Source organism: Acanthopagrus latus, chromosome 1 (genome assembly GCF_904848185.1).
Source record: "Acanthopagrus latus isolate v.2019 chromosome 1, fAcaLat1.1, whole genome shotgun sequence".
Classification (NCBI taxonomy): Eukaryota; Metazoa; Chordata; class Actinopteri; order Spariformes; family Sparidae; genus Acanthopagrus; species Acanthopagrus latus.
Genome location: NC_051039.1, coordinates 31994021 through 32051829, shown reverse-complemented (window position 1 = coordinate 32051829; position 57809 = coordinate 31994021). Strand labels below are relative to the sequence as shown.

General features: G+C 41.4%; 2 protein-coding genes across 2 annotated transcripts; one reads left to right on the top strand and one right to left on the bottom strand.

Moving 5' to 3' along the window:
- Positions 1-36035: 36035 nt before the first annotated feature.
- On the bottom strand, positions 36036-42892 carry ndufs8a (NADH:ubiquinone oxidoreductase core subunit S8a). The gene is made up of 8 exons (XM_037114252.1): positions 42787-42892; positions 41668-41723; positions 41232-41297; positions 39743-39832; positions 39304-39412; positions 37957-38020; positions 37602-37730; positions 36036-36741 (listed from the first exon to the last, which is right to left on the bottom strand). The coding sequence occupies exons 2-8, from the start codon at positions 41708-41710 to the stop codon at positions 36610-36612; spliced, it is 633 nt and encodes a 210-aa protein (XP_036970147.1). The 5' UTR covers positions 41711-41723; positions 42787-42892; the 3' UTR covers positions 36036-36609.
- A 2262-nt stretch (positions 42893-45154) lies between these two features.
- On the top strand, positions 45155-54421 carry si:dkey-9i23.8 (parapinopsin). Its single transcript, XM_037072172.1, has 8 exons — positions 45155-45164; positions 45404-45543; positions 46213-46276; positions 46481-46606; positions 51911-52049; positions 52134-52298; positions 53976-54060; positions 54181-54421. The coding sequence occupies exons 1-8, from the start codon at positions 45155-45157 to the stop codon at positions 54388-54390; spliced, it is 939 nt and encodes a 312-aa protein (XP_036928067.1). The 3' UTR covers positions 54391-54421.
- Positions 54422-57809: the final 3388 nt, after the last annotated feature.

The following is a 57809-nucleotide window of genomic DNA, read 5'->3' as shown; positions in this document are numbered from 1 at the left end:
TAACACCAACAAAGAGGACACATCAAACAAGGCAGCCCTACATGCTGAAATGACAAAGATTTCAAATGGCATGTACTACAACAGAAAGGTGCATGATGAACATGTACAGTTGGTAATACAATAAGAGGGTGTTTCGACTGTTGACAACAATACACAGCAATGCACAAGAACAAAAGCTCTGCCACTTTAAGCTCCAAACAGCCTATTTGAGTATTCTATCTTGAACCTCAAATGTAAAACAAGCGTTAGAGATGTCCCTCTCTGACATTTCTGCCCTTCTCTGTACAATGAAGGTGTATTTCATTGTTTGTACTCACAGGATTCATTCAAATTCAGACCAGGTTTTCAGCTATCACTTCTTACTGTTCCAACTGTATCATGGGTGCAGAGCAGGAGTACTTTAAAACCTGGACAAATATGTGCAAAGCCCTCTGAAGAAGCAAGATTCCACGAGAGATAAGTCCAAATTTCTTACTTTTACTTAAGTTACGGTTATGCCATTAACTATGGCTAGAGCTGGAGTCAGTTATCTTAGCTAATGGTATAGATTGGAAAAGGGGGGAACAGCCCCAGACACAGTCTGTTCACCATGCTGCCATCTGGAAAAAACATACAGAAGTATCTTCTGCCATACCACCAGACAGCTAAGACAGAGCAACTAAGTTCCAAAGGCCATGATAAGAATCCTGAACACATCATCAGCACTCCATTGCCAAAAAAAAGAGGGATTTAAAACTGAAACTCATTAATTAAATATTATATTAATGAGTTTGTTTTAAATTAGGAGTTTAATTGTATTTCATTCTTGTGAAATTATAGATCATTTATATTGTATTTACAAAGTAAATAAATCAAATGAAAAGCTATTTGTTTTCAATCAATCCTCAACATTTCATCTTTTATCATTTTCTTTAATCAATGTTCAGTTCAGTGTACTACCTCTAAAATGTTTGAGACATGTTTGAAACAAGCGATTTGTTGCAAATATGTATCACTTTATTTATCCAGTGTTTAACATAAAGCCATTTGGTTGGTTGGTTCTGTTAAATGTTGGTCATCTAGTATCTGACAATAAATTAATGTATTTTATAAACCATAATTAACCTTCTGGTTTGTTTTGGGATCTGTCCTAAGGAGAATACTCTTAAAACTGTAAATTCAACATCATTATTATTGTTATATATTGTGATAATTATCGACATCGATCAGTATATAAAAATACATATCATGGTAACACTTTTGGCCATATAGCCCAGCCCTATTCAGAAGCATTTTTTATTGTATTTGTATAAAATCTCTTAACATTCAGGCAGCAAAAAAAATCTGTGGTCTCTGGCAGGCACAGCGCTGTAATAAAGTCATCCAGTCAATTTTGGTGTCTGAAGATTTTGTATGGACAGCCTACCTGTCTATTAACCTGTCCTGACTCTGACCATCACTCACTGGGTGTGACAGGAGTCTACGAAGTGCACTGCTACAGCTGTGGTGGAGTGAGCTTATTGTTTACAGACAAAAATGCCATTACAGCCACACATTTCATTATCAGTTTGTACTGCCAAACAGAGCAAGAAAAGACAGCCCAAACTGGAGAAGGCTACAAACAAAAAGAAGCTGCATAGCTCAAGGAAATTTATTATTACTCTATATCTGTGAATATATTTTGTATTGTATTTTTAAGCAGGTGTTGTTAGATGGTATTTATGTGATGTTCATTCATAAAGACTTTGAACTGGACATTCTACAAATTTGCTTATGTAGTCTATTTCTGTGTTCTGTAGTTGTGAAAGGATTGCATCAATTTCTTTGTATGTGTAAGGATTTTAGTTTGTACTTGAAGAATATTTGTTGGTACTTGAAAGATTTTAGTTTGTACTTGAAGGATATTTTTTGTATTTTGTATCTGTAAGAAATATGTTTCTTTGTATGTGTAAAACATGCTGTATTTGTTTCTGAAGCATGTTGTATTCGTTTGATAGGTACATTTCTTATTTGCAAAACAAAATGCATTAGTTTGTGAATGATGTTTTGTATTTGCAAACCACACTGAGTTTATTTGTGAATCATCGGGCGTGAGTAAAACACATTTTGTGCGTGTGTGAGAGGTTTTGGCATGATTCTAATTCCATACGAGGGGCAGAGGGAACACGTATGCAAGCAGCAATTTGGATGGTTGGTCCAGACTCCTGCAAATATCTCAGACACAAAAAAAACTACATATATCCACCTGCAGGGGGCGCTATAACCCGGGCCAATTACTATAACTCCCACACCGTATATCGCACATTCAAAAATCTTGCATCCCCAGATTCCCTGAATGGAGCTGAATCACTTTGCAATGACCACGCCCACTTCCCCCTAGAAAGTTTTTTTTGCAAAAAACTGGAAAATCTACTTTTTCAAACTCGTCCTTGGGATTTTGTCCAATCTGCATGAAACTTGGCACGTACACTCTTCAGCTGGACCTGATCTGAAGTTATCAAAAGAATTTTGCTCGGTCAAAAAATGTGCAAATAATAATGAACAAATTTCTGTAGCTAGCTATAAAAATGCCAACTGTTTGATATCTCGATCAAACTAAATGCTATTAACACCAAATTTGAGATCCTTGGTTGCCATGACACTAGGAAGGGATGAGCCAAATTTGGTGAATTTTGGCCACTAGGGCGTGCTACAAATATAGGAAGTTTATATCTCTTGAACAGCTACACCGATTTTTTCAAAATTTGGTTGGCATGATGTAGGGCCAATCCTGAGGCCATAAGTTGATGGTGGTCATGACTAGTCAATGTGTGGATGGCTTATTACAAGACAAACAACAAACGTTCATTTCAGCCAAACTTTTATGCTGAGAGCTTTGAAATTTATATGGCACATATACAATAGGACACAGTTCTTCCATACCAAAAATTGCACATGTACTCCACTAGGAGGCACTATAATGGATTTACCTTTACCTGTAACTTTCACATTCTAAATAACACATTCACAAACCTTATATCCATATGTTCCCTGAATAGAGCTGGGTTTTCTGACATAGGACACGCCCACTTCTACTGCACATTTCATTTGCTAAATCACCACACATGCAAAACCTACTTTTTCAAACTCCTCCTACAATTTAAGCGCCATCTGCCTGAAACTTTGCACATAGAATCTCCAGATGTGTCTGATGAAAAGTTGTCAAAAGGATTTTGGCACTCCAAAAAATCTGCTAGTTATAACCAAACAATCTTTTTTGCTAGCTAAAAAACACATATTGTTTCATATTTTGGTCAAACAAAATGTTTTCAACATCAAACTTCAGTCAATTGTTCCTGAAGTCATCCAGAGGCTCTGTGCAAATTGGCCTATAGGTGACACTATAATGGACGTAAATGCTTTTTTGCCTTTAAAGGGATATTCTGGTGTAAGTTTAATCCATGGTCTGACACACCTTGACACTGAGTACGACGCCCCCTCGAGAGATTAAGTTTGTGGATTGCTAGCTTACGTAGTTTTAGCATCCTCAGAAATGACCGCACAACAACAATATGCTGCAGTAAATGGATCCAAGTGTAAATCGCCATCAAAAAGCCACAAATGATGCTCAGAACAGCACCAAACTTCAGCAACATTAGAAACAGGGTCCCAGCACATATTTCGAGGCATCAAACATTTGATATCGTTGCCGGCTTTGTCGGAAGAGATAAACAAAACTCACCCTTCCAGCTGCAGGCTCGTTGTGGGGAAGCCCTGTGAGTTGATTACCGAGTGCAGTTCAGTTCTGCACCTCAGTGAATATCATTACTGCGGGACTCTACTGCACTCAGTAATCGACTCGCAGGGCTTCCCCACAACAAGGAAGCTTCTCCGGTGGTCAGTTTTGTTTATCTTTTCCGTACATGCAGGCCCACCACTAATCTTGTTGTTTTAGCTTTGCCATATCTAATGTTAACATAGCCAGCAGCTGCTAGCTAACCAACAATAAGTACAACATCAAAATACATATTCAAAACAATTTCTGAATGCCAACAAAGCTAGCTTGACAGCTATCAGTACTAGCAATAGTTATGCTGGTTGTTCAGTATGATAATACAAGGTTTTTACTTACAGGTGAATAAGACATGAGGGAGTTAATTGTTGTTAGATGTTATGATGAAAATGATGCACTGATACACTCCCCTTCCTACCACTCATGAGGACTCAGACTCTGTCAGTGGTATTCTGCACTTGTCATACAGTACACGTTCATGTTCATGGTTTGGCAGTGAGTGACTCTGGAGAGAGATCAAAGTGCAGGGGACGGGGTTTACTGACTGGATACTTTAAAAATTTTGCCTGGGCTTGACTGTTTTTCCAACTTATTGACCCCACTTGAATTACACTAGCAACAGCTGCTTCAGTGCTTTACATGCCTTTACACTCCACACACTCCTTACATTCTGGGCTGAGGTGAGTTGCATGTAGAAGCACGATACTGAATGCCAGAATTGCTCCAGATGTGTGGTTGGCACCCTGCATGGCAGCCTCTGCCATCTCTCACATTAAAGGTCTGATATTATGAAAAACATGTTCTCTCTGGTGTCTACACACTGGTCCTCACGCCAACTCCCAGAATGAGGAAAGCAAACAAGTTCTGTATCGTCTCTGCAGCTTACCCACTGGTAAAACAGTGCTCCTACAGGTTGTTCAGATTCAGCTCCTGTCGTTACATAATGAAAGGAGAGATTTTCATAACCAGGCCTCCTCTACGTGATGATAGGAGCTATCCGAGAGGTGAAGTTCGGTGTGTCCAGCGGTAAGCTAGCAGTGTTTCGCAATGTCATCTCTCAGAACGAGACATGCAATTAGCTCTGTTGTTGGTTGTATAAATCAACATAAGTGCTTATATTCTGTCCCAACTACAGAACAACAGAAGAGACAGTGGTTGTGTTTCATTTTTAAAAACAGCGTGTTGGCTATGCTTCCTGTAAATATGTATGTGTGTGCTAACCACTTCATATCAGACTGCTTCAGTAATGAGTGTGAGTACAAAGCTGGCCTTGCCTCAACACTGACCCTCATAAAAGGATCAGTCCCAACCATACCGGACCCAGCAACTGCAACCGAGCCACAGGTAAAACAGGTCTGAAAACATGTGGAGACTGGAGAGAGAGAGACGATGCTAACAGTGTCCAAGAGTTTGAAGACTGTGTTGAAGACAAACACAGCTTTCGCTAGCTGTTAGCCATTAGCCACATAGTAGTAAATGTAACAACACAGACAAACAAACTAAGTAACATATTCAGACACACTAACCAATCACCAGAGTCTGAATTTCTTCAGGAGCCTCTCCTTCTGAGTCCGATTGTGGGTCAAATTGGTATGGCTGAACAACATCATCTCAGCGAGCCATAGCAATACATCCACCGTGAAACATTAGCGCATGCTACCGCTAGCGTAAGTGGCATCCTCTCCCTGAGAGGGGCGTGTAGCAGGCAAGGCAGGCGTAGACAGACAGAGCTCATTAGCATTTGAAGGTGCAGGCACAGAAACAGACTCGAGCGACTTTTAGACAGCTGAAATTCAGGACCAAGGATGGGTTTGGAGCAATGCATTTCAAATGCAGTGTTGCTTGACCTCTGACAGCTGTGTGAAATTGATCCTTTCCTGTCCCTAGAATGAAAGCACGAGTTGTTGCAAATAAATCAGCTGCCTGAGTAGACAGGTTATTGGGAAGTTTAGCACTGTCAACTATGGCATGGTAAGTACATACTGCATATGAGACACAAGGGGATCCATCTGCTGGATTTCTCATAGCATACCATTTACAAAGAAGACAGAGTCAGGGTTAATTAGGTGTGTGTCAAAGAGTGCATCTTGTGGTTTCGACACTGTGTCAACCACTTCCAGACAGGTGTGGTTCTCCATCTTGAGCTGTAGGGAGGAAAGTTTACAGGGGAAGGACAGTACATCATTTTAAAGCCTCCCCAGAATTAGGGGAAGGGGGGTCATGGGGGGACAACTGCCAAGCAAGGCCCATGTCAATTTCCGACAATTCATGGCAGTTTTCGGTGTTGCCTGCAAATTGTCGTGTGCAGTCATAAACCTGAAATTCCGCGACAATCTACAGTGCCGCTTACTGACGAAAATCCCACTTTTCTTGCAGTGTACTGAGATATCTAATGGTAAAGGACTAAGGAGGAGGTTGGCGCAGAAGGAAGAGAAGAAATACCAAGCTGCATTGTTGCTCTAATTGGACTTTCGGTTAAACCAAGTCTCATGAATTTGGAGGCAGAGTACAAGAGATCCTGCAGAGGCTTGGATGTACTTAATCTAGAGTCATCTGACTGAATGGAGGGCATGGCATGCTGGAGGGCTTGGCCTGGGGACACATAGTTTTGAACTCCTGACATTTAAAGCAAGAGTGTCAGCTACATAATGTTCACGACCGGGAATGAAAGTAGCTCAAAATGAAGTTGTTTAGAATGCATGTCTAGTTAGACAGCTCATGAGACATAATAATTATTGGTATTTTAGAGCACCCCTTAGATGGCCTGCAAACCATTCTGAAAGTAAAACCCTCCAAAACCAACAGAAGGGGCAGCATCAGTGAACAACTGGAGGGAATCCAAAGACTCCACAAAGTCGTTATAAAAGAAAGAAATGCCATTCCATTCATCATATAACAAGGCCCAGAACCGCAGACCCAAGCAACAGCCTTCATCTGAAACTACAGTGTCTCTTAGATTTTGAACAGAATTAGCCAATACTAGCAAGCGTGATACAAATGAACGACCTTGAGGGATAATACGCATAGCAAAGTTAATGTGGCCAAATAGAGATAAAAGATCTCTTTTAGAGAAAATCACAGCAGCAGATCAGGATTTGATAGCTTCTTAAACATTTAACTAAGGTTAAATTGAATCTCCTTGTCATTAAAAATACACAACCAGTCAATAGTTTGGACACACCACCTCATTCAATCTTGTCAATCTTCATTTTTTTAATTATTTTCTACATTGTAGATCAATTCTGAAGTTATCAAAACTATGAAAGAATAGATTCATGTAGTCAACAGAAAAGTGTTGAACAAACCAGAATATCATTTTATATTCTTCAAAGTAGCCACCTTTTGCTTTGATGACAGCTGTTACGACCCTTGGTCCTACAAACATTTATCTTTGCTTTCCTCTCCTTGAATAATGAGGTATCTGGATGGCAACACATTCTGATTTTTGAGTTTACTTAGTCAAGATTGAATGATGACCAATTGTTTCTCATGTGAGTTAAGGATTGCAGACAGAGTGAGGCTCACAGCTCCAGGGGTCTGAGTAGTTTTTCAACTGTGTGAGTGCTAAAGGTTAGCAGGCAGCAGGCCATCATAAAGCACTAAACCTGAGGTTGGCCGCACGCCAAATGCTGGGAGATGCTTAAATGTTTATGTTCCCGTAGAAGAGCAGGGAACCCATTTGGGTCACTTTGGGGACAAGACATAAGTTGACCACAGCCAAGTTAGATGAGTTACGGGGGAGACAGGTTAACTCCTCTTTTAGTCTATTGGATAATTTACCAAAGTGATCAATTAGGAGAAGTGGGTGTGTACTGGAAAAGGAACTCTAAAAACCCTCGCATAGGAAGAGAATGTTAGGGGTGGCATTTTGGTAGATTTCCAAAGATCGAGGGTTCGATAGGACTTCTGATAGAGCAGAGGGCGAAGCCGTTTGGCATTACATTCGCCACCGATTTGAGAACATCAGAATGCGGCCGATTCTGATTCGGACACTGGCAACTGTTTCAATAAAGATTGCTCTATCATTCCACCAAGCCTTGCCTCCGCAGAATTCTTTTATCAACATACTATACGTTGACACCTTTGAGGAAGAAAGCCCAGAAACCACAATAACCCTCTATTACTTGAGTGAGTGTGAGTGATTGGTTGCAGGTGTGTTTGGATGATTGCAGGTTGTCCTGGGGAGCTGATTGGTGGCTGCCTTGTAGCCAGGAGTTTAAGGGCCAGCTCCTTCCAGCTCCTGGAGGCTCTCCTCTGTTGTCCCAGACTGCCACCACATGTGATTGTGTACAAGCGATGTTTTTGAATAAAACCCCAAAAATGCTTCAATGCTGGTGGTGCTTGCGGGACAAGAAGAGGGGAGTCTCATTTTCATGTTGCGCCAGGACTTCCCCTAGGCCCTGGTCGTAACAACAGCTTTGCACACTTCTGACATTCTCTCAATCAGATTCATGTGGTTGTCACAGGAATGGTTTTCATTTAAAAGGTGTGCCTTGTCAAGAGTTAATTTGTGGAATTTCTTGCCTTTTTAATGTGTTTGAGACTATCAGTTGTGTTGTGCAGATTAGAGATAGGGTTGATACACACTTCTTTACAGTGCATAACCCTATACTACAACTGATCTAATCCATATTGTGGCAAGAACCACTCAGCTATATAAAGAGAAACAACAGTTAAGACATGAAGGTCAGTCAATTTGTGGAATTTCTTGCCTTTTTAATGTGTTTGACACTGTAAATTGGGTTGTGCAGATTTGAGCAAGGATTGATACACAGTTCTTTACAGTGAATAACCCTATACTACAACTGATCTAATCCATATTGTGGCAAGAACCACTCAGCTATATAAAGAGAATCCAGAAAATTAATGAATGTAAGTGCAGTTGTCAAAACGATCAAACACATGATGAAACTAGCTCTCATGAGGACCGCCCCAAGCAAGTATCTAAGTTCTTATTTAAGGCCTTCATGACTGAATTGCTGCAACAATGCCACTACTGAGGAAGAAAAACAAGAAGTGATGCGCTTGGGCCAAGAAACACCCCTGTGTTCAGATTTCCACTGGTCCATTCCTTAATGGACATTAGACCAGTGGAAATCTGAACTGTGGTCTGAATGTTGCTTTAAATAGCGAAGAAATCAATTACAGCTTCTTGGTCCCCCCCAGTATAATGGAATGCATTTCTGCCTGAAGGGTTAGCATCTGTCATGGGCAAAAAATGTTTTGTGTTGAAAAAAATCACAGTGATAGTCAGCCCTCCAGACCGAGAGTTCACTTAACTTTCCCCCAGAAAACAGAGTGACAGAGTTAGACAGTGTCTAGTTTACTGATGGTGATTATTTGATTATGTAATTTAGAGCAAAAAAACGTAACTTCAACACTTTCCAGGATAGTTGATGGGTTAGGATCTCAGTCAGTACACATTATAAAAGCATCCATATGTTTATAAACAGTTCATGTTTAGATTGACAGGAGGACACCGGGAGAATCACATTGAAAAGAACACACAGACATCATCATCATGATGTGGACCGTCACGCTGCTTTAGGAGGCACAGTGCCGGCTGTGAATTACACAGTGGTTCGTCTTTATGCCGGTGTTCTGCTTGGCTCTGTGTGAACAAACAATGCAAAGAATGCGGCAATAATGTGGTGACTCTGAATGAAAAGGGCTAGTGAAGGTGTGTTGCTGTGCTTTTGGATAAATATGCGTGGCTGATGTGAGCAGCTGATATAAAATGACTGTCACAAGTCTTTGGTACTTCTCATTTCACTTAAACTTTTTCCAGATTTCCGTCGCTTGCCTCCTCTACTTGCGTCCCAGGAATTCCACTGGTTGCATGTACATTGGGGAACGGCTCTGCCACTGTTTTCCAGTCAACCCCCCATAAGTTATGAACGGGGCTTTACCTCCAGCACTGTGTCCAGTAATAAAACGTCCTTGGATAGATGCATCCCAGATTACTTCTTTATTTTATTTCATCACTTTGTGTCATTGTCAGGGCAGAAAATGCCTTTTCTCTGAATGAGCAGTGAATATAGAGTTGGAATACATAGAGCTACTTAACACTTAATACAAATGATGATAATGATATAATAATGATAACATTTATTATATAGTAGTTTTTAAAAACACAATTGAATTAAATGGCATTTACAGCTAAATAACTAGAATCAAATATATGAAGAACAGAAATAATGATAAAATGAGTGAAATAAGTAGAATAAAGAATGGAATAAACAAGATAGATTAAATAAATAAAACAGCTTTCTTGGAGCCATTTTGGGAGCAGATTTATCTGGTTTACACATCCAAATTTTTCTGGGCTGTATAGAGACAAGCTGATCAGATGGAAATTACTGTTTCTATACCAGCTCCATGCAAACACAACTGTGTATTCACTCTCCTGTGATTGGTCAGTTACTGTAAGTGTTGGAGGTGAGCTTGCACTAGTGTTTCCATGGTGACCTGCCTTTGTGCAGTCTTGAATTGTGCATACAGGAAGGCACTGAGACAAGATAAGGTTACATCTGTGACTAACAGCTGACATCAAATCAAAGTGGAGACTGAAGTGGCAATAATGTAGTCCTCAGCCAAACACACACACTTACACTGCAGCATCATATATTCATCATCTACATTCACACTCATTACTAATAACTGTTCTATGTAAGAAGTATTACATGAACGGTAGCAGCTATGCAGTGCTTTGTCAAGACAAAAAGTTATTTTGTTGTAGAGGTCTTTGTCTGACATGATATCAAACTTTGTCATCATTTAACCTATTAATTCAGAGGAGGGTGCTAAACGAGCTGTGTTTAGTTCAACAGTAGGAGAGAGACCAGAGTCCTTTTCTTCCGCTCACTCATCCATTCATTTTCTCTGGTTGGTCTCTCTTCCAGTGTCCTGAGCAGATAACACAAGAAGGCTTTTCTTCTTCCATGACCATTCATAATTAACTCTGTGGTGCATTAGCGCCACCAAGTGAACAAACAAGTAAAAGAAAAGGGTCTGGCGAAGACTCAACATGATCCTCAATAAACAAACCATGATCATTTCTCATTCTAACTGTCAGGACATTCTCACTACAGCTAACCCTAACCCTCCATTACAGGCCCTCTGTATCTTTCCATTAGTGACTGAAGCTGCAGTTTACAGCTGTGAACTGATTCTCACAGAGAAGAAATAAGAAGCTTCTTTTATCTTCTGATGCCACTGAACCAAGTCTGTGGTGATGAGAGAACATGCAATGAAATATCCCTTACTAGGCTTATTGGAGACCAAATACATTGTACCAAATCCCAACCTTTCTAACCATCAGTTAGGCTTCTAACATGACAAATTTGGATTAGCTAACACAACACAGGATCAATGGACCTCAGAGTCATGGTTGCTGAAAAGGGTCCTCTATTACACTCTTACATAGATGTTCCATATGAAACCAGCCATTACCAGCCAAAATAGTAATATACCACATTATTACAGTCTATGCTTTACAGTTGATCCATTTAATGTTATTCTATTTCATTAAAATGTTTTCTAAGCAACCCCACACTTGTGTAGGAGTGTATACACTACCAACTTGTTCAGACACAACAGGTTGACAGGGAGTATGGATAAACTACAGATACCTTCATTTGCATAAAGAATAATAATTTTAAAAAGATCTGATCAAGTAATGTTTTACCTACGTTGTGGCTGTTGGTTTTGATAATTTCTTACTGGCACTTAAACTAAGTAAGTTGGTTAAATGAGATACTTTTAATGATTTAATCTGTGAATGCTATGGGCTTTAAACAAATACATCTACAAACAATATTGTAATTCTTTAACTATTTCTACAGTCTCAATAAAAGTATCGTTAATTCTTCACTTTTCATCTTTAATGGGTGTTCGGTGTAGGTTTTAGCTAGTAGCAATATGAGATTATTTTCTTTACTTTGATGGAAATATAATCTTTTTCAGAGATCACGATGCAACACCTGGCAAAAAATATGGAATCACCACTCTTGGAGGATGCTCATTCAATTATTTAATTGCGTGGGGGGAAAAGCAAATCACAGACATGCCACAAAACTATTTTTATTCAAAATACCAACTCCCTGGCTTTAAGAAACATTGAAAAAAGAAAGAGGATTATTGTAGTTAGTCACAGTTGCTTTTTTTTTTTTTTTTTTTTTTTAATCAAGCAGAGGAAAAAAATGTGGAATCACTCAATTCTGAGGAAAATAGTATGGAATCGTCCTGTAATTTGCAGTATTTAAAACAAACTCCTGCCCCAGTCTAAATCTGCTAATTAGTCTGTAGTTAATAAAGAGCGCTCACAACTTGGAGAGCTGTTGTACCAAGTGGACTGACATGAATCATGGCTCCAACACGAGAGATGTCAGTTGAAACAAAGGAGAGGATTATAAAATTCCTCAAGAAGGTAAATCATCACGGAATATTGCAAAAGATGCTGGTTGTTCCGAGTCAGCTGTGTCTAAAATCTGGACCAAGTACAAAGAAAATGGGAAGGTTATAAAAGGGAAGCATAGTGGTAGACCAAGGAAGATATCAAAGCGTCGATAGAAAACAGAAAGCAAAATGTCTTAAAAACAGAAAATGCACAACAAAACAAATCACATTTATATACAGAAAAGCCAAATGAAAGCCATCATTAACACCTAAACAGAAAAGAGGTGACAGTGGGCTAAAGAAAAGTAATCATGGACTGTGGATGACTGGATGAAAGTGATATTCAGTGATGAATCGTGAATCTGCATTAGGCAAGGTGTCGATGCTGGAACTTTTGCATGGTGCTGTTCCAGTGAAATTTTTGAGGAAGACTGCCTGAAGAAAACATGCACATTTCCACAGTTGTTGATGATATACAATATATTCCCAAAAGTATTCACTCACCCATCCAAATAATTGAAATCACGTGTTCCAATCACTTCCATGGTCAAAGGCAGTGTTGTGCCTGAACACGTTCAATGAACGATCATTCGTGAACTCGTTCATATTTTGGGTGAACATGAACTGAACGTACTGTATTTCTGCCTGATGAACATTATTGTGAACGCTTTTCATTCTGGCCTTTGTGAACGGTGCTCTCTCACAGTTTAACTTCATTCAAGAGAGTGCCAGATTCCCATAGAGCCTTCCAGGCAAAAACCCGGCTAAAACACACCATGAACAGGCCTTAATATGTAGAGGGAAAAACACCCAATCTGGCAACACCAGCCGCCACAGAGTCGCACTGCCGCATTTATCATCAACATGCTAATCATGGAGACAAAAACAAATGAAGGCAGCAGCACTACCTCAGACTCTGTCGCCACCATTAATACGCAATCTTCATACTTAAAGGAATTTTATGAAAAGGTCAGTGATGATCCAGGTGGGAAAAATCTTACCTATTTGTGTAAACTTTGCCCGCCGGGTTTCAAGAAGCAACTCCGTGCAGCGTATCAACAACGTCAACAGCAAACCTGAAATGGCACATTGAACTAAAGCACCCGGCAAGCCTTTCAAGGTCTGTGAGTGAATAAAAAATCAAAAGAGTCGCAACAGCAAGCAAAAACCGATCCTCTACCACCCAAACCTCATTAACGGTGTACAGTAACGGCTCCGCTGTCTTCTTCTCCCAGCCGCAGCTGGACAACCTGGTTTTGCAGTATATTGTTGGTGAGCTGCAGTTTCAGTGATAAAACTGATAAAATAATTGTTGTCTGTGGTTCTATATGGGCTGTGGCAGTATTTTTGAAAAATAATAGTTTGCAGCAACACATTGAAAAAAATATTAAAAAAAAAAAAAACTAAAAAAAAAACAACTATAAACTAGTTCATTTCTGGAACTGTGATCTTAGTTCAAAAACTATTAACTGAACTAGTTCATTTTAAAATTTGTGAACTGAACTTTAACTAGTTCATGTAGAAAGTGAACTTTCCCAACACTGGTCAGAGGTGCATAAAATCAAGCACCTAGGCATGCAGACTGTTTCTACAAACATTTGTGAAAGAATGGGCGGCTCTCAGGAGCTCAATGAATTCCAGCGTGGTACTGTGATAGGATGCAATCTGTGTAACAAGTCCAGTCGCAAAATTTCCTTGCTCCTAAATATTCCACAATATTCAGTGGTATCATAACAAAGTGGAAGCGATTGGGAATGACAGCAACTCACAATAGTGCGCAGAGTAGGGCTGTGAATTTCCACAACACACCCCTAGACCTTGTGGAAAACCTTCCCAGAAGATTTGAAGCTGTTATAGCTGCAAAGGGTGGACCAACGTCATACTAAACCCTATAGATTAAGAATGGGATGTCACTTAAGTGCATATGTGAGTCAACACAGATAAGTGAATACTTTTGGCAATATAGTGTATATTGATGATATGGGGGCTGCATGTCAGGTAAAGGCATGGGGGAGATGGCTGAAGTCATTACATCCTCAATAAATGAACAAGTTTACATTGAAATTTTGGACATTTTTCTTCATTGAAAGGATGTCTGGTGATGATGACATACATTTTCAAGATGACAATGGATCTTGCCATAGGGCAAAAAAGATGTGAAAACTTTCCTTCAAGAAAGACATATAATGTCAATGGCATGGCCTGCAACTAGTCCAGATCTCAATCCAATAAAAATGCAGATCTGGTAACAGCAATAAGAGAAAGAGTCGGATTGATGCAGAATACTTGTCACATCGCGGTGAGGTTGTCTTGTCTTGGGATCTGTCTTGTGAATTTCATGTTTATTTTGAAAGTAACTCTCCTCTCGTTTCAGGTCACTTGCACTTCCTCTTGTGTCCCTGGTCTGATGTCATTCCTAATCCTTGATTGTTTTCACCTGTGTTCCCCTCCCCCATGTGTATAAAGTCTTTGTCTTCCCCTGTCTGCGTTGCCAAAGTATTTCGTCGTCTCTGTCGTATACCGAAGCCCTGTGCCACAGTCTTGTACCCTTACCTCGATAAGTATTGCCTTGTTTTGTTTTTCTGCTTTTGTCCTCTTTGTGTCTTTAGAAGAGTGATTTTGATTTTGTTAAATTTCTGGTCAGGATTTCTAATTTCTTTTTCCTCCAGAAGGCTGATAGGGACATGTAGCTTAGCCTTGCTAGGAGCCAGGATTTGAACCAGCGACCTTCCAATCAGTAGTCAACCTGCTCTACCCACTGAGCTACAGCCACTTTTGATCCCAATTATTATCCCAAGATATACATTTTTATAAATAGTAATGGTAGTTGTAGTTTGCATTAGCAAATGAAAGTTCTCCACAAGAATCTCATAATACTTGAATGAAATAATGAATGAATGAATGTTTGTCAAACACAGACATCCTTGAGAATGAGGACACACTAGATCAAGTTACTTTAAAGGGGCATTGGTAACAGCTAAATGGCTATCATCATGGAGCACTATGTAAGCATCTGGTTACTTGTGCATTGAGAAGAAAAAACAGCAGACTCGAGCTGAAAGCCTTTAGCATCTTTTAGTGCACCTGGCTGCCAAAACAAAGAATAGAGGATCTTGGATAACAAACTGTGTTCTCCGATCAGGTTGATGGAAACGAACCATGACTGTGGGCATCAAATCGCCGCTAATCTCGACTGCAGTGTGGCGCAAAGCTTGGTGAGCTCCTGGCTGCAAAAGAACGTAGGTCTCACAATCCATCCAGACACCCCACCGTCTTCCTCATCAGACATCAGGTATATGGTGGCACACTTTCAAAGGTCCACTTCATCATCAGCCAGCACACTCTATCTTGCTTCCAACAGCTGTAAAAACAATCAATAAAGATGATCAGTACTGTGCGATGCACTGCATATGGGCACAACACATCTATTAATGCACCCAAAAAATAGTCACATTGACCAAAAACGGATCTGATCTAATAAGTGTTACCCCCTTTGTTCTCGGTCAACGCCGAGCTTCCGCCTGCAATGCAAGATCTGGTTGTTTGTACCTGAAGCTCCTGCATACTGTCTCGTATTGAAGCTTAATTGGTGAAGTTTCAGGAGCCAGGACACCTCAACAGCGCCAACTCCCGCATTTCTATAAATAACCACCTGACCCTCTCCTCTGCTTTGCTCTCGTATTCTGCGCTCTCGTACCCAGAAACGAGATCATGCGACATTGCCTCGGCCGAGCACATCCAAACTTTTGTATGAACAACATCAGCTTCTACTCACCTCATCATGGATTTCGTAAAAAAAAAAAGCGGGGGCTCATGGCACCGGGATGCCAGCGCCCTCCACATCCCATTTCCAACAATCACATCACCTCACTTCAATCGGGGCTCGTGGCACCAAGTTGCTAGCGCCCTCTGCTGCCTATATCCAGCAACCATAGCAGCTCGCTTCAACTGGGGCTCCTGGCACCAGGATGCCAGTGCCCTCTGCCGACTATTTCCAGCAACCACAGCAATTTGCTGTAGCCGGGGCACCTGGCACCGGGTTGCCATTGCCCTACGCCATTGCCCCACCAGCTCAAGTCAGTTGGGGTCGTCGGTACTGGGATGCCAGCACCTGTTCTTCCCCCTCAGCAGGCAACCACTAATTTCACTTTATCCAGAGCTACCAAAACTCAGCCGCACCAAAACCAAACGAGGTCTTCAGCTTTCTCTTGCTTGTCGTCGACAGCTCCACCAGCACCCATACCTCAAAAACAAGTGTCATCCGCCCCGTCTGCCATCTTTCCTGTAACCAACGGCGTAGATAAGAAGGCAGGCCCGTGCCGCTACCCGTGACATCTGCCGGGAGGTGGCACTGCTTGCGTCGCTACCCGTGACATCTGGATGGGTTATGTTACTTACCTATATCGTGATCATTGAGTGGGCTAATGTAATAGGCTACCTTGACTTTTATCAACTTTCCTGCCGCATCGCTCTCAGTCTCAAGCATAACAAAATATACCAGGTTAAAGAAAAATCTGCATATTTTCCTCTGTAGCACTATTCCAGTTTGATTATGAGCAGTGTTGGGAGTAACACACTACAAAGTAACGCGTTACTGTAATTCCAGTACTTTTAGCAGTAACAAGCATGTAACAAAATATTTATTTATTTTAATCAAGTAGCGCAATTACAATTACTGAAATTCAAATGAGTTTATTACTCACATCACTCTCTTTTGGGAAAAATGAACGCTTGTAGACAAGAAGACAGTGTTACACTATTCCTCTTCAGCTCCCGGACCTTGGTCAGGAAGCACGGGGGAGATGATTTCCTCCAGGGCCAAAGTTTGTGTTTACCTTCGGGGTCAAACACCTTTCACTTGTTAAGCTGGTCGGGAAATAATACCAGGGAGCTTTGCTGGATCTGGAGGAGCCGTCACCTTTATTCACAGCCAAACTGTAGCCTATACTGTGCATTAACTGCTCAATCTACTACTGTTACCTGCTTCGCTCTCCTTCTTCTCCCATTCATTTACCTGCTGCAGACACGCTCCCTCACTCTCGCTCGCCCTCACACACCTCACTCACCGCCCTATTCCTGAAAGGAGCTACGCCACTCTTGCAACAACAGACAGGTCTACTTTAGCTGCTTCTGATCTAATGTCGCAGGACCTTATGGTGAGGCAATGATACACCAGTCGAATCAGTCAATCTGCATTAAACCACAGCATTGCCGACAGTGCGGTTAGAATGAGCTTTCTCTCCTGGAGGCATGGACATTACTTTTCACTTGTCAGAAATGTTGTGTTGAGTTGTCATTTCTGTGCAGGTGTAAAGAATCTATCCACAGCAAAGAGTAGCAATGTTAAATAACGAGACAGTGTTGCACTGCTTGATTTTAAGGCTTGTTGCCCTGTTGATTACAATAAATAGGTCTAGGTCTAAAAATGATGTTTATTGTGTTTGACTGTTCAGTACTGTTCATATTTACTATTTATATTTACACCTGCACCTCCCGGCAGATGTCATGGGTAGTGGCACAAGCAGTGGAGTGGACTCCTATTCAGTGGATGAGTCTGAGTCTACAGCCTACATTAAAGGACTGGTAGAAGTCATGATTCCTGTTTGTGTTTGTTCTTGTATCTGGTTTTTGTTTTTTTGTATTTGATTTATGTCTTGGTATCATGTCATGTGTCTCATGTTTTGTTTTTCCATGCCCTCATGTGTCCTTTAAGTTCCCCTGTGTATTTTCATTGTTGAATTTCCATGCCCTCTTGTGTCTTTTGTCGTTCAAGTTTTTCCTGTGGTCTGCCCTCTGTCTCCCTCTGTCTGTCAGCCTTGTTCCCTCCTTGTCTGCCCCTCTGTGCTCCTCCCCTTCGTTAATACACCTGGCCTCCTCTCTCCTCACCTGTTCCTCATCTGATCATCAGTGTCTGTGTATTTAGTCTGTGTTCCCTTCACTCCCTGTTTGGTCATTGTTTGTATTCTGCCTTTGGTTGTCCATGCTCTTCCTGTCTGGTACGTTTTGGATTTTTTGAATTTGCATTTTGATTTGAACTTTGCTATTTGGTGTGTACTTTGTCTTGCTTTCTTTTAGTTGCTACTTTGCCTGGCTGTTTTTGGTTGCTACTTTGCCTCTTGCCCTCATTTTGTCTGCTTTTGGTTTTTGGACTCAGCTTTAAAATAAAGCTTGTTTTTGTTTCCCCATATCCTGGCCTCTCATGTGTAACTGCATTTGGGTCCACCTTCCCTTTATCCATAGTCTTCCCTTTAACCCAAACCTGACAGTATTGATGTGACTGTGTTAATTGACTCTGGCTCTAAAGTTTCCTTAATTTCTCAGGAGTTCAGGACGTCCATCCCAGCTTTACATAAACGTGTGTGGAATACACAGTACATGTATGCACATCCAGTAAATGGTCAGTTATTGGACATCTTAGGTAATGTGGCTCTTCTCAGTGGTGTAGCAAGCTTTTCAAAAGTGGGGGGGATCGATGTGGTGGTGATTTTCAAAAACAGGTGGTATGTAATGCTGTTACTGTGATGTTAAATGACACTTAAATATTGAATCTGTCTGTAATAACCACAACCTGACATGTAAATGTGACATCTGTTCATTTAATTAGGGCCCGAGCAGGGAACCCCAAAACTCACCAAATTTGGAATATAAGTCACACCTGGCGAAAAATGTTATAATCTATTGTTGTCCTGAATTTCCACCACTGGGTGGCGCTGTTATTAAAGAAAGTGTGTTTTGGCTAATAACTTCCACATACTTTGTCGCACATTCAGAAACCTTATATCCACACGTTCAGTGAATTGTGCTGAGTCTCGTGGTATAGGCCATGCCCATTTCCACCTACCATTTTTTTTCGCTACTTTTTCAAACTCCTCCCAGGCGATTTCACCAATTTGCACGAAACTTGGCACACAGCATCTGTGGACCCTCCTGACAAAAAGTTATTAAAAGAATTTCGATAGGCCAAACAATGCTCAAGTTATTAAATAACAACTTCCTGCAGATTTCCTTCCAAAGAGGAAGTGTTGCATATCTCCACAATGGTGTGTCCAAATGACATGAAACTTAAGGTAATACTTTGACATGAGTTCCTGAGGATGTGTACAAAAAATTAGGCGATGACCACAAGGTGGCGCTCTTTAAATTCAAATAGTTTATATCTCCACATTGGTTAGGCGGATTGACACTAAACTTGGTATAATCATTGCCACTGCCCTCTTGAGGATATCTGACAAAGGACTTATCAATCGGCCACTAGGTGGTGCTCTGGTGCCAGTTTAATTTTATATTTAGCCCTGTGCCCACACCTTAACACTTCTGGAAATGAAATTCATAGGGGTGGTATAGACTAGCCCCTGTAACATACACACCAAAAATGACCAGCAGGTGGCGCTATTTTCCACGTGAAAGCGTTTTCGGTCCATAAGTCACACATAATGTGTCACACATTGTTAAACCTTATATCTACATGTTCCCTCAATTCAGCTGAATTATTTGGTGTAGGCCACACCCAATTTCGAGCTAACTTTCCATTCGCAAAATCACGACAAATACAAAACCTACTTTTTCGAACTCCTCCTAGGCAATTTGACCAATTTGCACTAAACTTTGCATGAAGCATTGTTACACCCGCAAACGTAATAACTGCCCACAAACGTAATAAACCACAAACGTAATACAAATCTGCAGCTTTGAATGTAATAATCCCACAAATGTAATAAATTTCCCACAAACGTAACAAAATTTGCCTACTGCAAACGTAATACTGAATTTCCTGCAAATGTAATAACTATTACATTTGCAGGAAATTATTACATATGTGGGAAAGTGAAAATCTGTAAATGTAATAACTTCCCACAAATGTAATATGAGACAAAATAATGATCTTTGTGGTTGTTGTTGTTTATTTGTTTACTTATAAACCTGCCAATAGTGACTGAATGTTGACAAGCAACCCGCAGGTCAGGTGGGGCAGGTCAGAAAGTGACAGAGCAGTGTTCTAAGTTATTAATAGCACACACACACACACACACACACACACACACACACACACACACACACACACAGGTCATGCTCATAATTTTAAGGGCTATGGCCACAAGCCTATGCTGGTGGCTTATGAGAGCCAATGTTTGAACCATTTAATGTCTGCATATCAAAGGCCGGGGCTGCACAGTGGCCCAGTGGCTAGCACTGCTGCCTCACAGCTAGAAGATCCCCGGTTTGCGTCCCGGTTAGGACGCCTGGGATCTTTCTGTGTGGAGTTTGCATGTTCTCCCTGTGCAGCGTAGGTTTTCACCGGGTACTCCGGCTTCCTCCCACAGTCCAAAAACATACTGAGGTTAATTGATTATTCTAAATTGTCCGTAGGTGTGAATGAGAGTGTGCCTGGTTGTTTGTCTCTATGTGTAGCCCTGTGATAGACTGGCGACCTGTCCAGGGTGTCCCCTGCCTTCGCCCTAAGTCAGCTGGGATACGCTCCAGCCCCCCCGCGACCCTGCAGAGGATTAAGCGGCGTACATATAATGTACAGATAATGGATGGATGGATGGATATCAAAAGCCAAAAACTTGAATAGATAGTCCATTCTCTGAAGTAGGCCTAATGAAAACATTTGTCAAGATTTAAGACTGGTCCATGTTCTTTTTGATAGTAACATGGACCAAGACTGTCTGAACACTGACAATTAAAGTCTTGCAAATAAATAATGACTGTAACTTAAATTAATCTACCATTGTGAATGCAGGAAAGTGAGAATTGCCATGTAGGCTACCGTAAGTAACAGAAAAATTCCCAATGTTACATTATGTTACATTATTTTAAATAAACGGCCTTTCAATTAAGTGTGATGTAATTGTTGATGATTTGTTGCTGCAAATAAATGAATGAATGGGTATGCACCACCACTCTGCCAATCAGAACAAAGAAGACGCACTGACAGGCTACAACTTTGGCAGAACTTTTCACCCCTTTCCTGGTAAGTCAGCATGATGTATTTTGTATCGATGAATTCATTGAAATCTCAAGATATATGATGGTTTCGCAGTAGTTTTAAAGCTCAGTCCGCTATATTGTCAAAAGTGTCCCTCTTGTATTTTTTTCCTCTTATGTAGCATGATACTCCAACATAATTAGCTGCACCACATGCCAGCTTAAATAAAGGTCTATAGTCACTTCGCGGTAAAACAGCAACAACTTTTCACTCCTTTCCCGGTCAGCAAGCATGATGTATTTGGTGTCAATGGATTCGTTGAAATCTCAAGATTCATATAATACCGCTGGTTTTGCGCTACCTTAAAAATTGAGTCCGCTAGATTGTCAAACGTGTTGATGTAGCATTTTTTTCATGCAAAGTTACGTGTTTAATGCGTATTATATTGCAACTTGCCCAACTGCACACTAGATATAAAGTGCTATTTTAATTGCACAATTCTCAATACATTTTACAATAATTAAATACCAACAATGGTAATTTTATAATACAGAGAGAACTAGAACAGAAATATAAAGTGCTTGTTGAATTGCACATTGCTCTACTGCCTAAGAATAAAAGATGATAGAATTGCATACTTATTACATACTACAATAATTCATTAACAGTTATAATTTGTGAGTACCCAACTATGTGGACATGTAAAAATTAAACATTATAATATACAATAGATAATAACACACAACAAATCAGCAGCAGTGGACAAGTTAAAAATGATCACAATTAGTGGCAACAGGTTTGATTTTCCAAAGTTTAAGATGCTTAGAAAATGAAGCAATAGTGGGTAGATCAGGCACTTGGTGTGGAGTTCCAAGAATTTGTCGCTCGATAGGAAAAAGTTGCTTGACCAAAAGTACTTCTCCTTAAAAGAACAGTGCAATCACCCCTAGAGCCTGCTCACTTTCCTGCATTCACAATGGTAGATTAATTTAAGTTACAGTCATTATTTATTTGCAAGACTTTAATTGTCAGTGTTCAGACAGTCTTGGTCCATGTTACTATCAAAAAGAACATGGACCAGTCTTAAATCTTGACAAATGTTTTCATTAGGCCTACTTCAAAGAATGGACTATCTATTCAAGTTTTTGGCTTTTGATATCCATCCATCCATCCATTATCTGTACATTATATGTACGCCGCTTAATCCTCTGCAGGGTCGCGGGGGGGCTGGATCGTATCCCAGCTGACTTAAGGCGAAGGCAGGGGACACCCTGGACAGGTCGCCAGTCTATCACAGGGCTACACATAGAGACAAACAACCAGGCACACTCTCATTCACACCTACGGACAATTTAGAATAATCAATTAACCTCAGTATGTTTTTGGATTGTGGGAGGAAGCCAGAGTACCCGGTGAAAACCTACGCTGCACAGGGAGAACATGCAAACTCCACACAGAAAGATCCCAGGCGTCCTAACCGGGACGCGAACCGGGGATCTTCTAGCTGTGAGGCAGCAGTGCTAGCCATAGCCCTTAAAATTATGAGCATGACCTGTGTGTGTGTGTGTGTGTGTGTGTGTGTGTGTGTGTGTGTGTGTGTGTGTGTGTGTGTTATTAATAACTTAGAACACTGCTCTGTCACTTTCTGACCTGCCCCACCTGACCTGCGGGTTGCTTGTCAACATTCAGTCACTATTGGCAGGTTTATAAGTAAACAAATAAACAACAACAACCACAAAGATCATTATTTTGTCTCATATGACATTTGTGGGAAGTTATTACATTTACAGATTTTCACTTTCCCACATATGTAATAATTTCCTGCAAATGTAATAGTTATTACATTTGCAGGAAATTCAGTATTACGTTTGCAGTAGGCAAATTTTATTACGTTTGTGGGAAATTTATTACATTTGTGGGATTATTACATTCAAAGCTGCAGATTTGTATTACGTTTGTGGTTTATTACGTTTATGGGCAGTTATTACGTTTGCGGGTGTAACAAGCATCTATGGACCCTCCTGACAAAGTTATCAAAAGAATTTTGATAGTCCATAAAACGCCTGAAATTAAAAACAAATTCCTGCATATTGTGTTGAAAGCAGACAATCTTGCACATCTTAACAAAATACTTTGTCTGATTATCATGTAAATGTTCATAATTGTGTTCCATGGACTGATGAGGCTTTGTGTGAAATTTGGTGTAAATCGGCCAATAGGTGGCGATCTGGTCGCAGTCTAATTAGTTTGAATGGAAAGTAAATGGGAAAATCTTAAAATCCTCTTTGAAACTAATCGACTTTCAACCTCTTCCTGTGCTTCATGCTTTGAGCTACAGATACCACTCCATGTTTAAAAGAGTCAGAAGACCTTGAACTGTTGGGCATGTATTCAGTTTATAAAGATCTTTTACGGTTTTCAAATCATTAGTTTTAGTTTTAAGGATTGTTAGGCTGTCTTCTGATTTTGTAATGGGTGTGTGTTGCATGAGCTAGAGTGCATGACATCATCGCTAGAGTGTAGAGCAGCTGGACGAACTGGAGAAAAAAATTCTCTTCAGCTTGATTTGGATCCCACGTCTTACTTCGCATAGACACTATATACATATAAATGTAGGACATCTTGTTGGCTTTCAGCTGATGGTCCTATTTCAGATGTAGGACTTACACTTTTGGCTGTGGAAGTCCTAGAGCGACAAGCACTCCAGCAGCTCCCCCATAAGCCGTAATGTTAATTTTGAGCCTAGGTTTCTGGAGGAGAGCAGACAGTACTTGTTTTGTCTCTCGCTCTGCCGCCATCATTTTTCACTCTCCAGAAATAAAACATGATATCACAGATTTCAGCATTACATTTTTTTCAAAACTGTTCACCTTTTTAAACTCTTTTAGCCCACTTACATTTTAGCTTTCATCATGCAACACACCCCATTAGTTAATCAGCTCTTCTCTGATCTGGCTGGATTTTTTTTCAAGATCTCCCAAGAGAACCAGTGTGCTTGATAGAGTGGTGGCACACAGACTCCTAAGAGCAAGCACAGCAAGATGGTGTTCAGTGTCTTGAATTCATCAGGGGAGTTTTAGCCTACTACTCTGCGGGAAGCTTGAGGGTTTGTGTGGCTACTGGATGATGATACTTTGAGCTTCTTCCTTAAACTATTTCACTGCATTATGCCTCATGTGGACATTTTCTTCAGCCAGCTCGAGAAGCGGACCTTCAACTCAGTCTTTGTCCGGGGAATCATGCAGCAGTACATGCACTTTTTCTGACTTCAGCATACATTATTCAATATTAGTGGGAGCAGGCCACCAAAATATAAAGGAACAGCTACTCATCGCAAGGGGTTGCGTGTAGAAGCCCCAATGGCAGCATGCCCCAAAGGTGCGTGGACTGCGAGGGCCCGTTCAACGCTGCTTGCAGCTTTAATTTAACTTAAAATTTGGACAACTGACAGCATAATATGTAAATCATAAACATAAATACTTTACAGCAGCTCCCATTCAAAGTCAAGAATATGCATAATAATAATAATAATAAACTATGTATATGCTACATATTTATAATAGAAGCCTACTGCAACTGTATTTTTTTAATACCATTAGATTTTATTTTATACATCATATTTTATAATGCTCTGTCATGGAGTATATCACTTCTCTGCTGAAAGGAAAGAAAAGAAAGCAGCTCACTGCCAGTTGCAGCTTCTTATCTTGATCTGCAGTCTTTGTTAATTTTTTGTCATGATAGTTATTATCAGTACTTAAATTATCAGTTATCAATTATTACAGTTACATGTCAGGATCTGGTTATTATAGACAGATTCAATATTTACCTGTCATGTATCATAACAGTAACAGCGTTACGTACATTGGCAGCTGTAAACACATAAAAACATTATCAAACACATTATGTGGTTTGGTGTCGACCTGTATACTGAACACATCAGGAGTGATCGACGAATCATCAGAGAAAGTTACAGATGTTGTTTTTGGTTCCTCTCTGTTTCCTGAATATATCAGTACATGTGTGAATGTGTAAATGAGGCATTGGCTTGTAGCACTTTGTAGAAGGAGCTTTATAAAGTTCACTACATTGACTTGTATTAGTACACAGGGCTGATCTGCCGGCGACCAGTCACAGCAACGGGTCAGCCCGCTCAGTGAGGCGTCTAGGTGGATATGTGCTGGTGCCAACCATGAACCTAGCAACCGTAAATTACAAAATAATAGCCGGGTTTCAGTTAACCGCAGGGTCCACTTTAAACGCTGGGTACAGGTGTAAATTGGGGTAAATAAGGGTTAGGGTTAGTTCAGTTCCAAATAAATGCTGAGTCTAATTTATTTATTTTTCTAAAAAATCAAGGAATCACTGACACACATTTTTCCTCTTCGCCTTTTTCACGTATTGTGCTGCTTTCTGTCAGTCAGTATCACACTGATGATCGCCATGGCTCCAGTGCAGCAAAAAAATAAAAAGTGAGACTTGAAATTCAAACTTTCTGTCTTAAAATATGCAGAGATAAACTCGGGAGAAGCAGCCGCTAGACGTTTCTCTGTAGACCCAACGAGGACCAGGCTGCCTGATGGAGGGATAAAGAAGCGAGGAGCCTGAGATAAACATCCGTGGATGGGTTATCAGCAAATGGGCACGCCACGAGATTATCCCACAAAATGATCAGGGTGATGGAGAAACAAATGTACGCCACCATGAGTGACAGCAGAGATGAGGAGTTTGCCGCGAGTGCTGGTTGGATAAATCGTTTCCTCCGCTGCACCTTCACTTGCAGAAGACAAATATTGCCCAGAAGGATGCCAGAGAATTCACCAAGAAGCTGGAGAAGTTTGTGACATTCTCATCCCAGATATTTGAGAGGAAGACATTAAATGCCTGTCCCAAATAACCACTTGGTCTCTTAAGTGATTAAAACAAATAAATGCTGGCTATTATTTGGTATTTCACGGTAGTTCCCGCCTCATTAGCATGATCTGAACAATAAATCTACCACGGCAAGAGAGGCAGGACTTAAGGCAGAACAGCCATTCATCAGCCAGTCAGTCCTAAAGCCGGTGTCATGTTTGAAGCAGCAGCAGGAGAGGGAGGCGAGAGGAGGCAGCTCTGCAGCGAGCAGACACAGAGTGGCCTGAGAAACTGAGCGACTGTAGTGAGGTGTTTGTGCCAAACTACGGAAAAACTTCAGAAAAAGTGTGGGTGTTGAACCCACTCACCAAAAAAAGTGTGGGTGTTAAAACACCCTCATCCCCCAGGGGTGCAACGCCCCTGGCTCTTCCAATAAAATTGGGAGGCAAGTCTTATGAACAAACTGTGCATGTTGTCTGGGGGTTTACACAGGCTACCTTGCTGGGATCTGATTTCATGCTGCAGACGCATGCAATTATGCATGTGGGTCATGGGCTTCTCAGCATGGGAGGAATTAACATCCCTCTCTTGTAGGCTACAGACTTTATTCCAAAATGTTGTAACATCTCTATGTCTGCTGATGCTGCTGTTCCACCTTTCAGTGAAATGATTGTCCCTGTTCAGGTGGAGCCCCCCCGTACTGTTGGACAGACTATTGACTCTTACCTGGGCTATTTAGAGCCCAACATGCGTTACAACATGGGACTAGTGGTCGCACACACATTAGCACCTGTGAAGAACAGATGCACTGTGGCACGGCTACTCAATCCAACTGACCAGGAACTGAAACTACACCCTGGCTCTCACCTTGGGGTATTTCACCATGTCAATGAATGTGACATAATCACCAGATGTTTTTGATTCTCGACAGGTGGATGCCCCCCTGCCTGATGTGGCTGATTGTCTGCTGTCAGATGATCAGAGGCAGCAACTGCAGGCTTTGCTGAGGAAGCATCAGGGTGTGTTCAACCCTGCATGGGGAGGAACAGGCAACCCCAACCTGATCAAACACCACATTCAGACAGGTAACCACCCCCCAATAAAGCAACAGGCCTATCGCACTTCCCCCGACAAGCGGAGGGAAAAAAACAGACAGTTCCAGCATGGCATCTTCGAGGAGAGCTGCAGCCTTTGGTCCTCTCCTGTGGTTCTCGTCAAGAAGAAGAATAATACATGGAGATTTTGTGTGGATTATAGGGGCCTCAATGCTGTGACAATAAAAGACTCCCACCCACTGCCACGGGTCGATGATACACTTGATGCTCTAGCAGGGACCACCTGGTTCAGCACCCTGGACTTTTCAGACGGTTACCAGCAGGTGGAGGTGGCGCAAGAGGACCGGGAAAAGGCCACTTTTCATCACCGGCCAGGGCCAGTTCTGATACATGCCCATGGGGCTCAAAAATGCACCGGCGACATTCCAGTGGGTTATGGAGCTGGTGGTGCTAAAGGGGCTGCCGTGGCACAACTGCATGGTGTATCTCGATGACATACTGATATACAGCAAGTCCTTCGAGGATCACCTCTCTGCTCTAGGGGAAGTCTTCACCTGGATAGGAGCAGCTGGGTTTCGGTTGAACACCAGGAATTGCCCCCTGACCCAGAACCATGTGGTCTTCCTTGGGCACGTCATCTCCGCTGAGGGGCTTCGCCCTGACCCCAGAAATACAGAGAAGGTCACAGACGCTTCCAAGATGGCTGTGGGGGCAGTGTTGGCACAAGATACTGATGGTCTGGAGAAAGTGGTGGCTTATGCTAGTCACTCCCTTACAGCAGCCAAACGATGATGGTCCACGTACGACAGGGAGCTGTGGACAGTAGTGTGTGCTGTTTGTCATTTTAGACACTATTCTGGTCTTCACCCGTTCACTATTGTTACAGATCACCGGCCGTTGTTAGGCCTCCGACGGCTTCCCATTGACAGTGATAGAATGGGGCGTCGCAGTCGCTGGGCCCTGGAACTGGACCCTTATGACTGGGTAATTGTGCACAAAAGTGGAAGTCAACACACCAACGCGGATACTCTGTTGCGGCAAAAGTTCACAAAGGCACTAAATTCAACAAAAGGTGTCCGCTGCTGCTGGCTGCTGGAGACAGGAGGCTAACAAAAGGTGTCCACTGCTGCGGGCGGCTGGAGGCAGGAGGCTGGTCCAGAGGAAACAAAAAGGCAGCGAGGCACCGAGTGATGAGACGGAATTATCTGGCACAGGAGTTGAGTCAGAGCCGGCCTCTACAGTGAGGTTGATTAGGTGGAGATGGATACCAGGTGTGCCTCGCTGCACTAGTGTAAGTAGATCAACTCAGCCTCTGCCACCCTCCAGCACTGCAGGTGAAACAGGGGAGACAGGGAGAAAAAACAAATTGCACAACAAAAACTTAACCAAAGAATAAATCTAATGCAACCCAGGCCATAACATGCTCTTTCACGTAGACCCGACCTCAGTGCCGAGCTAGTGGACAATGATGCCCCTGATACTACCCACACCCTCATGCACACTGGTACCCAAACAGGTATGGACAATGACCCAAACACTGTGTGCGCTAGAGAGACTCCCGTCCCCACCACGGCCTCTACAGCAGACGCCAGCCCCAGCCCCCATTTGCCCTCTGACCCCCCAAGTTTGTGTGGACCAGGCCTCAATTTACATTCTATCACACAATGGGTAAAATGTCAGGCAGCTCCAACAGAGTGACGCCAGCATCAGTCAGGTGTTGGCCTGGCTGGAGGGGGGTCAGAGACCCCCTAGGTGGAGGTTAAAGGATGCTGGTCAGGGTTTAAAGAGACTGGTGAAGAGTTTCCCCGGCTGACTTTTTTTGATGGACTGTTGTGCAGGGTTGTATGGCTGTCTGATGAGGGGCGAACAACACAAGTTGTGGTCCCTGCCATATCGGTCCCTGAGGTGCTCGGACACCTGCATTGCGCACCTTTGACAGCTCACCTTGCCACGAACATGTCATGGCTCGTGCCAGAAGTGTATGTTATTGGCCCGCAATGTACGATGATGTTAAATCTTGGTGTAATCAGTGTTATGCCTGTCAGAGGCAGAGAGAAAGTCCCCAGTCCCCCGACATCATGCACCTTTCCAATGTGTCGCAGCTGACATACTTGAGTTGCTGGTTTCTGCTAAAGGCAACTGGTATGTTTTGGTTGTTGAGGACTATTTCACTAAGTTCGTTAACCTTTATGCCATTGCTGACCAAAAAGCCACCACTGTTGCCGAGTGTCTCTTTCAGAATTACATTTTGGAACATGGTGTGATGGAGACACTGCACACAGATATGGGGAGACAGTTTGGATTGTATGGAGTGGTGTGAGTTTTCACCACATCTGATTCAAAGTCTGATGGCATGGTAGAAAGGCTTAATAGAACACTTATCGACCAGTTGGCTAAAAGGCTCTTGTCATGTGAGGGGGAATGGGACTCTTTCCTGTTGCAGGTTGCGTTTGCATATAATACCAGTGTTCACTCCAGCACCAGGTTCACGCCATACTTCCTCACACACGCCAGTGGATGTGGTGCTGGGGGCCACTGGGGCAAGGCAGGCAGATGGATGGGTCTCCGGAGGACTTTACTAGGACTTTGCTCTCCTCAGGTGCTTGGACACTGCTTTTGGTCAAACAAAGGACAACAACGCTGTGTCAAGCAGAAAAGACTTTATCTATGACACCAAGTTGAGGCACGAACCATACGAGGTCCGGGACCTTGTGTGGTTGAATGACCCCACGGACAGCCGTCGTAAACTGGCTCCCCACTGGAAGGGACCTTGCCTGGTAAAACAGTGAATTGACAGGGATGATGAGGTTGGAGTCACTTACCAGATTAGTAGCCTATTTGGGGAGGAACCCCCTTTCAGACCGTCCACTATGACAGGCTGCGGCACTGAAGTCTGCCTGTGACTTTTCTTTTGGAGGGCCCATCCAGAGGCCTCCTCTCCCCTTCCCTACCCACTCTGCTGCGGGGCAATGCTGTCACGCCCAGTATACCAGCGGGAGTTTCCACCTTTGGCAAAAATGTGAACTGTGATAGTGGTCCTGGTTCAGGCGCTGGTGATTCACCTCAGCAGGCAATTGCCCTGCCAAGGTTCTCCCGGGTCGGCAGGTCATCCCGACCCCCTGCTCACTTTAGGGAGTGACTGTTTTATACATGCTTGTGTTGCTGACTCCCTGTGTTGGAAAGAGGGAATGCGTGTTTTGTGATGTTTTTTTCTGCTGTTGGGGATTACCTAACTTTGTTTTACAGTTGTGTTTATTGAATTATGGTTTCATGGCCTATTACAGGGGTCGGGAACGTATGGCTCGCGAGCCAGGCGTGGCTCTTTTGATGATTGCATCTGGCTCTAAGATAAAACAAAATATTCTGACTTGTTTTAATCCATCCATCTATTTTCCACTGCTCATGTCCTGTTCAGGGCTGCAGTTGGCTGCAGGAGCAACTGTCCATTATTTTAATTGGATTATAATAGCCTACGTTGGCCGTTGCTGGGTAAACAGGTAAACGCCCCCTTTTGAATCAGTCTGCACTGTCATTAACTCAAAGCTAACCCTTCGACGAAGAAGATGGCGAAAAGAAAAAAAAAATGAGGAGTATCGTACATTTCAGGACAAGTGGACCGAAGAATTCGCCTTTGTGGAGAGAGAAGGTTCTGCGGTGTGTCTAATTTGCAATGACAAAATTGCATCGATGAAACGGTCGAATGTACAGCGGCACTTCGACACACGCCATGCTACCTTTGCATCAAAATACCCTGCGGGAGACAGTAGAAAGAAAGCGTGCCAAGAGCTACTGAGCAGGCTGCAAGCTAGCCAGCAGCAACTCCGTGTATGGACCCGACAAGGTGACTATAATTCTGCTAGCTTTGCTGGATCTTTAGCAATAGTGAGTGAAGGACATAAATGCCGCGCCGTTCTTTTCCGTGGCTTTGGATGAGTCAACAGACGTAAGTCATTTGTCGCAGTTCAGTGTGATTGCAAGATATGCTGCTGGTGACACACTGCGCGAAGAAAGTCTTGCTGTTCTGCCAATAAAAGGATCCACAAGAGGTGAGGATTTATTCAAGTCTTTAATGGAGCTCACTCAAGAAAAAAATCTACCTATGGATAAACTTCTCTCAGTGTGTACTGATGGTGCTCCGTGTATGGTGGGGAAAAACAAAGGATTTTTGGCACTTCTCCGTGAACATGAAAATAGACCCATCCTAAGTTTCCATTGCATTCTACACCAGGAGGCACTTTGTGCTCAGATGTGTGATGGGCAGCTTGGCGAAGTAATGTCGCTGGTCATTCGTGTGATCAACTTTATTGTTGCTCGAGCCTTAAATGATCGCCAGTTTAAAACACTGCTGGATTAAGTTGGAAATAACTATCACGGTCTGCTTTTGCACAGCAATGTGCGTTGGTTGTCAAGAGGGAAGGTGCTTAGCCGTTTTGCAGCTTGCCTGAACGAAATCCCAACTTTCCTTGAAATGAAAGGCATCGAGCATCCTGAGCTAGCTGAAACCGAGTGGCTCCTCAAGTTTTACTATCTCGTGGATATGACTGAACATCTGAACCAGCTCAACGTGAAAATGCAAGGCATTGGAAATACAGTGTTGTCCCTTCAACAAGCCGTGTTTGCTTTTGAAAACAAGCTGGAGCTCTTCATCATGGATCTTGAAACAGGTCGTTTACTACATTTTGAAAACCTGAGACAATTTAAAGATGCATGCACAGCAAGTGAGCCCACTCAAAACTTTGATCTCCACCAGCTAGCTGGCTTCACATCCAGTCTCCTACAGTCGCTCAAAGCACGCTTTGGAGAATTTCGTGAGCACAGTTGTCTTTTTAAGTTCATCACCCATCCAAACGAGTGTTCACTGAACACAGGCGACCTGAGTTACATTCCTGGTGTCTCTGTCAGAGATTTCGAAGCAGAAGTGGCTGACCTGAAGGCCTCAGACATGTGGGTGAATAAGTTCAAGTCACTGAATGAAGATTTGGAAAGAATCGCACGACAGAAAGCGGAGTTGGCGAGCAAGCACATGTGGACAGAAATGAAAAAACTTCAACCCGAAGACCAGCTGATTATCAAAACTTGGAACGCGCTTCCTGTCACATACCAAACACTGCACCGTGTAAGTATTGCTGTATTGACCATGTTTGGATCTACGTATGCATGTGAGGAGTCATTCTCACATCTTAAAAACATCAAGTCCAACCTATGATCACGTTTAACAGATGAAAGTCTCAACGCTTGCATGAAGCTAAACCTCACCGAGTACCAACCAGACTACAAAGCCATCAGCAAATCCATGCAGCACCAGAAGTCGCATTAATGGTGAGTATTATAACAACATTATTTAAAAGAATAAATTCAGAGGCTTATTATACCCATTTAGTTGAATTCAGTCTTAAAATATATTATATGGCTCTCATTGAAATAAATTTCCAAATATTTTGCTTTCATGGCTCTCTGAGTCAAAAAGGTTCCCGACCCCTGGCCTATTATATGCGTTGTGGTTTACATGCAAATTTTATCTTTTTATCAAGATTTTTTTTTCCCTGTCTTGCTTTCCCCCAGTGTATTCTATTTCATTGTTTATTGTGAAATGAGGTCATTTCTTGCTGTGGGGGGGATGCATGTAAGAGTGGGGCGCACTAGTGTGACATCATCAAGATGCGACATTGTTATGGTGTCAGAGTTTGCGGGTGTGAGAAGTGAATAAACGGAGTGTGTTACTCAGCTCCAAAAGAGTATCTGCTCATGAGTTTTTGTCAGCAAGAAAGGCTGATTTTAGAAGCCCTTTACACTTCGGAACGCTACACTTATATTAAATAAATCAATTCAAGCTAAAATTTAAGAGTCTATAATTAGGCTATTCTGAGCCTGATCTATGTATACCAGAGATATTCTTAAAATGAAGTTAATTCCTTTTAGAAAAAGAAGTAAGACTCCTCCCTGCTACCCTGATTTAAATTTGCATAGCTTACAGCATTTTCATTTACATGTAAAGCCTCCCCTAGAATTAGGTGAAGGGGGGGTCATGGGAGGACAAATGCCAAGCAAGGCCCATGTCAATGTCAGACAATTCACAGCAGTTTTCGGTGTTGCCTGCAAATTGTTTTGTGCAGTCGTGAACCTAAACTTCCACGACAATCTACAGTGCCGCTTACTGATGAAAATCCTACTTTTCATGCAGTGTGTGTTATTCCTTGTTGTCTGCTAAGTGCACACCCTGGGTAATAGACACACGTAAGCTTATGAGCGATTGGTTGGAAACTTATAGTTAATAACCCCGCTTTAATATAAGACACGTGTTATTTATTCCCTCTTATTGATTTCAGAGGTGGACTTCTCTCGGTAGCACAACTACCTTTTTCAGAACAATGGATATTATCCCTCCAAATTCACTTTGTGTTCAATCAAACTGCACACAAAGCCAAAGACGACGTACATAGCAAATGGCAAAAAAGCAGGAAAATATACAACTCCACTATGTCTGCCTTTACATTTATTTTGTCTCATTGTCAGCTTCAGCTAAGAAAGAAATAGTTTGCCCCACATGTCCAAAATTCTTAGAACACAGTGTTTCCCCTAGATTTTTTTGTAGCAGTAGTGCTCTGAGTTGGTAACCTAGCCTTGCAACACTAGGGGGGAAGAACATTTTGAAAAATAACCCTTTAAATGGTGACTACATTACACTACTTGCCAACTAAAAGATTCCATTTTCAGAATTTTAGAATCAGAATCTAAGACATGAGACAAAATAGTGTAGAAGCTGACATTGCTGCTTGAAATGTTAACCTCTTGAACATTAGAGAACTTTTTTACCCTTATTTTCTTTATTATTATATTTTTTTATATGGAAACATAATCTGTTTCAGAAGTCAGTGGGCCACATGACATGGAAGCTATTGATATTCAGAACGAAGCACTGAAATACAAATACAGTAGTCTCATTCATCCAGTTTACTAACACAATCTGCTGCTGGTTTGGAGGCCACATGACATGGAAGATATCAAAAAAGCTGCAATAAATTTGTATTAATATATTTATGCTAAGTAATTTAACGATGGTCCCTAAATCAGTCTTCAGGGATTTAGTGCAAGGCTCTGGGAGGTGAGCTAACTATCCTCAGTAAAGTCGCGGCTGGACCCAAGTGAATAGCCGGGGAATATCCAACCTAAAACTAACTTCAGCCCAGTTCGATGAGTCCAGTGTTAGTCCTGCTGCTAACACTGGAGGAACCTCAGGAGCTGTCCACACCAGCCCGGTTAATTTTGCAAAAGTGAAGTTATGTTCCCGGTTTTACTGTTCTGTCCACATGCAACCGTGCTTTTGGAACACTGAAACCGTGGCAGTTTGAAACCGGAGTCCAGGGTGACGTTTTCGGTCAATTTGGGTTTCAGCGGTTGCGTGTGGATATGACAACCACGGATATTTCCATTGCTTACATCAGAGCTGAGCGCATGCCTCTGCAAATGTTGAACGTGCAGGAATGTAAACACAGAGCGTAACGACAGAAGGTGGTTAGAGGTTGTTGACTAGCTTCGCTTGATAACTTGGCTAAAATGGACGTGACAAAGATGTTGTTTATTGGCTTGCTGTCAGCTGTCATATCCAGCTTCTCAACGTAATGCAAGAACGGCGGGGCCTGGATGAGCAATGAAGGAGACTGCTCCTCTTGCTGGCAAACAAACGATGCACCCTTGCGAGTCGCCATTGTTGTTTGTGTTTTGGTATTTGCCACGCTTCCCTGTTCCGGTTTTAAACTATTTTGATTGGTTAAAACAGCCCTCCATCCCCACCTAATGCTGTGGCATATGTATTAAATGTATATTGCATCACTTGGTGGCGGCTTTTAGAGTTGCGTGTGTACAGAGTTATTCTCGGTTATTTTTATTACACCACTTGTGTGGACGCGGAATTTTATTTAACAAAACCTCACTTGCAAAATAACCTGGTCTGGTGCGGACAGGGCCTCAGTAAAGTCGCGGCTGGAACCGAGTGAATATCCGCCGATCATCCAACCTGAAACTAACTTCACCCCGGTTCGATGAGTCGCCTGTTGCAGCTTTTGAATAGGACGACAAGGATTTCAGTCACTCACCTTAAACGATGACTTGTAGAAATTATACAAATAGCAGTAATGACAATAATCATCGATTTTTAAGATAACTTAGGGTGTAGTGCTTTCACGGCGCCATTCGCCCGTGATATTACACCAACAAAAATATCTCTTTTTAGGTGGCGGTGCTGAAAATCCTCCCCAGGGCACACTGGAGTGACTAAGTCAGTCAGCTGGCCTGGGAATGCCTTGGGATCCTCCCGGAGGAGCTAGAGGAAGTGTCCAGGGAGAGGGAAGTCTGGGCGTCCCTGCTCAGACAGCTGCCCCCGCGACCCGGCCCCGGAGAAGTGGAAGAAAATGGATGAACGGATGGATGGATGGATGGCGCTGAAAATCCAACAGCAGAATGCATACGGGGGAAACACTGACACAATTGCAGGCTCTTTGGTGGTTTGAATTAAGTTATGTTGTGACAAATGAATGGACTACTTGAGGAGTGACATGAAGACATGAATCAGAGGCACGTCGATGGCAGTGAGCGGCCATTATGACCTGTGCCTCGCGCAACCCATCCCCTCACTAAAAAAGAAAGAAAATGGATTTGCATGATTTACGAGAGCCTAATTTATCTGGAAGAATTACATTCCTGGACCTAACTGTCGCCTCGTTTCCTGTAGTCTCTCTGACGAGATTTCCCAGGTCACGCCCACAAATTCTGTAGTCCAGCAAATGTGACTTTGTAAATGTGATTAAATAATCAATTAATATCCAAATCGATTCCGAACACAGCCTCTGTAACTAAACTGTTGCAGTGTATCCAGAACGCTGCAGCATGCCTCATTTACAATTTTCCCAAGTTCTCCCATGTTTCAGATTAATTCAAGTTGCACATTCATGGGTGGCACAGTTTTCATTAACTGACTGCATCTGCTCAGTTTGTGGTTTAGTGTCATTTTTATATCACTTCTTTTTCCAAAGTCAACATGGAACGTGACACATTTAGTGTTTTTCTCAGAATTTTATTATTTGAGTCAAGGTGGAGACAGCACAAAAACCATAAAACTCTGCACTGACACCCATGATAATAACAATAATCCATGTATACTTGTATGGGACATCAGAATCAAAATCAACCCAGGATGAAGTCTGCTTTCAGTGTACAGCAATACCAGCATGAGCCAGTCACCTTCATTTCTATTCCAGAGGGACTGTTCAGACAGAAATACACAGACCAGACCATGGTGAGCCAGCTGGACTGATGTACACTTGTCACACCAACAGCCAGTGTAGTATACATATACATATTTTTTTTACAATAAATACGGAATCTGAACATTGTCAAGGTAAAAATCAGGAACATATCCAAGTATATTCATCACATCGGAAGGGGACAACACTAACATCACAGGAAATGTATTTGTATTGTAATGTTTTCGGCAAATCCACCCTGAAGCACATCCACCAAAGCTGCATCTGAATTCTTACAGTATGTACACTATGGACGTATGTGTGTCAGACAGGTTATATTGGTATGTGCTAACTGTACACTGTGTTTGTGGTGTGTAGGGGGGTCTATCGGTAAAGGTAATCAGCTTGTATGTTGGCAGCTATCTCTGCTTCCCACTTGTCTCCATTGTTTAGGAGCTTCTCCTTGTTGTAGAGCAGCTCCTCGTGGGTTTCAGTGGAGAACTCAAAGTTAGGACCCTAAAGGTAAAAAGAGAGGCAGAGGATGGAGAGTGAAATGAAAAATATGATAGAAATGATGAGGATCATCACATAAAAAGAAAAAACATAAACCATCAACAAACAATTTCCCCAAACAGTAGCCCCATTCATACTGCCCTTTACACTGAACAGAGAAGCTTGGATAACAAACTATTCTCTGATCAAGATGCCATTACTCCAATCAATCTTTATATACTGTAGCAAATAGCTGTTTGCTGCTATATCAATGTTCAAAATCTCAAATATGGAACCTTTAAAATATGCAAAATTCCAAACACTGGCAAGCAGGTGTGTTATTGCTGACGAAGAAGCTCCGATTCTCCACATTGCCCTCTGTGTCACAGTTTCAGATGCAGAGAGGGGGGACAGATTCAATGTGAATCTGAAGTGCCTCCGGTGGTAGTATCAGAGCTGCAGCAGAGGCGAGCCAGCATCTGTGTGTTCACAGTCTGATAACTAAACAGATCCTTAACTCATCAAATTAAGAGAAATGTCCCACAAAGCAATGTTACATGACTAAAAAAAATCACAGCGACAGTCAGCCCTACCGACCAAGACTTCAGTGAACTTTCAGTGTCCCTTTACAGGATGTTTGGTGGTTCAGGATCTTAATCAACCATATGATTATAAACAGTCAGTGGGTACATGTTTAGATTGACAGGAGGACACCGTGGGAAACACAAGGCAGATGAATTGGCGAGCCTTTGCAGCAGAGATAATGTGGAGTTTATGTGTGAAAAGGGCTGCTAACTACAGGGAGGAAGCTTTCTGAAGCAATGAACAGGCAAATGTGCAGCTTTAGACACCTAATGTGCTTTCACACAGGATGATATACACACCTCTACAATGGCATCCACAGGACACGCCTCCTGACAGAAGCCGCAGTAAATACATTTGGTCATGTCGATGTCATAGCGAGTCGTCCTCCTGCTGCCATCAGCACGAGTCTCTGCTTCAATTGAGATGGCCTGGACAAAAACATGTTGGTTATTCAAATGCAGACAGTTAAAGACCATGTGTGTAGCTTGCAATGTAAAAATACAGACAGCCAATTTAGTTTTTTCTTGTTCATGTTAAAGGCTGACCAAATGCACTCATGCCACATCTACTGAACATCCTTCTTAAGTCTAGTGTGTGTGTGTGTGTGTGTGTGTGTGTGTGTGTGTGTGTGTGTGTGTGTGTGTGTGTACACACCTGAGCAGGGCAGATAGCTTCACACAGCTTGCAGGCGATGCAGCGTTCCTCCCCTGAAGGATACCTGATGTAACATAATTTAGAGCAAAGATCTAGAGTGCTGTTATTGCATAAATATATTTGCCTTCTGGTGAATCATTCAGGGACCTCAGATTCAGTAAAGTCAGGTTCTATGTTGTCTGCCTCTCCATAGTTCATATCGTTGCCATGGTCACAATGTGAGCCACAGCAGCTACTTAAACAAGCTGAAATATTGTAGTTGAAGTTAAACTCAATTTACAGTGTCGGAAGAAGATTTTTCATGACAATTTGCAGAGGTTCCTCCAGTGGTTAAACCAGGGGTTTTCAACCTTTTGTAGGTCAAGGTCAGCTCTAAATTTTAATACCTCTCCAAGGACCACCATCCAAACTCAAGTGAGCTAGCCATCTCACCTTGCAACACTAGGGGGGGTCTGGGGGCATTTAAATGGTGACTACTGGTGAGATTTTTTTTTCCAAATTCAAGAATCAGAATCTAAGACATGAGACAAAATAGTGTACAAGTTGACATTGCTGCTTGAAAAAATGTTAACCTTTTGAGCATTAGAGAACTTTTTTTTAGAATTATTTTCTTTATTATTATATATTTTTTATGGAAACATAATCTGTTTCAGAAGTCAGTGGGCCACGTGACATGGAAGCTATTGAGAGAAAAAAAAAAAAATCATAATTTCTGCATATTAATATTCACGTAAAATAGAGGAAGCACTAAAATAGAACAATAGGTGTGTCTCATTTCTCCAGTTTACTAACACAATCTGCTGCTGGTTTGGAGTCAGTGGGCCACATGACATGGAAGCTATTGATATTCATATAAAATAGAAGGAAGCACTGAAATACAAATACAGTAGTCTCATTCATCCAGTTTACTAATACAATCTGCTGCTGGTTTGGAGGCCACATGACATGGAAGATATCAAAAAAGCTGCAATAAATTTGTATTAATATATGTATGCTAAGTAATTTAATGATGGTCCCTAAATCAGTTTCCAGCGATTCAGCGTGAGGCTCTGGGAGGTGAGCTAACCGTCATCAGTAAAGTCGGGGCTGGACCCGAGTGAATAGCCGGGGAATATCTAACCTAAAACTAACTTCAGCCCGGTTAGATGAGTCGCCTGTTGCAGCCTTTGAATGGGATGACGAGGATTTCATTCACTCAAGCACACCTGTTAGGTTGTGCTAAAAAAGAGACATGTTGACAGACATCGACTGTAGTAAAAGTATTCTTCTAAAGTTGTTCTAAACAGCCACAACTAATAATGCTATCCACAACTGACTGCGTGGTTGTCGCTGAGTGGTCATCATCACCTGCGCAGGGCGTGTTCTCCTCTGAAGCGTGGTGACAGTGGGCCCTTCTCAAACGGGTAGTTGATGGTTGCGGGCTCTCTGAACAGGTAGCTCATTGTCATGCCCAGACCTGACATGAGATCACAATCATTCATATGTGAGTACGGCACATCACAAATCACATGGACACACATCCACAGACAACAGTCCCCAAACCACCTCCAGTGGTGGAGACCCACTGTCATGAAGGTTTATTTTTTACATGTGTACATGGGACTGTAAAATACATTTTGATTAAATTTAAATTGTTCTAAAAGAAACCTAGTGTGGAAAGACAAAGAATAAAGACAACTCAGCGGCTCCGTGTTGATTCATGATTTAATGACTTCAGTGCGTCCTGTATGTAAAATATGTTGTTTATATGTTACACTGTTATTATTGTGTGTGCAGATGGGCTGACCTCTGAAGAGCTCTGTCCACAGCAGCGTCTGGGCAGCACGGTCTGTGATGGACCTCATATCTGTAGAGATCTCCTGGGCATTTACATACTCTGCACGCACAAATACAACACAAGTGAGACAGCTGGGGTTAGTGAGTGCTTTGTGTTTTACTGTGATGGAATAACATGATGATATATGTTTGAATTATGCAGATTTATGATTGTATATCAAGATTTAACAATATTACAAAACCAGAAAGTGTATTTTCATGTTCCACATTTGTCCAAAGTGGGCTGCTTTTTGTAATATGTATGACACTTCTGTAATATACTTTCTTGAGGACTCGCTGATGTGCAGTTGCAGAATGTATCATTTGGGGACCAGAACACACACATTTTAGACAAAAGAAAATTCAAATCACATCAGTAGATTCGCTTTCAGAAGCAAGGACAATAAAATCTGCAAAATGGGCTGATAGTATCCAATCTTATAAGGGCTGACCATCAAGGGATTAAAAGACTATCAGTCCAAAACAAAGAAAGCCATCATAAAAGCTGTGTCCCACCACCCAGTTTTGAATAATCCTGTTCAACATTCAGACACTACAGAGGAGACAGGATGTTACATATTATTATTTTAAAGGTTGAAGCATCACCCACCCAGATCATGATTCAATGGTCACCCAGCAGGATGATGTAGGGGATATGAGAAAGCTTCAACTTCACGCAAAAACTTTCTCAACACCTTATTTTCATTCTCTTGTAAAACAAGAGGAGACACAGACTCCCACTCAAATATATAAAAGTTCTTCAAACACAACAGAGGAATGGCAAGTTGTTAGAGTCAACAACTTCAAAATTCTCCACAACAGAAACATTACTAGGATGCATAGAAACACCTCATTTGGGAAAATGACCACACTGATGTTTGTGAGAGTATAACCTTACAAACAGAGCTGGCAATGTACAATGTCAGTGCTTAACATGACTGCAAGGCTCTAGGCAGGTGAAGGCTTACCTTTCAATGAAGAAATACTCTCCAGATGTGATGTAACTGATACTAGCAACATCTACACTCAATTCTTCAGAGACCATCGTTGCGGTCTTCAGTGACAATGTTTTTCTCTCTTCATAACACTTAAACCACACCTGTGCCTTCCAGAAGTTCTTCAAAGGACACTGATGGTCAGAACCTATTTGTGGCCACAGGAACATAGCTTAAAGCCTGGTGAGATCACACGATTATGTGATCTAGTGACAGTCTTTCCTCATTGCGAGCAATTGAAAAAAATACACTCGGAGAGTGAGTGTGTACACAATCTGTACACTGGCCCTTGGTGATACAGTATAGGATACCTCGGTTATCTACTCTGGTTAAAAGTGAGTGATCCAGCTTAGTGAAGCAAGAAAACCTGAGATAGCCCCAAATAGAGCTTGCCAACCTACTAATCTTACTTTACAGCGCAGATGTCTAACAACAGCTGTGTTCTTGTGACGTTGTGGTACTTACTGAATCCTTCCCGTTGTGCAGACACGCTGAAGGACCTCACTAGATTCTGGCTAGCCACTAAAGTGCCTGAAGGTAAAGACAGAACAAATGTGGTTTATCATATGGCAGAGACATCTGTAGCAAAATGCCATCATCCATTACAGTGGCTACTGTACGTGAGTGAAGGACACTGTACAGGTCATGTGTTCTTGATAATAACTTTATAATGATGTGTGATGTGTGATGTGTACATACCACAGAAACAAGACAGACAAGGAATAAAACTATATGTGATTATTTGCCAAATTTTCACCGTGATTCAATTATATCTAGTTTAACTGTTATTTAAAGTTAATGACTGGAGAGGAATATTGTGTTACTCTGTTAGTACTCTGTTATGAGTATTTCTTCAAGTGCAACTTAATATTTTTCTGTCCCTTTAGCTGGGATATCTTACCTGGCCTTGACACAGAGTGAAGTAAACGCAATGTTGCAGCCATCCTGGCTTCAAAGCTGAAAGCATGGATAATAATGAGGAAAAAGTCAAAAATAGTGTCTGCATCAACACATTGTTGTAGATGTTTATTTGAACAGTTAATTGGTACCTACATGTTTAAAGGTCTGTCATTTTGATGAAGAAATGTCAATCAGAAGAGAAACATCTTATTTTCTGCCTGAACAAACTAAATAATCAAACTCTCCTTGTTTTGGCCTTAAGGAACAACACAATGTATACTGTTTTATATAGTTTATACGTGGTATAACCTGCCACCTTTCTAGCTTCAAACTGTGTTCTGGGATTTTAGTTGTTGAGTCACTGATAGAGGAAAAAGTACATATTTCTGAGTTTGTGTTACGAAATCATTAATATTGTAAATATAACAATTCTGAGTTTCAATTCCTTCTCCAAAATGACAAAGTCCCCCTTGAATGAAACATTGCCATGTTCAGGCTAAACAGTGTGAGGCTAATTCAACGTGAGCCTCAGAGGTTAAACCTGTTTTTCACCTTCACATCGCTCACTGAATACTGATACACATTACTTCACTGATGTAACGTCGCCGTTTATCAACTTTTAACCATCGTTTCATCTCCTATTTTGTCGCAAAGTCATAAACAGAGGAACGGCGAACAGACTCTAATGTGACCTCTTCATGTAACCGGCTGTTTCGAATTCTCGATCTAAGCTAACCCTGGTCTAGCGCTTACGCTACCACCACCTCGATAGCACAACATTGCCTAGCAGACCAATGTTACCTTGCAATGTACACACAAAATACACGCGTGGCCACACATGAATTGTGCACAATTAATTGTAGTTTGGCTTAAACTCTGACAGGTAAAGATTTACTGCTAAACTGAGCTAGCACTGATTAGTAGCCAGGTTACAGCACATAACGTTACTGTCAAGGACTTTTGCACAGTGGTCGCTTAAAGGTATATTCAAAGGGAATTAAAGGTAACACTAATACTTTAAAAATTAGATATGAATTATAATAACTTAACTATTTGATCTGACTCAGATGGAACTTCGTAAGACATTCGATTTTAGAGATATAAATAGTTTTTAACTCACCGATACGTCGCTATTTGGCCTTCTGAACCAGAACAGCGGACTATTTGTCGTACGGACCCTGCGTGTACAGGAAGTTACAGAACGTGATCACGTCATGGACGTCCGTCCGTCATGAACGTCTTTGTGGAGGCTGAACCTGGACCCTGCAACTCCTCTAACACCACCGATACCTCTATTACAAGCATAATTAATATGAATGACATTGGAGGTTCTTAGCAGCATTATAATAATATAATATTAGTGTAAAAGTCATATGATAGTAGCGCAACAACAGTTCATACAGGAAGATAATGTTGTTCTATCTACCTTGCATCCCTCTCTGATAGCCTGTGTCAGAAAAAAAAAAGGTGCAGCGCTTCCTGAATGGTTTGTGAGTCAACAATTCTAGTATTTGAGTATCTGAGGGTTTATCATTTAAATGACATTTTATCTCTTATCAAGTCATATGTATCAACCTGCATGGTAAATCCCCCCAGTGGTACAAATAAAGTTTGTATTTGTGTGTTTGTTTGTTTTTAATTGAATTAATTAATTAATTAGTTGTTTGTTTGTTTTTGTGGTCGTTGTTGTTTTTGTTTTGTTTTTTTTATAAACTTTATTAGTGAAGATAAATCTTACAAGCAGAATAATTTTCAGCACAAATTCACTTTGTGATTGAGCAAAAACAATTAAGCACAACATGACAAAATAAAAACAAAAACATTCTATACAGTTATACATTTCTGGAGTCTTATTAAGAGAAAAAAAATTACAAATGCTTCCAAGTAGTCAAAAATTATGGAAAGCTCTTTAGAAAAACAAGAAATGTGGGGTGGCATTCATTAAATTACATCTGTGTATGAAATATTGTGCAAGTATTATTAGATTGTTTTACAGAAATTCTCATTTTGAGCCCTAATGTCAAATCTTATATTATTATAGGTCAAAGCTGACAGAGACAGACTGTGTTCTGGGATCCACTGTTGATGTTTTTTTCCAAAACAAATCAGAATTGTTACAACAAAAGAAAAGGTGTTCCTGAGTTTCAATTCTATTGTTACAGAATGTACATTCATTTAAATAAATATTTAACTTAAAGTATGGTTAAACAGTTGTGGGTGGTTTTAAATTTAGAGTGATTCAGGATTTGATTTTGGATTAGGCTTGACTGAATCAAAAGGGGTCTGGTGGGTCTTAGCGGAGGTACACGCTCTATTAAGTGCCATGTTAGTTTGCATTTTATTCATGATAGTAGCTTCTTTGTTATTGTGGATCCTAAACACCTACAGGATATTGATACACAAAATGTGCATCAGAGCCTTGTGAGTTGTGTTAAATGAAGCATGTAGATTTTAATTGAAAAACCTTTTGATGACACTTTCATCTGAGCGCTCCACACTACGAATGCTTAGTAACCGCTGCTGAAGGCTGTGGACTGCAGCTCACCATAAAAGTAAGTTAAGCCTTTTCTCATATACCACCTGTTGTCAGATTGATGTTAATATTTAACCTACTGTCTGTCCCATGAAGACTGCATTGTGTAAAAGCATCAGGGCTTTGTTACCACCTCACCCTATTTCCATTCAAAAAGCTGACATTCATGAGGGTAAAGCATCAGTGTAATGTACAAAACACTCATCCTGTGCTCACACACTGTCTATCAGTTGCTTCCAGTTTATCTAATTGTAAATGTATATTTAGATGTAAAACAATCCAATCTATGTCATCTGTCTTTATTTTTCATGTGATGTGTTTTGTTCAGTATAGTAACATTCATGTATTTTTATAAAGAGTTTTCTGTTAAATCTACAGTATTTAAAGTGCATATATTTAGATGTAAATTTCTCAAGGTATTTTTGTTGTTGCTTTGCTGTTATTCAGAACATTCATTTATGCGCTGATTTGTATTTATTCACTCTTTTCCATATATGTGTTTGTGTTATTGGTCATATTTTGTCCAAACCTGTTGCTTTCTGTTTTTGTTTATTGTATGATGTCATTTAGCTTTTGCAATCTACCTGCTGTTTTGGCATGAATTACGTCCTTTATCACTTTTTTTTTAAAAGTATTTTTTTGGCCTTTTCTGGCTTTGATAGTACAGCTTGAAGAGTGTGACAGGAAACAGGGTAAGAGAGGGGGAGTGACACGCAGCAAAGGGACCCGGGCCAGGAGTCGAACATGGCACATGGGTCGCATGTGCTCTTCCAACCGAGCTAAGCGGCACCCCGTCCTTTATCACTTTTGCTTTTGTGGATTAGTTGATGATATTATGAGAATGGAGACCATTCAATAACACACAATTAAAAATGTGAAGGATCACACAAAAAATACCTAGGCACCCATCTTGATCTAAAGAGAGTTAAGATGTAGAGATGCTGATGTCACCAGGATGTCACTAGGTAATACCACTGATATTCTAAACATAGGTTATAAAAGCATCTTTAAACTATGATACACAAGTCACAATTTGACCTTAAATTTAAAAATGTAGTGGTTATAACAGAACTTAAAGGAACAGGTTTCCATCAGACCTCAGTCAGCAATATGCAGCTTAGTCTGGTGGATATGAGTTCCCCAAACTCTGGGGAGGTGTTCACTTTAATGAACTGTGCTTTGCTCTGTATTCCTCATCTTCCAGTGAGTGAGTGGTTAAATGGGACTGTGTTCTCTGAACGTCCATGGCCAGAGGGAGAGAAGTGGCTGCTGGTGGCCGTGTTGGGCCTAGAGATGATCATGGGAGTTGTGGGAAATGGTCTAGTTCTGCTGGTCAAAGTCATGGTGAGGTTGTCCCTTATATTGGTGTGAAATGTTATTTATATATGGTGTGTATGAGTACAGAAGACTATAATAGCCCAGGGTTGCAGAGGCATGATGGTTTGACAATATCAGGTTTTATCTGGATGATAATCATGGCCAAAAGAATTCATGATAATGATATACAGACAATTTGAAAAAAAGATTTCCCAGGCAAATTCATCTTAACTTTGTTTATTGTGTTTTCTTATGGGTTAGGGCTAACCCTAACCCTAACCCTAGTAGTAAATCAATGAGTAGCAGCTACAAACTAGAATACACACACATATGTATATATATATATATATATATATATATATATATATATATATATATATATATATATATATATATATATATATATATATATATATATACACACACACACACACACACACACACACACACACACACAGAATTCAGTTCTATTAAATATGGAAATCAATTCTACAGTGTTAGGGTTCTTCTTTTAAGGGTTACAATAATGATAATACCATAGGCTGTGATACAGTGAAACCGTACTGTGAAAATCTTATAGTCTTGCAACCCCACTGTTTGAAATCAATACAATGTTTTTAAATTGGTGATGACTAATTTTTGTGTGATCTCAGCATATAGCATGTTCACCTCTCTTCCTCTGTCCTTCATTTTCAGTGCAGGGGTCAGTTCTGCTGTCGTTATTGGTTTCCTTTCATCAGTCTCACCTTGTCAGATTTCGGTACAACTCACAACCATGCATTACAGGATTACATGTTACATGATTATATGTTGTGCTTTACTTCCTTGGTGTATTTCACTATCTCTTACCCTATCTCATCATTTCATTTGATTCTAGTAATGCGACACATTGTTCACACTGTGTGACATGTCATCTCACTGCAGGAAGTCACAGTTTTTCATAATGATGTACTTTGTTGTGAAGGCTGCTCCCTCCTCATCATCTCCGGCTCACTTTTGGCCATGCTGACAGGAGGTCAGAGGTCACCATGGTGTGAGATCGTCAGCCTGCTGAAGTTCGCCTTCATCGCCTCCTCTATAGGGAGCATCGGTAACACAGAACTCAATACACAAAGAGACCACTTCATTATGTTCTCCATACAGTGGAAGCAACATTATTAGTCCTACATTAAAGTCCATGCAAAGCAAATTCAGCGATTTACTTCTAAACACATTAAATAAGTCAAATGTATTTCTTTAAAACATGTAAAAAGCCTTCCAACCATTTAGAATTTAATTGTGTCACTAGGCTCACAAACTCTTTCAAAATGTCTGTGTTCAGGATTTAATGGGCAGGTCAGAAATCATAGCCGCGTTACGTAACGCGGCTATGATTTCTGGATCTGGATCATTTAGAGGTTTTGACAAAGGTTCAGTTTAGGTAGCCACAGGTTTAAGTGCTCCCCAGATGTTCCTCCTCCTTTCCCTCTGACTTAGTGGGCACGGTCTCAGCCCGATGGTTTAGGGTTCTGATGACTCCCAGCTTTTGCTCCAGTTGGTGATGAGAGATGAACAGCAAGTACTGATCTGTGTGTAGGTTTTCTGTACACCTCAATGTTGAGGCTTCTGTCTTCTTTAATGTGCACTGCACAGTAAGGTAGTTAACATATATAGATCATTAGTCTCCATATTGAATCGCCAGTACATGATCATATCTGAGTACATTAAAGGTTTTTTTACCTTTTAACTTTAACTTTAATTTTTAACTTGTGTTATTAATTTGAACTGGGTAATTTGAAATGTGTTTATTTCCAATTAAAAATTAGGACTTAGGATTTAATGTAAAAAAAAAAAAAAAAAACAAAAAAACTTATGCAAGAAAGTATTAACGTATCTAGTTTCTTTTGTCATGACATGATGCGTCCCATTGCAAGTGGGAAGTTACCTATTACCTATTCAGTATTCCCGACTTCCAATCTGTCCCAGTGCATCTGCTCAGAAAAACATGGATGCTTGCCACAAACTGGTGTGTGAATGGCACACACAAGCAACTACAGAAGCTGATTTAAAAGTTCAGGGCACTTAAAAAGAGACAGGAGTAGTCAGCTTCTGACCCATATTCTCAAATACTTCAGTTGAGCACAGAACAATTGAATGAAAATGACAAATACAAACACTATATAAAGTAAAAATGTTTGTTCACCATGTGTGAGGCCACAATGCTGTGATGTGATGCCAGGGGAGAAAATTGTGTATGTTGTTAAGCAGTGTAATGACACTAATGACATAAGAGGAGGCTGTGTAATATCGGTGTCTGATCTTTACTTCAGTCATAGTGCATTACATTACATTACATTATAGTGCAAACCACTGCATTAAACTTTGCATTATACATAGATTAACAACAGCCGTCTTGAGCTGGACCAGTTTCCTTAGAAAAAGACCACATTAAAAAATTAACCACTCTCTGCATGTGAAAATATGCAGGCAGGCAACATCACATTTATGAAGTTAATGATAACACATTTTATATTTTGTGTAAAAACAAATTTACATTTTATATGATATTACAGTGTCACAGCCTATGTTGAGCTGTCACCTGTAACTCAACCTGGCCTCTCCTTGAACTAGGTGTCAGGCTCGGACAAGGAGAGAGGACTCAGATGCAGAATGGCAAAAGTAATGTCAGGTTTTATTGACTGATTGCAACTCTTCAGCAAGAATGACAAAGCAAAAGGCTATGAACTGCTATGAGACAAATGGAACGGGGAGGAAAACAAAAGACTATCAAACATTAATAATATAAATCAAAACTCTAACCAGAAAAATTACAAATCAAAATCACTCTGCAAGAGAGGAACAATACAGAAAATAAAACTTGAAAATACTTAACTTTGGGCAAAGGCAAGACTGTGATACAGGGCTTCAGTACACGACAGAGGACGCAGACAGGGGAAGACAAAGACTTTATACACATGGGGGAGGGGAACACAGGTGAAAACAATCAAGGATCAGGGATGACTTCAGACCAGGAACACAAGAGGAAGGGCAAGTGACCTGAAACGAGAGGAGAGTTACTCAAAATAAAACATGAAATTCACAAGACAAAAACCCAAGACAGGACATCCCTCACTGCGATGTGACAAGATTGCTCCAGCACCCTAATGAAATAACACAGCCTGATATTCATTTTGTATGATGCATTACCCACTGTACATAAGCAGTCAAACATATGCGGTAAAACATTTAGTATAGCACCATGACAAATTACCTGTAGCACTGAATCTTCCCTATATGAGCTGGCCGGGGTTCCTCTGTCAACTGATAAATAAAACATTGATGCTCTGTCCAGTGATCTTAACCTTAATATTGGTTTGGACATTTCAGCCATGATTTGAGATTGATATGGATATGAGTTCCTGAGTTCCAGGTGCAACGAAATGCACCAATAAGCCAATTGGCAGGTATGGCTTATTAAGATGCTGATTAAACAGCATGATTAGTGCACAGTTGTGCATGGACTCACAATAATAGGCCACTTTAAAATGTGTAGTTATATCACACAACAGAACGCCAAAAATGCCCTTTTTGAAAGAGTGTACAATTGGCATACTGACTACAGGATTGTCCTCCAGAGCTGTCTCCAGTGCCATCTCTCTATAAAAGCAAGGAATCTCTGTCTGTCTGTCTGTCTGTCTGTCTGTGTGTGTGTTCCTCAAATACCTCTGCGGATCAGGATCAGACTCACCTGATAGTTTCCACATGGCTGCTGCGTTCAAGGGTGTGCAACGTCGCATTTCTTTGGACTGCAGTGATACCGTTAATAATTTATTTCATAAATGCTTTACCAATTCCGCTAGCATTCCTAACCGTAGCAACCACAGTCACGTGCGCACCAGAGCCAATCACTGCAGAGCCCACCGCCACCCCCCACCATAAGAAACAAGCAGATTTATACCTGCAGCAGCACGAGCTGGACCGGGATTTTGCCGGCAGTTCGGTCCTGTTCTGTTCTGTGCATCTAAACTGACTGCTGTGGATTAGACTAAACGAGTCCGGACCGAGTCTGTTCGGGTCTGAGGGGATCCGGAGATGCGGGGACAACAAAGTGGAATCGGAATCTGTGGTTGTTCATGTGTAGCTAGCTGCTAGCCGCTAGGCCACCCACACGGCCCAAGTCCTGAGTCGACGGACTGGACACACCGGCACATCCAAAACCGGACGACCGTGAACATTGCCATCACGTTTGCTTTGTGTCTGGTGCAGGAAGAAACGATAAAAACAGGCTTTTGTCACAAAAGTGTCCAAGCAGCAAGTTTGGTTGCAGTGGAACGGGAAGTCGTGGGAGGGACAGAGGTGGATGAATGACAGGCAACGACGGATGGTGTAGAGACAGCGATAGAGACAGCGACATTGAGAGTTGAGAGATTTGTGACATTTAGCGTGTTTGGAGTGTATAGTTAGTGCGTTATGTCTTGTGTTTAGTGTGTAGTGGAGTCGTTTTTTTTGTTTGAGTCAAAACAATGAGGAGATGCTGAATGTGGAACAGGCAGTGCAGCTCTTCATTCAGCTGGAAGGATATTTGTGGTTTTCACAGTAAAAAAATATAACTTTTTCTACTCGCATTTTATGTTTTTTTGTGATTTTAGGTCCATTGTGTTAATACAGTATGTCAAAATAAAAAAATAACTGTACAGTCACAAATGTGAGGTTGTGCTGAAAATAATGGCACCAAATAAATAGTTTTTAAGGTGAAATATAATGGCAAAATTAAAAATAGTCAAAAACGGCCAATTATACCCTGGAATATCGGATTTCACAAACCTAAATATCCCTGACGTCCCACCTTCAAACACAGCCTCATTTGGCCATCCATGAAAAAGCTACTTAACCTCCCACTTTTCTACAGGAATACATACTTCCTACGGGCACTTCTTAGAATTTAGAAGTACATTAAACCAGCCTCAAAACTGGTTCCCAGATGATTCCAGCTGACATTATACAAGTGGCGGTACAACCTGGATACTGAAAATAGTTCTTACATGTCTTGAATGCTCTGGATCGACAGCATGATACACTTCCTGCTAATATCCACCAACTTCACAGCCACTGAAGAGGAGTAGACCAACAATCCTCAGGCCACAAACAACAGTATATGGTTGTGAAATGAGCATTCAAGTCATGGGCAAATACTCTGGTGGACATTCCTGCAGTCAGCATGGCAACTTGTTAGAGTGGTCTTTTATTGTGGCCAGTCCAAAGCCCACCTGTGCTCTAATCATGCTGTTTAATTAGCATCTTTATAAGTGAGGTGGATGGATTACCATGGCAAAGGAAAAGTGCTCGCTAATACAGAGGCTGACATCACCTACTCATTCACTACTCGCTATGCACTCCACCAGGAGTTTTCCACAGAAAACAAAGTAGTGAGCTCATCTGTGTAATGAAAAAAGACTTTTTACACAGCCACCGCTTGGGGCATTCTTCCCGCTTGGGTTTTTCTTCCCCCACGCAATGCATGATGGTATATAAAATGCTTGGTTTGTGACCATCCCTAGTGCACTACTTTTAACAAAGCATTGTGGGACACTTGGAGTCAACTATATAGGATTTCATAGGGTGAGATAGTAAATCTCACTATGCATTCGGACGGTACTACAAATGGCAAACTCACTATAGTTCACTATAAGGTGGGTAGTGAGTAGGGCTGTCAAAATTGCTCACAAATGACGTTTGGATATTCACTCAAAAAAAACCACACAGATTAAAACCATTCAAATATTTATATTTGCGCATTATGTCAATAACAGGAGGACAAACTAATACAACGAGACATCACTATATAGGTATTTTTGGGATACGGTACCTCAGTTCCAATTCTTGACAAAACTCTCTGAAGCCCGTGCCATCAACTATACTGATCGGCCTCATGTCCTTGCATATGAACAAAGCAAGTTTCAAATTTTCCTTTTGTTGTGCTGCAGACAAAGAGCTTGTGGTGGACGGTTAAAACTAAGAGTCAAGACGTGGCTGTTTAGCTGGAGTTCGATACATCATGGCATGCTCATTTGGGTGCACATTTTCGAAATGTGCCCTCATGTTGCTAGTGGTGGAATGGTAAGCTAACTGTAGCTTACACAGCTTGCATACATATTTATCTCGAGTGATTTTGGACACAGCCAGCTTTTATCAAACTTCTGAGAACAGAAATATCAGAAATTTGAGAGAAGGCAAAACACACAAAAAGTCTCAGATCTTCTTCTCCAACTCGCGAAAAATGGAAGCTAGTTTGGCGACTTCAATGGAACAATACAGAATAAAAAAGGACTAGCTGCCCCTCACAGAACCCCATTAACACACAACCAAACTATTTTCTTGGATGCAGTCAGTCAGCGGGTTCTTTTTTCCTTCACAGCGATCCTCTGTGTGCAGCGGCTGACTGGCGTGGTCTCCACAGGAAGTGCTTGCTTTGTTGTAGTTGTGACAGTGTGCTTGGCCTCTTGGGTGACAGGGGTGGTGTTCGGGAGTGTCCCTGTTGTCTACGCCTGGATCAAGTACGTAGTTTAATTTAGTTTCATTTTCTTTAGTTTAGTTGTTTCTGTTTTGTTCATCTTCATCGTGTCTTCTCTCCACGTCAGGTATGACCCTGCTGAGATGCTTTGTGCTGTCTTCTGGGAGAGCAGCTACTCAGACATGTTAGTCTACATCCTCTGTGCCTTCTCCATCTGTATCTTCTTCCCCTTCCTTCTCATCCTCCTCTGCTCTCTACTGACTGCCTTCGGCTGTCATTTGAGCAGCACCAGGTAAACAATCCAAGAGAGGTTAACTCACGTTCCAGAGTACACGATGGAAACTGATCAGATAATGTGCAGTCAGTTAAAAATACAGTGATTGATGTTGTATGCCAGTGGACCTTAAATGGACTCTTGATAAGCCGTGAGCCCAGCTCAGAGTTAGTTCAGTTTTCCTGTACTAGCAATTGATTTAGTATTGAACTGTGTTATCAGTGCTGCTTTATTGGGAGAAAATCAGGGGTGCGTTCAACCTCAGGCTCTAAAGGCATTTTTAAAACGTAACTGTAATTGGCATTTTTGAAAATGATCATGAACTTTAGAGGTACATTCATGTATCTTTGGAAATGATCTAGTTTGCTGTCTTGTGCCAATCAAGATCAGATTTTTCATCTTCTTGTTTCCAGCACATAGACAACTCATGGACATGTATTATAATAGCTAAGCAAAAAGACTGGAGGTAGAGGGAAACTGTTTGCCTATAGCTCCATTAACACAAACCTGGGTGGATATATTTATACAAATGAGACTCAACATTTCTTCTTTGTGTTTAAAACCCAAACTAGTAGAAACAGTGCGACAAACTCTCTGTGTATACTATTTCCTTCAAAGTAGATGTGTGTGTGTGATCCATAGATGTGGACAGTATAAATCACTTTGCTGATTCAAATAATTTAATTCAGTTCAGTTCAAAGAATCAAAGTCACAGAATATGTAATTCATTTGTTATGTTTCAAAGCTCACTAGCAATAATAAATGATTTTGTTTATTTACTACCTTCCACAATTCCAACAATAGAATGAGATTCCACAGTACCACCGCAACGAAGGCTTGCCTCTACACCGCCTTTGTTTGTTCACACTTGACCAAGCAGCGGCAGCATTAGGCCTCTGCAGTGTGTCCTTTCATACAGCATGACAGTGTTGCGGAACCAAAAATGGGTTGATGATACACATCATAACACTGAGATTTGTGTGTTTTTTAACACATTTCCACTTGTATCTAACAGTGTAGCCCCAACTGTTTAAGGGAGTGTTTTGCTTTAAATGACATCACAAAATCACCAGCAGTAAATAGCAGATCACATCTGGCTCTCACCCCTAAGGACGGATAATGTTTCTGGGGGGTATTTCACCAGACGCGGTCAGGAGGGTGACTTTTCGTCGTTAAATTTGGTGGGGTTTTTTCTATAGTTCACAGACAGTAACTAAAACAACACAATATTGGAAGGCGACAAATACACGGTACATGGTGTGAGTTAAAGATTTTTGCTCAAAGTCACACCACATAATAACTGCCTGTCAAATGCGGGAGAAACCTGGCTCTGCTGCCAGAGACAGACAATGCTTTTTGGGTGGGAGTGTGATGAAGAGTCAGTGGCAGATGGGATGACAGAGGCTTTTCCCCATATAAATTTGGTATATTTGTCCTCATATAAGTTGCCAAAGACACGACCTGCTACCACATTATTGTTGTTTGGTCAGGTAGCATTGCTTTGTGGGTTGAAGTGTGGGACATTTCTATTTTATTTGCTGAGTGAAGGATCTGTTTAGCTGTTAGACATCGTCCTCTCTGATATTACCTCTGCTGGTGGATCAGAGGTGTATGTGTGAGTGTACGGGTTACAAACTTCTGTGTGCTATAAACAAAGCCATCAGTTACTTCCTTCTCTCTCCCCATCTGTCTCAGTGACGATGAAGTAGATCTGTCTGCGGTCACTCCCCTGCTGGTGGCCTCCTACCTGCTCTGCTACACTCCCTTTGTTGTGTCTGAGGTGAGACTCACTCACTAAATGCAAACGTGAGACAACATATGAGGTGTTGTATGTTACAGACACACAGTGAAGACACACCTGTCCACTCGCAGATGGTCTTTGTTGTTTTCTCTCCATCAGCTGATCCTGCTGGGTAGGATGAACCTGTCACCGGCACCTGATTGGCTAAGGACGCTGTCATCAGTGATGTCATACCTAGACTGTGGTCTTAACCCTCTTATCTACTGCTCGCATCAGGATTTCCGGGAGGCAGGCCTGGCCCTGCTGTGGTCTAAAAGGAAACCACGGTCAGAGCCTGTCCTCACTGCTATCACTAAACTTCACCTGTAAATACACTTCCACTTTTATTAGACTGAACAATATGGAAAAACATCATACTGCCATTATTTTGACAGGTATTGCAATGGTGATTGGATATATTGGGAATGCTAGTTTTTGAGTTTCATTTCTACTGAAAAAAACTATTAAAAAAGCATTATTCTCCCTTATGTCTGAAGAATTTGATTTGAAGGGCGGGCCTCTCTGTAGCATCGCAGTGCCTCTTTTATAATTGGTATATGTTTACATTACATGGTATGGTACACAGTTTACCCTTATCAAGTATTAGATATTGCATTTTGCCATGTTGTGATTTCAATAATATTTTTATTAATTGTACTGCTCTACATTTATCCATCATGAGGCAATCTCAAAAGACACTGCATTTATCTAACGTGAGTATGAAACAAGAAACACGTTTTAATACATTTTGGATAAATTAAAGGTCCCTTCTTTGTTATCCTATTTTATTTATTTTTTCATTCTAATATAGAATAGAATAGAATAGAATAGAATAGAATAGAATAGAATTACTTTAATGATCCCAGACTAGGAAATTATTTTGTCACAGCAGCAGTGAGTCTGCTACAGTGCAAATACACTATAAAAATATAAACAATAACAAAACATACAACAAAACAGTAGAGAGATCAGAGTTCTCTCTGTCACGCAGAGGTGAGAGAATTATTAGATAAAGTGATGGCTTGTGGCAGGAAAGATTTCCTATATCTGTTGTGATATGTATCTATACTATATTTGCTAACTGCTACATTTTGCTTTTGTTGCGGTGATCCACTTTTTCTCCACAGGGTGCTTTACAAACAAATGCCTGTGCCATTTACTGCTTTGAAGTCATGAAATCAGTTTGCATGTGCAATGTACCAACTGATCCAAGAAGTGGACACATGAGGCTTGTACTCTAGAGTTAGCAGTTCATTTGTGTCAGTGCTGTGCCGCTGATCAGGGCCATGTGGCTTATAAGAGTGACATAACCTATATGGAGATAGTCAGTCTGGTTCATACATGGTGCATTTGTTTTTAAACTGGAAAAACAAGACACTGAAAAAAAGTAGTTCAGGATGAATTATTTGCTTTTGGTCATTTCAAGTCATCTTTAATGTACATCCACGCCTGCACTCCCAGACAATAAGAGATCTCTGTTCTGAAGTATGCGGACAACACAACCATCATCGGCTGCATTATCACCAACAAAGATGAGAGTTCATATCAGGAGGAAATCAAAAATCTTACAGAGTCATGCATGAGAACAATCTACGGCTAAACACCAGCTAAAATGGGGAGCTAATTGTTGGTTTTAGTAAGAAGGAGGCAAAGACACACCACACCGTAATGATCCATGATGGCTATCAGTGCTAATGTCTGTGACACATACTGACAATAATACTGACACAGCTGTAGGAGACTTAGAGTAAATGCTGAGGCTAATCACATACAGAGCAAATGATGCTGGATCACCTGCTGCATTGTTTTCTGTGAATCCCGTATTAATGTGAAGGCAGTTTGAATGGGGGACTCTACCACAAACAAGGAAAACTAATACTGTACATAGAAAGATACTGCATGTAAAGACACTGAAATACATGCAGATATTGCAAAAAAGATTATTGGGTTTGATTTAATGAAATCCTTCAGGGTTGTAACATTAAAATTACTTTCATTAAGGAGTTGTTGTTTTTATCTAAATGGGGTCTCAAAGACTTTCTACCTCAAAAAATATCATAAAAACTAAAATGTCCTGAGACTGAATGTCAGCAGATGTCTCTGTAGGTTTTTATAAGGCTTCAGTCTAAAGTGGAAGGGTAATCTGTGTTCCTGTGCATTAAAACAACAGGATAATCCATCAACTTTACTATAATAACAGACTACAGACATTGTCCATCCTGGGTTTACTTACTCATCCGATTTGCCTCACTCTCCAGTATTATCTGTGGTATGGCATTAATGTACACTCTCTCCATCTCCTGTTCCTGATGAGTTTGGCTGTCTTCTGTGATAACATTATGCCGATCACTATTCTCATAAATAGATTCTTCTGGGACAGCAGTGTTGCCTTCAAACACATCTAGAGCAAGGTACTGGGCTTCCCGGACAGGGGCCTCCCCCAGACGTTCCCAGCTTACCCGCATTACTCATTTGGGCTTACCAGTTCTGTCCAGGGATTTCCCCTGCCACCGACACCAACTCACCACCAGGTGGTGATCAGTTGACAGCTCTGCCCCTCTCTTCACCTGAGTGTCCAAAACACACGGCCCAAGATCAGATGATACGATCACAAAATTGATCATTGACCTTCGACCTAGGGTGCTCTGGTACCACATACACTTATGAGCATCCTTGTGTTCGAACATGGTGTTCAATATAGACAGGCCGTGATTAATACAGAAGTCTAATAATAGAACACCACTCGGGTTCAGATCAGGGAGGCCATTTCTCCCAATCACGCCTCTCCAGGTATCTCCATCATTACCATCTTGCGCGTTGAAGTCCCCCAGTAAGACCATGGAGTCCCCCACTGGGGCCCCTTGCAGGGCAACGCTCAACCTCCTGTATCAGCTGCGGCTCTTTCCCACCAAGAGAGGTGACATTCCACGTCCCCAGAGTCAGCCTCTGCAACCCAGGTCTATTGGCCAAGAGGAGCAGTCTTCTTCGTTGCCCATCCAGGCGCTGTCATTGTTGCATTAGGTTGAGCAGCTGGACATGACAGCTGAACACAGCTGACAGCAAGCCAATAAACAACAACTTTATCACATCCATTTTAGCCAAGTTATCAAGCGAAGCTAGTTACAACCTCTAACCACCTTCTAACTGTTGTTACTCTGTGTGTTTACATTGCTGCGAGTGCAATATTTACAGAGGCATGCGCTCAGCTCTGACATAAGCGATGGAAATATTTGCGGTAGTCATATCCACACACAACCGCTGGAACCCGAATCAGCCAAAAACCTCACCCCATGGTTTCAGTGTTACAAAAGCATGGTTGCATGTAGACAGAACAGTAAAACCGGGGACATAACAGTTGCAAAATTAACCGGGATGATGTGGACAGCTCCTTAGTGTTGTGCAGTGCAGCCAAAGAATCCAGGCATGTCAGCACTTATTCTGACACTAGAAATCAAATACACAGTTTCTTCACGGGGGCTCAGCGGCATGCTCAGTGCAGAAATGCACCCCGACCATCCGAGCATGGAACTGGAGCGAGCGAGTGACACCAACCAGAGCTCAAAATCTGAATCAGTGCAAGATACTGAAATTGCTGGTTGTATTACTGGGGGCTCTCGCTGAATGTGCATAAATGAGTGGGTAAACTAAAAAGTGTTTTAATACCAATATCAGGTTAATGTTACATTAGAAAACAATGACAGTAAGTAAACACAGAAAAATACTGACCTTGTCTCTGAGTACTGCTCATA

Coding starts and splice junctions, on each gene's coding strand:
- ndufs8a (XM_037114252.1), bottom strand. CDS start 41,710: ATGGCTGCAACATTGCGTTTACTTCACTCTGTGTCAAGGCCAG. Junction 39,833..41,231: donor TGCACAACGGGAAGGATTCA/GTAAGTACCACA, acceptor TTGTGCGTGCAG/AGTATGTAAATGCCCAGGAG. Junction 38,021..39,303: donor GGAGAACACGCCCTGCGCAG/GTGATGATGACC, acceptor ATGTTACATCAG/GTATCCTTCAGGGGAGGAAC.
- si:dkey-9i23.8 (XM_037072172.1), top strand. Junction 45,544..46,212: donor TTCTGCTGGTCAAAGTCATG/GTGAGGTTGTCC, acceptor CTTCATTTTCAG/TGCAGGGGTCAGTTCTGCTG. Junction 54,061..54,180: donor CTCCCTTTGTTGTGTCTGAG/GTGAGACTCACT, acceptor TCTCTCCATCAG/CTGATCCTGCTGGGTAGGAT.